A 69991-nucleotide genomic window follows, 5' to 3' on the forward strand; every position below is an offset into this window, starting at 1 on the left:
GTGGCTGTGCTTCAGTGTCAGCAACATGGCTATGCGCTCTACCTTCCTTAAGTAAAGTCCATCTTGATACGTTGCTTCCTTGACGTTCCCTCGAGAGATCCTGGTGCAGTGCTCCCAGATTTCCAACTTCCAGCTTCTGCCTGCAGAGCCGAGGATCTAGAGATGAAAACTCCTGCTGGTCCTCAACTGCAATCAGGGAGCAATGCAGCAGTGTGACCAAAATGTGAAAGCACGGCAGCTTTCAGGACAAAAACGGGAGAATCAATGTTTTCAAAGTGCGAACATGTAGCTTCTGCATGTACAGTGGTGGAGAAAGAGAGAAAGCTGCTGCTGGGCTTTCATTTTCAGCTGATGGCTGCTTCCCCTGCTCCCACAGTGCGGGTGGCAATTTGGAAAGCTGGTGCTGTGGATCAACTGAACAGAGTGGCTGTGCTTCAGTGTCAGCAACATGGCTATGCGCTCTACCTTCCTTAAGTAAAGTCCATCTTGATACGATGCTTCCTTGACGTTCCCTCGAGAGATCCTGGTGCAGTGCTCCCAGATTTCCAACTTCCAGCTTCTGCCTGCAGAGCCGAGGAGGTACAGAAAAACACCACTGCTGGTCTTTAACAGCAGAGAGCTCTGCCGCACTATGATCAAAATATCAAAGCATCGCAGGTTTCAGGAAAGAAGACGGTAGAATCAAGGTTTTCAAAGTGCGAACATGTAGCTTCTGCATGCACAGAGGAGAAGAAAGAGAGAAAGCTGCTGCTGGGCTTTCAGTTTCAGCTGAAGGCTGCTTCCCTTGCTCCCACAGTGCGGGTGGCAATTTGGAAAGCTGGTGCTGTGGATCAACTGAACAGAGTGGCTGTGCTTCAGTGTCAGCAACATGGCTATGCGCTCTACCTTCCTTAAGTAAAGTCCATCTTGATACGTTGCTTCCTTGACGTTCCCTCGAGAGATCCTGGTGCAGTGCTCCCAGATTTCCAACTTCCAGCTTCTGCCTGCAGAGCCGAGGATCTAGAGCAGAAATCTCCTGCTGGTCCTCAACAGCAATCAGGGAGCAATGCAGCAGTGTGACCAAAATGTGAAAGCACGTCAGCTTTCAGGACAAAAACGGTAGAATGAACGTTTTGAAAGTGCGAACATGTAGCTTCTGCATGCACAGAGGAGGAGAAGGAGAGAAAGCTGCTGCTGGGCTTTCAGTTTCAGCTGATGGCTGCTTCCCCTGCTCCCACAGTGCGGGTGGCAAGTTGGAAAGCTGGTGCTGTGGATCAACTGAACAGAGTGGCTGTGCTTCAGTGTCAGCAACATGGCTATGCGCTCTACCTTCCTTAAGTAAAGTCCATCTTGATACGATGCTTCCTTGACGTTCCCTCGAGAGATCCTGGTGCAGTGCTCCCAGATTTCCAACTTCCAGCTTCTGCCTGCAGAGCAGAGGATCTAGAGATGAAAACTCCTGCTGGTCCTCAACTGCAATCAGGGAGCAATGCAGCAGTGTGACCAAAATGTGAAAGCACGGCAGCTTTCAGGACAAAAACGGGAAAATGAACGTTTTCAAAGTGCGAACATGTAGCTTTTGCATGTACAGTGGTGGAGAAAGAGAGAAAGGTGCTGCTGGGCTTTAAGCTAAAGGCTGCTTCCCCTGCTCCCACAGTGCGGGTGGCAAGTTGGAAAGCTGGTGCTGTGGATCAACTGAACAGAGTGGCTGTGCTTCAGTGTCAGCAACATGGCTATGCGCTCTACCTTCCTTAAGTAAAGTCCATCTTGATACTTTGCTTCCTTGACGTTCCCTCGAGAGATCCTGGTGCAGTGCTCCCAGATTTCCAACTTCCAGCTTCTGCCTGCAGAGCCGAGGATCTAGAGATGAAAACTCCTGCTGGTCCTCAACTGCAATCAGGGAGCTCTGCAGCAGTGTGACCAAAGTGTGAAAGCACGGCAGCTTTCAGGACAAAAACGGGAGAATCAATGTTTTCAAAGTGCGAACATGTAGCTTCTGCATGCACAGAGGAGGAGAAGGAGAGAAAGTTGCTGCTGGGCTTTCAGTTTCAGCTGAAGTCTGATCACCTGCTCCCACAGTGCGGGTGGCAAGTTGGAAAGCTGGTGCTGTGGATCAACTGAACAGAGTGGCTTTGCTTCAGTGTCAGCAACATGGCTATGCGCTCTACCTTCCTTAAGTAAAGTCCATCTTGATACGTTGCTTCCTTGACGTTCCCTCGAGAGATCCTGGTGCAGTGCTCCCAGATTTCCAACTTCCAGCTTCTGCCTGCAGAGCCGAGGATCTAGAGCAGAAATCTCCTGCTGGTCCTCAACAGCAATCAGGGAGCAATGCAGCAGTGTGACCAAAATGTGAAAGCACGTCAGCTTTCAGGACAAAAACGGTAGAATGAACGTTTTCAAAGTGCGAACATGTAGCTTCTGCATGTACAGTGGTGGAGAAAGAGAGAAAGCTGCTGCTGGGCTTTCAGCTGAAGGCTGCTACCCCTGCTCCCACAGAGCGGGTGGCAAGTTGGAAAGCTGGTGCTGTGGATCAACTGAACAGAGTGGCTGTGCTTCAGTGTCAGCAACATGGCTATGCGCTCTACCTTCCTTAAGTAAAGTCCATCTTGATACGATGCTTCCTTGACGTTCCCTCGAGAGATCCTGGTGCAGTGCTCCCAGATTTCCAACTTCCAGCTTCTGCCTGCAGAGCAGAGGATCTAGAGCAGAAATCTCCTGCTGGTCCTCAACAGCAATCAGGGAGCAATGCAGCAGTGTGACCAAAGTGTGAAAGCACGGCAGCTTTCAGGACAAAAACGGTAGAATGAACGTTTTCAAAGTGCGAACATGTAGCTTCTGCATGCACAGAGGAGGAGAAGGAGAGAAAGCTGCTGCTGGGCTTTCAGTTTCAGCTGAAGGCTGCTTCACCTGCTCCCACAGTGCGGGTGGCAAGTTGGAAAGCTGGTGCTGTGGATCAACTGAACAGAGTGGCTGTGCTTCAGTGTCAGCAACATGGCTATGCGCTCTACCTTCCTTAAGTAAAGTCCATCTTCCAACGGTTCTTCCTTGATGTTCCCTCGAGAGATCCTGGTGCAGTGCTCCCAGATTTCCAACTTCCAGCTTCTGCCTGCAGAGCCGAGGAGGTACAGAAAAACACCACTGCTGGTCTTTAACAGCAGAGAGCTCTGCCGCACTATGATCAAAATATCAAAGCATCGCAGGTTTCAGGAAAGAAGACGGTAGAATCAAGGTTTTCAAAGTGCTAACATGTAGCTTCTGCATGCATAGAGGAGGAGAAGGAGAGAAAGCTGCTGCTGGGCTTTCAGTTTCAGCTGAAGGCTGCTTCACCTGCTCCCACAGTGCGGGTGGCAAGTTGGAAAGCTGGTGCTGTGGATCAACTGAACAGAGTGGCTGTGCTTCAGTGTCAGCAACATGGCTATGCGCTCTACCTTCCTTAAGTAAAGTCCATCTTGATACGTTGCTTCCTTGACGTTCCCTCGAGAGATCCTGGTGCAGTGCTCCCAGATTTCCAACTTCCAGCTTCTGCCTGCAGAGCCGAGGATCTAGAGCAGAAATCTCCTGCTGGTCCTCAACAGCAATCAGGGAGCAATGCAGCAGTGTGACCAAAATGTGAAAGCACGTCAGCTTTCAGGACAAAAACGGTAGAATGAACGTTTTCAAAGTGCGAACATGTAGCTTCTGCATGCACAGAGGAGGAGAAGGAGAGAAAGCTGCTGCTGGGCTTTCAGTTTCAGCTGATGGCTGCTTCCCCTGCTCCCACAGTGCGGGTGGCAAGTTGGAAAGCTGGTGCTGTGGATCAACTGAACAGAGTGGCTGTGCTTCAGTGTCAGCAACATGGCTATGCGCTCTACCTTCCTTAAGTAAAGTCCATCTTGATACGTTGCTTCCTTGACGTTCCCTCGAGAGATCCTGGTGCAGTGCTCCCAGATTTCCAACTTCCAGCTTCTGCCTGCAGAGCCGAGGATCTAGAGATGAAAACTCCTGCTGGTCCTCAACTGCAATCAGGGAGCAATGCAGCAGTGTGACCAAAATGTGAAAGCACGGCAGCTTTCAGGACAAAAACGGGAAAATGAACGTTTTCAAAGTGCGAACATGTAGCTTTTGCATGTACAGTGGTGGAGAAAGAGAGAAAGGTGCTGCTGGGCTTTAAGCTAAAGGCTGCTTCCCCTGCTCCCACAGTGCGGGTGGCAAGTTGGAAAGCTGGTGCTGTGGATCAACTGAACAGAGTGGCTGTGCTTCAGTGTCAGCAACATGGCTATGCGCTCTACCTTCCTTAAGTAAAGTCCATCTTGATACTTTGCTTCCTTGACGTTCCCTCGAGAGATCCTGGTGCAGTGCTCCCAGATTTCCAACTTCCAGCTTCTGCCTGCAGAGCCGAGGATCTAGAGATGAAAACTCCTGCTGGTCCTCAACAGCAATCAGGGAGCTCTGCAGCAGTGTGACCAAAGTGTGAAAGCACGGCAGCTTTCAGGACAAAAACGGGAGAATCAATGTTTTCAAAGTGCGAACATGTAGCTTCTGCATGCACAGAGGAGGAGAAGGAGAGAAAGCTGCTGCTGGGCTTTCAGTTTCAGCTGAAGTCTGATCACCTGCTCCCACAGTGCGGGTGGCAAGTTGGAAAGCTGGTGCTGTGGATCAACTGAACAGAGTGGCTTTGCTTCAGTGTCAGCAACATGGCTATGCGCTCTACCTTCCTTAAGTAAAGTCCATCTTGATACGTTGCTTCCTTGACGTTCCCTCGAGAGATCCTGGTGCAGTGCTCCCAGATTTCCAACTTCCAGCTTCTGCCTGCAGAGCCGAGGATCTAGAGCAGAAATCTCCTGCTGGTCCTCAACAGCAATCAGGGAGCAATGCAGCAGTGTGACCAAAATGTGAAAGCACGTCAGCTTTCAGGACAAAAACGGTAGAATGAACGTTTTCAAAGTGCGAACATGTAGCTTCTGCATGTACAGTGGTGGAGAAAGAGAGAAAGCTGCTGCTGGGCTTTCAACTGAAGGTTGCTACCCCTGCTCCCACAGTGCGGGTGGCAAGTTGGAAAGCTGGTGCTGTGGATCAACTGAACAGAGTGGCTGTGCTTCAGTGTCAGCAACATGGCTATGCGCTCTACCTTCCTTAAGTAAAGTCCATCTTGATACGTTGCTTCCTTGACGTTCCCTCGAGAGATCCTGGTGCAGTGCTCCCAGATTTCCAACTTCCAGCTTCTGCCTGCAGAGCCGAGGATCTAGAGCAGAAATCTCCTGCTGGTCCTCAACAGCAATCAGGGAGCAATGCAGCAGTGTGACCAAAATGTGAAAGCACGTCAGCTTTCAGGACAAAAACGGTAGAATGAACGTTTTCAAAGTGCGAACATGTAGCTTCTGCATGTACAGTGGTGGAGAAAGAGAGAAAGCTGCTGCTGGGCTTTCAGTTTCAGCTGATGGCTGCTTCCCCTGCTCCCACAGTGCGGGTGGCAATTTGGAAAGCTGGTGCTGTGGATCAACTGAACAGAGTGGCTGTGCTTCAGTGTCAGCAACATGGCTATGCGCTCTACCTTCCTTAAGTAAAGTCCATCTTGATACGTTGCTTCCTTGACGTTCCCTCGAGAGATCCTGGTGCAGTGCTCCCAGATTTCCAACTTCCAGCTTCTGCCTGCAGAGCCGAGGAGGTACAGAAAAACACCACTGCTGGTCTTTAACAGCAGAGAGCTCTGCCGCACTATGATCAAAATATCAAAGCATCGCAGGTTTCAGGAAAGAAGACGGTAGAATCAAGGTTTTCAAAGTGCGAACATGTAGCTTCTGCATGCACAGAGGAGAAGAAAGAGAGAAAGCTGCTGCTGGGCTTTCAGTTTCAGCTGAAGGCTGCTTCCCTTGCTCCCACAGTGCGGGTGGCAATTTGGAAAGCTGGTGCTGTGGATCAACTGAACAGAGTGGCTGTGCTTCAGTGTCAGCAACATGGCTATGCGCTCTACCTTCCTTAAGTAAAGTCCATCTTGATACGTTGCTTCCTTGACGTTCCCTCGAGAGATCCTGGTGCAGTGCTCCCAGATTTCCAACTTCCAGCTTCTGCCTGCAGAGCCGAGGATCTAGAGCAGAAATCTCCTGCTGGTCCTCAACAGCAATCAGGGAGCAATGCAGCAGTGTGACCAAAATGTGAAAGCACGTCAGCTTTCAGGACAAAAACGGTAGAATGAACGTTTACAAAGTGCGAACATGTAGCTTCTGCATGTACAGTGGTGGAGAAAGAGAGAAAGCTGCTGCTGGGCTTTCAGCTGAAGGCTGCTACCCCTGCTCCCACAGAGCGGGTGACAAGTTGGAAAGCTGGTGCTGTGGATCAACTGAACAGAGTGGCTGTGCTTCAGTGTCAGCAACATGGCTATGCGCTCTACCTTCCTTAAGTAAAGTCCATCTTGATACGATGCTTCCTTGACGTTCCCTCGAGAGATCCTGGTGCAGTGCTCCCAGATTTCCAACTTCCAGCTTCTGCCTGCAGAGCCGAGGATCTAGAGCAGAAATCTCCTGCTGGTCCTCAACAGCAATCAGGGAGCAATGCAGCAGTGTGACCAAAATGTGAAAGCACGGCAGCTTTCAGGACAAAAACGGTAGAATGAACGTTTTGAAAGTGCGAACATGTAGCTTCTGCATGCACAGAGGAGGAGAAGGAGAGAAAGCTGCTGCTGGGCTTTCAGTTTCAGCTGATGGCTGCTTCCCCTGCTCCCACAGTGCGGGTGGCAAGTTGGAAAGCTGGTGCTGTGGATCAACTGAACAGAGTGGCTGTGCTTCAGTGTCAGCAACATGGCTATGCGCTCTACCTTCCTTAAGTAAAGTCCATCTTGATACGTTGCTTCCTTGACGTTCCCTCGAGAGATCCTGGTGCAGTGCTCCCAGATTTCCAACTTCCAGCTTCTGCCTGCAGAGCCGAGGATCTAGAGATGAAAACTCCTGCTGGTCCTCAACTGCAATCAGGGAGCAATGCAGCAGTGTGACCAAAATGTGAAAGCACGGCAGCTTTCAGGACAAAAACGGGAAAATGAACGTTTTCAAAGTGCGAACATGTAGCTTTTGCATGTACAGTGGTGGAGAAAGAGAGAAAGGTGCTGCTGGGCTTTAAGCTAAAGGCTGCTTCCCCTGCTCCCACAGTGCGGGTGGCAAGTTGGAAAGCTGGTGCTGTGGATCAACTGAACAGAGTGGCTTTGCTTCAGTGTCAGCAACATGGCTATGCGCTCTACTTTCCTTAAGTAAAGTCCATCTTGATACGTTGCTTCCTTGACGTTCCCTCGAGAGATCCTGGTGCAGTGCTCCCAGATTTCCAACTTCCAGCTTCTGCCTGCAGAGCCGAGGATCTAGAGCAGAAATCTCCTGCTGGTCCTCAACAGCAATCAGGGAGCAATGCAGCAGTGTGACCAAAATGTGAAAGCACGTCAGCTTTCAGGACAAAAACGGTAGAATGAACGTTTTCAAAGTGCGAACATGTAGCTTCTGCATGTACAGTGGTGGAGAAAGAGAGAAAGCTGCTGCTGGGCTTTCAACTGAAGGCTGCTACCCCTGCTCCCACAGTGCGGGTGGCAAGTTGGAAAGCTGGTGCTGTGGATCAACTGAACAGAGTGGCTGTGCTTCAGTGTCAGCAACATGGCTATGCGCTCTACCTTCCTTAAGTAAAGTCCATCTTGATACGTTGCTTCCTTGACGTTCCCTCGAGAGATCCTGGTGCAGTGCTCCCAGATTTCCAACTTCCAGCTTCTGCCTGCAGAGCCGAGGATCTAGAGATGAAAACTCCTGCTGGTCCTCAACTGCAATCAGGGAGCAATGCAGCAGTGTGACCAAAATGTGAAAGCACGGCAGCTTTCAGGACAAAAACGGGAGAATCAATGTTTTCAAAGTGCGAACTGTACAGTGGTGGAGAAAGAGAGAAAGCTGCTGCTGGGCTTTCATTTTCAGCTGATGGCTGCTTCCCCTGCTCCCACAGTGCGGGTGGCAATTTGGAAAGCTGGTGCTGTGGATCAACTGAACAGAGTGGCTGTGCTTCAGTGTCAGCAACATGGCTATGCGCTCTACCTTCCTTAAGTAAAGTCCATCTTGATACGTTGCTTCCTTGACGTTCCCTCGAGAGATCCTGGTGCAGTGCTCCCAGATTTCCAACTTCCAGCTTCTGCCTGCAGAGCCGAGGAGGTACAGAAAAACACCACTGCTGGTCTTTAACAGCAGAGAGCTCTGCCGCACTATGATCAAAATATCAAAGCATCGCAGGTTTCAGGAAAGAAGACGGTAGAATCAAGGTTTTCAAAGTGCGAACATGTAGCTTCTGCATGCACAGAGGAGGAGAAGGAGAGAAAGCTGCTGCTGCGCTTTCAGTTTCAGCTGAAGTCTGCTTCACCTGCTCCCACAGTGAGGGTGGCAAGTTGGAAAGCTGGTGCTGTGGATCAACTGAACAGAGTGGCTGTGCTTCAGTGTCAGCAACATGGCTATGCGCTCTACCTTCCTTAAGTAAAGTCCATCTTGATACGTTGCTTCCTTGACGTTCCCTCGAGAGATCCTGGTGCAGTGCTCCCTGATTTCCAACTTCCAGCTTCTGCCTGCAGAGCCGAGGATCTAGAGATGAAAACTCCTGCTGGTCCTCAACTGCAATCAGGGAGCAATGCAGCAGTGTGACCAAAATGTGAAAGCACGGCAGCTTTCAGGACAAAAACGGGAAAGTGAACGTTTTCAAAGTGCGAACATGTAGCTTTTGCATGTACAGTGGTGGAGAAAGAGAGAAAGGTGCTGCTGGGCTTTAAGCTAAAGGCTGCTTCCCCTGCTCCCACAGTGCGGGTGGCAAGTTGGAAAGCTGGTGCTGTGGATCAACTGAACAGAGTGGCTGTGCTTCAGTGTCAGCAACATGGCTATGCGCTCTACCTTCCTTAAGTAAAGTCCATCTTGATACGTTGCTTCCTTGACGTTCCCTCGAGAGATCCTGGTGCAGTGCTCCCAGATTTCCAACTTCCAGCTTCTGCCTGCAGAGCCGAGGAGGTACAGAAAAACACCACTGCTGGTCTTTAACAGCAGAGAGCTCTGCCGCACTATGATCAAAATATCAAAGCATCGCAGGTTTCAGGAAAGAAGACGGTAGAATCAAGGTTTTCAAAGTGCGAACACGTAGCTTCTGCATGCACAGAGGAGAAGAAAGAGAGAAAGCTGCTGCTGGGCTTTCAGTTTCAGCTGAAGGCTGCTTCCCTTGCTCCCACAGTGCGGGTGGCAAGTTGGAAAGCTGGTGCTGTGGATCAACTGAACAGAGTGGCTGTGCTTCAGTGTCAGCAACATGGCTATGCGCTCTACCTTCCTTAAGTAAAGTCCATCTTGATACGTTGCTTCCTTGACGTTCCCTCGAGAGATCCTGGTGCAGTGCTCCCAGATTTCCAACTTCCAGCTTCTGCCTGCAGAGCCGAGGATCTAGAGCAGAAATCTCCTGCTGGTCCTCAACAGCAATCAGGGAGCAATGCAGCAGTGTGACCAAAATGTGAAAGCACGGCAGCTTTCAGGACAAAAACGGTAGAATGAACGTTTTCAAAGTGCGAACATGTAGCTTCTGCATGTACAGTGGTGGAGAAAGAGAGAAAGCTGCTGCTGGGCTTTCAGCTGAAGGCTGCTTCCCCTGCTCCCACAGTGCGGGTGGCAAGTTGGAAAGCTGGTGCTGTGGATCAACTGAACAGAGTGGCTGTGCTTCAGTGTCAGCAACATGGCTATGCGCTCTACCTTCCTTAAGTAAAGTCCATCTTGATACGATGCTTCCTTGACGTTCCCTCGAGAGATCCTGGTGCAGTGCTCCCAGATTTCCAACTTCCAGCTTCTGCCTGCAGAGCCGAGGATCTAGAGCAGAAATCTCCTGCTGGTCCTCAACAGCAATCAGGGAGCAATGCAGCAGTGTGACCAAAGTGTGAAAGCACGGCAGCTTTCAGGACAAAAACGGTAGAATGAACGTTTTCAAAGTGCGAACATGTAGCTTCTGCATGCACAGAGGAGGAGAAGGAGAGAAAGCTGCTGCTGGGCTTTCAGTTTCAGCTGAAGTCTGCTTCACCTGCTCCCACAGTGCGGGTGGCAAGTTGGAAAGCTGGTGCTGTGGATCAACTGAACAGAGTGGCTGTGCTTCAGTGTCAGCAACATGGCTATGCGCTCTACCTTCCTTAAGTAAAGTCCATCTTGATACGTTGCTTCCTTGACGTTCCCTCGAGAGATCCTGGTGCAGTGCTCCCAGATTTCCAACTTCCAGCTTCTGCCTGCAGAGCCGAGGAGGTACAGAAAAACACCACTGCTGGTCTTTAACAGCAGAGAGTTCTGCCGCACTATGATCAAAATATCAAAGCATCGCAGATTTCAGGAAAGAAGACGGTAGAATCAAGGTTTTCAAAGTGCTAACATGTAGCTTCTGCATGCATAGAGGAGGAGAAGGAGAGAAAGCTGCTGCTGGGCTTTCAGTTTCAGCTGAAGTCTGCTTCACCTGCTCCCACAGTGCGGGTGGCAAGTTGGAAAGCTGGTGCTGTGGATCAACTGAACAGAGTGGCTGTGCTTCAGTGTCAGCAACATGGCTATGCGCTCTACCTTCCTTAAGTAAAGTCCATCTTCCAACGGTTCTTCCTTGATGTTCCCTCGAGAGATCCTGGTGCAGTGCTCCCAGATTTCCAACTTCCAGCTTCTGCCTGCAGAGCCGAGGAGGTACAGAAAAACACCACTGCTGGTCTTTAACAGCAGAGAGCTCTGCCGCACTATGATCAAAATATCAAAGCATCGCAGGTTTCAGGAAAGAAGACGGTAGAATCAAGGTTTTCAAAGTGCTAACATGTAGCTTCTGCATGCATAGAGGAGGAGAAGGAGAGAAAGCTGCTGCTGGGCTTTCAGTTTCAGCTGATGGCTGCTACCTGCTCCCACAGTGCGGGTGGCAAGTTGGAAAGCTGGTGCTGTGGATCAACTGAACAGAGTGGCTGTGCTTCAGTGTCAGCAACATGGCTATGCGCTCTACCTTCCTTAAGTAAAGTCCATCTTGATACGTTGCTTCCTTGACGTTCCCTCGAGAGATCCTGGTGCAGTGCTCCCAGATTTCCAACTTCCAGCTTCTGCCTGCAGAGCCGAGGATCTAGAGCAGAAATCTCCTGCTGGTCCTCAACAGCAATCAGGGAGCAATGCAGCAGTGTGACCAAAATGTGAAAGCACGTCAGCTTTCAGGACAAAAACGGTAGAATGAACGTTTTGAAAGTGCGAACATGTAGCTTCTGCATGCACAGAGGAGGAGAAGGAGAGAAAGCTGCTGCTGGGCTTTCAGTTTCAGCTGATGGCTGCTTCCCCTGCTCCCACAGTGCGGGTGGCAAGTTGGAAAGCTGGTGCTGTGGATCAACTGAACAGAGTGGCTGTGCTTCAGTGTCAGCAACATGGCTATGCGCTCTACCTTCCTTAAGTAAAGTCCATCTTGATACGTTGCTTCCTTGACGTTCCCTCGAGAGATCCTGGTGCAGTGCTCCCAGATTTCCAACTTCCAGCTTCTGCCTGCAGAGCCGAGGATCTAGAGATGAAAACTCCTGCTGGTCCTCAACTGCAATCAGGGAGCAATGCAGCAGTGTGACCAAAATGTGAAAGCACGGCAGCTTTCAGGACAAAAACGGGAAAATGAACGTTTTCAAAGTGCGAACATGTAGCTTTTGCATGTACAGTGGTGGAGAAAGAGAGAAAGGTGCTGCTGGGCTTTAAGCTAAAGGCTGCTTCCCCTGCTCCCACAGTGCGGGTGGCAAGTTGGAAAGCTGGTGCTGTGGATCAACTGAACAGAGTGGCTGTGCTTCAGTGTCAGCAACATGGCTATGCGCTCTACCTTCCTTAAGTAAAGTCCATCTTGATACTTTGCTTCCTTGACGTTCCCTCGAGAGATCCTGGTGCAGTGCTCCCAGATTTCCAACTTCCAGCTTCTGCCTGCAGAGCCGACGATCTAGAGATGAAATCTCCTGCTGGTCCTCAACAGCAATCAGGGGGCTCTGCAGCAGTGTGACCAAAGTGTGAAAGCACGGCAGCTTTCAGGACAAAAACGGGAGAATCAATGTTTTCAAAGTGCGAACATGTAGCTTCTGCATGCACAGAGGAGGAGAAGGAGAGAAAGTTGCTGCTGGGCTTTCAGTTTCAGCTGAAGTCTGATCACCTGCTCCCACAGTGCGGGTGGCAAGTTGGAAAGCTGGTGCTGTGGATCAACTGAACAGAGTGGCTTTGCTTCAGTGTCAGCAACATGGCTATGCGCTCTACCTTCCTTAAGTAAAGTCCATCTTGATACGTTGCTTCCTTGACGTTCCCTCGAGAGATCCTGGTGCAGTGCTCCCAGATTTCCAACTTCCAGCTTCTGCCTGCAGAGCCGAGGATCTAGAGCAGAAATCTCCTGCTGGTCCTCAACAGCAATCAGGGAGCAATGCAGCAGTGTGACCAAAATGTGAAAGCACGTCAGCTTTCAGGACAAAAACGGTAGAATGAACGTTTTCAAAGTGCGAACATGTAGCTTCTGCATGTACAGTGGTGGAGAAAGAGAGAAAGCTGCTGCTGGGCTTTCAACTGAAGTCTGCTTCACCTGCTCCCACAGTGCGGGTGGCAAGTTGGAAAGCTGGTGCTGTGGATCAACTGAACAGAGTGGCTGTGCTTCAGTGTCAGCAACATGGCTATGCGCTCTACCTTCCTTAAGTAAAGTCCATCTTGATACGTTGCTTCCTTGACGTTCCCTCGAGAGATCCTGGTGCAGTGCTCCCAGATTTCCAACTTCCAGCTTCTGCCTGCAGAGCCGAGGATCTAGAGATGAAAACTCCTGCTGGTCCTCAACTGCAATCAGGGAGCAATGCAGCAGTGTGACCAAAATGTGAAAGCACGGCAGCTTTCAGGACAAAAACGGGAGAATCAATGTTTTCAAAGTGCGAACTGTACAGTGGTGGAGAAAGAGAGAAAGCTGCTGCTGGGCTTTCATTTTCAGCTGATGGCTGCTTCCCCTGCTCCCACAGTGCGGGTGGCAATTTGGAAAGCTGGTGCTGTGGATCAACTGAACAGAGTGGCTGTGCTTCAGTGTCAGCAACATGGCTATGCGCTCTACCTTCCTTAAGTAAAGTCCATCTTGATACGTTGCTTCCTTGACGTTCCCTCGAGAGATCCTGGTGCAGTGCTCCCAGATTTCCAACTTCCAGCTTCTGCCTGCAGAGCCGAGGAGGTACAGAAAAACACCACTGCTGGTCTTTAACAGCAGAGAGCTCTGCCGCACTATGATCAAAATATCAAAGCATCGCAGGTTTCAGGAAAGAAGACGGTAGAATCAAGGTTTTCAAAGTGCGAACATGTAGCTTCTGCATGCACAGAGGAGAAGAAAGAGAGAAAGCTGCTGCTGGGCTTTCAGTTTCAGCTGAAGGCTGCTTCCCTTGCTCCCACAGTGCGGGTGGCAATTTGGAAAGCTGGTGCTGTGGATCAACTGAACAGAGTGGCTGTGCTTCAGTGTCAGCAACATGGCTATGCGCTCTACCTTCCTTAAGTAAAGTCCATCTTGATACGTTGCTTCCTTGACGTTCCCTCGAGAGATCCTGGTGCAGTGCTCCCAAATTTCCAACTTCCAGCTTCTGCCTGCAGAGCCGAGGATCTAGAGCAGAAATCTCCTGCTGGTCCTCAACAGCAATCAGGGAGCAATGCAGCAGTGTGACCAAAATGTGAAAGCACGTCAGCTTTCAGGACAAAAACGGTAGAATGAACGTTTTCAAAGTGCGAACATGTAGCTTCTGCATGTACAGTGGTGGAGAAAGAGAGAAAGCTGCTGCTGGGCTTTCAGCTGAAGGCTGCTTCCCCTGCTCCCACAGTGCGGGTGGCAAGTTGGAAAGCTGGTGCTGTGGATCAACTGAACAGAGTGGCTGTGCTTCAGTGTCAGCAACATGGCTATGCGCTCTACCTTCCTTAAGTAAAGTCCATCTTGATACGATGCTTCCTTGACGTTCCCTCGAGAGATCCTGGTGCAGTGCTCCCAGATTTCCAACTTCCAGCTTCTGCTTGCAGAGCAGAGGATCTAGAGCAGAAATCTCCTGCTGGTCCTCAACAGCAATCAGGGAGCAATGCAGCAGTGTGACCAAAGTGTGAAAGCACGGCAGCTTTCAGGACAAAAACGGTAGAATGAACGTTTTCAAAGTGCGAACATGTAGCTTCTGCATGCACAGAGGAGGAGAAGGAGAGAAAGCTGCTGCTGGGCTTTCAGTTTCAGCTGAAGTCTGCTTCCCTTGCTCCCACAGTGCGGGTGGCAAGTTGGAAAGCTGGTGCTGTGGATCAACTGAACAGAGTGGCTGTGCTTCAGTGTCAGCAACATGGCTATGCGCTCTACCTTCCTTAAGTAAAGTCCATCTTGATACGTTGCTTCCTTGACGTTCCCTCGAGAGATCCTGGTGCAGTGCTCCCAGATTTCCAACTTCCAGCTTCTGCCTGCAGAGCCGAGGATCTAGAGCAGAAATCTCCTGCTGGTCCTCAACAGCAATCAGGGAGCAATGCAGCAGTGTGACCAAAATGTGAAAGCACGGCAGCTTTCAGGACAAAAACGGTAGAATGAACGTTTTGAAAGTGCGAACATGTAGCTTCTGCATGCACAGAGGAGGAGAAGGAGAGAAAGCTGCTGCTGGGCTTTCAGTTTCAGCTGATGGCTGCTTCCCCTGCTCCCACAGTGCGGGTGGCAAGTTGGAAAGCTGGTGCTGTGGATCAACTGAACAGAGTGGCTGTGCTTCAGTGTCAGCAACATGGCTATGCGCTCTACCTTCCTTAAGTAAAGTCCATCTTGATACGTTGCTTCCTTGACGTTCCCTCGAGAGATCCTGGTGCAGTGCTCCCAGATTTCCAACTTCCAGCTTCTGCCTGCAGAGCCGAGGATCTAGAGATGAAAACTCCTGCTGGTCCTCAACTGCAATCAGGGAGCAATGCAGCAGTGTGACCAAAATGTGAAAGCACGGCAGCTTTCAGGACAAAAACGGGAAAATGAACGTTTTCAAAGTGCGAACATGTAGCTTTTGCATGTACAGTGGTGGAGAAAGAGAGAAAGGTGCTGCTGGGCTTTAAGCTAAAGGCTGCTTCCCCTGCTCCCACAGTGCGGGTGGCAAGTTGGAAAGCTGGTGCTGTGGATCAACTGAACAGAGTGGCTGTGCTTCAGTGTCAGCAACATGGCTATGCGCTCTACCTTCCTTAAGTAAAGTCCATCTTGATACTTTGCTTCCTTGACGTTCCCTCGAGAGATCCTGGTGCAGTGCTCCCAGATTTCCAACTTCCAGCTTCTGCCTGCAGAGCCGACGATCTAGAGATGAAATCTCCTGCTGGTCCTCAACAGCAATCAGGGAGCTCTGCAGCAGTGTGACCAAAGTGTGAAAGCACGTCAGCTTTCAGGACAAAAAAGGGAGAATCAATGTTTTCAAAGTGCGAACATGTAGCTTCTGCATGCACAGAGGAGGAGAAGGAGAGAAAGTTGCTGCTGGGCTTTCAGTTTCAGCTGAAGTCTGATCACCTGCTCCCACAGTGCGGGTGGCAAGTTGGAAAGCTGGTGCTGTGGATCAACTGAACAGAGTGGCTTTGCTTCAGTGTCAGCAACATGGCTATGCGCTCTACTTTCCTTAAGTAAAGTCCATCTTGATACGTTGCTTCCTTGACGTTCCCTCGAGAGATCCTGGTGCAGTGCTCCCAGATTTCCAACTTCCAGCTTCTGCCTGCAGAGCCGAGGATCTAGAGCAGAAATCTCCTGCTGGTCCTCAACAGCAATCAGGGAGCAATGCAGCAGTGTGACCAAAATGTGAAAGCACGTCAGCTTTCAGGACAAAAACGGTAGAATGAACGTTTTCAAAGTGCGAACATGTAGCTTCTGCATGTACAGTGGTGGAGAAAGAGAGAAAGCTGCTGCTGGGCTTTCAACTGAAGGCTGCTACCCCTGCTCCCACAGTGCGGGTGGCAAGTTGGAAAGCTGGTGCTGTGGATCAACTGAACAGAGTGGCTGTGCTTCAGTGTCAGCAACATGGCTATGCGCTCTACCTTCCTTAAGTAAAGTCCATCTTGATACGTTGCTTCCTTGACGTTCCCTCGAGAGATCCTGGTGCAGTGCTCCCAGATTTCCAACTTCCAGCTTCTGCCTGCAGAGCCGAGGATCTAGAGATGAAAACTCCTGCTGGTCCTCAACTGCAATCAGGGAGCAATGCAGCAGTGTGACCAAAATGTGAAAGCACGGCAGCTTTCAGGACAAAAACGGGAGAATCAATGTTTTCAAAGTGCGAACTGTACAGTGGTGGAGAAAGAGAGAAAGCTGCTGCTGGGCTTTCATTTTCAGCTGATGGCTGCTTCCCCTGCTCCCACAGTGCGGGTGGCAATTTGGAAAGCCGGTGCTGTGGATCAACTGAACAGAGTGGCTGTGCTTCAGTGTCAGCAACATGGCTATGCGCTCTACCTTCCTTAAGTAAAGTCCATCTTGATACGTTGCTTCCTTGACGTTCCCTCGAGAGATCCTGGTGCAGTGCTCCCAGATTTCCAACTTCCAGCTTCTGCCTGCAGAGCCGAGGAGGTACAGAAAAACACCACTGCTGGTCTTTAACAGCAGAGAGCTCTGCCGCACTATGATCAAAATATCAAAGCATCGCAGGTTTCAGGAAAGAAGACGGTAGAATCAAGGTTTTCAAAGTGCGAACATGTAGCTTCTGCATGCACAGAGGAGGAGAAGGAGAGAAAGCTGCTGCTGCGCTTTCAGTTTCAGCTGAAGTCTGCTTCACCTGCTCCCACAGTGAGGGTGGCAAGTTGGAAAGCTGGTGCTGTGGATCAACTGAACAGAGTGGCTGTGCTTCAGTGTCAGCAACATGGCTATGCGCTCTACCTTCCTTAAGTAAAGTCCATCTTGATACGTTGCTTCCTTGACGTTCCCTCGAGAGATCCTGGTGCAGTGCTCCCTGATTTCCAACTTCCAGCTTCTGCCTGCAGAGCCGAGGATCTAGAGATGAAAACTCCTGCTGGTCCTCAACTGCAATCAGGGAGCAATGCAGCAGTGTGACCAAAATGTGAAAGCACGGCAGCTTTCAGGACAAAAACGGGAAAGTGAACGTTTTCAAAGTGCGAACATGTAGCTTTTGCATGTACAGTGGTGGAGAAAGAGAGAAAGGTGCTGCTGGGCTTTAAGCTAAAGGCTGCTTCCCCTGCTCCCACAGTGCGGGTGGCAAGTTGGAAAGCTGGTGCTGTGGATCAACTGAACAGAGTGGCTGTGCTTCAGTGTCAGCAACATGGCTATGCGCTCTACCTTCCTTAAGTAAAGTCCATCTTGATACGTTGCTTCCTTGACGTTCCCTCGAGAGATCCTGGTGCAGTGCTCCCAGATTTCCAACTTCCAGCTTCTGCCTGCAGAGCCGAGGAGGTACAGAAAAACACCACTGCTGGTCTTTAACAGCAGAGAGCTCTGCCGCACTATGATCAAAATATCAAAGCATCGCAGGTTTCAGGAAAGAAGACGGTAGAATCAAGGTTTTCAAAGTGCGAACACGTAGCTTCTGCATGCACAGAGGAGAAGAAAGAGAGAAAGCTGCTGCTGGGCTTTCAGTTTCAGCTGAAGGCTGCTTCCCTTGCTCCCACAGTGCGGGTGGCAATTTGGAAAGCTGGTGCTGTGGATCAACTGAACAGAGTGGCTGTGCTTCAGTGTCAGCAACATGGCTATGCGCTCTACCTTCCTTAAGTAAAGTCCATCTTGATACGTTGCTTCCTTGACGTTCCCTCGAGAGATCCTGGTGCAGTGCTCCCAGATTTCCAACTTCCAGCTTCTGCCTGCAGAGCCGAGGATCTAGAGCAGAAATCTCCTGCTGGTCCTCAACAGCAATCAGGGAGCAATGCAGCAGTGTGACCAAAATGTGAAAGCACGGCAGCTTTCAGGACAAAAACGGTAGAATGAACGTTTTCAAAGTGCGAACATGTAGCTTCTGCATGTACAGTGGTGGAGAAAGAGAGAAAGCTGCTGCTGGGCTTTCAGCTGAAGGCTGCTTCCCCTGCTCCCACAGTGCGGGTGGCAAGTTGGAAAGCTGGTGCTGTGGATCAACTGAACAGAGTGGCTGTGCTTCAGTGTCAGCAACATGGCTATGCGCTCTACCTTCCTTAAGTAAAGTCCATCTTGATACGATGCTTCCTTGACGTTCCCTCGAGAGATCCTGGTGCAGTGCTCCCAGATTTCCAACTTCCAGCTTCTGCCTGCAGAGCCGAGGATCTAGAGCAGAAATCTCCTGCTGGTCCTCAACAGCAATCAGGGAGCAATGCAGCAGTGTGACCAAAGTGTGAAAGCACGGCAGCTTTCAGGACAAAAACGGTAGAATGAACGTTTTCAAAGTGCGAACATGTAGCTTCTGCATGCACAGAGGAGGAGAAGGAGAGAAAGCTGCTGCTGGGCTTTCAGTTTCAGCTGAAGTCTGCTTCACCTGCTCCCACAGTGCGGGTGGCAAGTTGGAAAGCTGGTGCTGTGGATCAACTGAACAGAGTGGCTGTGCTTCAGTGTCAGCAACATGGCTATGCGCTCTACCTTCCTTAAGTAAAGTCCATCTTGATACGTTGCTTCCTTGACGTTCCCTCGAGAGATCCTGGTGCAGTGCTCCCAGATTTCCAACTTCCAGCTTCTGCCTGCAGAGCCGAGGAGGTACAGAAAAACACCACTGCTGGTCTTTAACAGCAGAGAGCTCTGCCGCACTATGATCAAAATATCAAAGCATCGCAGGTTTCAGGAAAGAAGACGGTAGAATCAAGGTTTTCAAAGTGCTAACATGTAGCTTCTGCATGCATAGAGGAGGAGAAGGAGAGAAAGCTGCTGCTGGGCTTTCAGTTTCAGCTGAAGTCTGCTTCACCTGCTCCCACAGTGCGGGTGGCAAGTTGGAAAGCTGGTGCTGTGGATCAACTGAACAGAGTGGCTGTGCTTCAGTGTCAGCAACATGGCTATGCGCTCTACCTTCCTTAAGTAAAGTCCATCTTCCAACGGTTCTTCCTTGATGTTCCCTCGAGAGATCCTGGTGCAGTGCTCCCAGATTTCCAACTTCCAGCTTCTGCCTGCAGAGCCGAGGAGATACAGAAAAACACCACTGCTGGTCTTTAACATCAGAGAGCTCTGCCGCAGTATGATCAAAATATCAAAGCATCGCAGGTTTCAGGAAAGAAGACGGTAGAATCAAGGTTTTCAAAGTGCTAACATGTAGCTTCTGCATGCATAGAGGAGGAGAAGGAGAGAAAGCTGCTGCTGGGCTTTCAGTTTCAGCTGATGGCTGCTACCTGCTCCCACAGTGCGGGTGGCAAGTTGGAAAGCTGGTGCTGTGGATCAACTGAACAGAGTGGCTGTGCTTCAGTGTCAGCAACATGGCTATGCGCTCTACCTTCCTTAAGTAAAGTCCATCTTGATACGTTGCTTCCTTGACGTTCCCTCGAGAGATCCTGGTGCAGTGCTCCCAGATTTCCAACTTCCAGCTTCTGCCTGCAGAGCCGAGGATCTAGAGCAGAAATCTCCTGCTGGTCCTCAACAGCAATCAGGGAGCAATGCAGCAGTGTGACCAAAATGTGAAAGCACGTCAGCTTTCAGGACAAAAACGGTAGAATGAACGTTTTGAAAGTGCGAACATGTAGCTTCTGCATGCACAGAGGAGGAGAAGGAGAGAAAGCTGCTGCTGGGCTTTCAGTTTCAGCTGATGGCTGCTTCCCCTGCTCCCACAGTGCGGGTGGCAAGTTGGAAAGCTGGTGCTGTGGATCAACTGAACAGAGTGGCTGTGCTTCAGTGTCAGCAACATGGCTATGCGCTCTACCTTCCTTAAGTAAAGTCCATCTTGATACGTTGCTTCCTTGACGTTCCCTCGAGAGATCCTGGTGCAGTGCTCCCAGATTTCCAACTTCCAGCTTCTGCCTGCAGAGCCGAGGATCTAGAGATGAAAACTCCTGCTGGTCCTCAACTGCAATCAGGGAGCAATGCAGCAGTGTGACCAAAATGTGAAAGCACGGCAGCTTTCAGGACAAAAACGGGAAAATGAACGTTTTCAAAGTGCGAACATGTAGCTTTTGCATGTACAGTGGTGGAGAAAGAGAGAAAGGTGCTGCTGGGCTTTAAGCTAAAGGCTGCTTCCCCTGCTCCCACAGTGCGGGTGGCAAGTTGGAAAGCTGGTGCTGTGGATCAACTGAACAGAGTGGCTGTGCTTCAGTGTCAGCAACATGGCTATGCGCTCTACCTTCCTTAAGTAAAGTCCATCTTGATACTTTGCTTCCTTGACGTTCCCTCGAGAGATCCTGGTGCAGTGCTCCCAGATTTCCAACTTCCAGCTTCTGCCTGCAGAGCCGACGATCTAGAGATGAAATCTCCTGCTGGTCCTCAACAGCAATCAGGGGGCTCTGCAGCAGTGTGACCAAAGTGTGAAAGCACGGCAGCTTTCAGGACAAAAACGGGAGAATCAATGTTTTCAAAGTGCGAACATGTAGCTTCTGCATGCACAGAGGAGGAGAAGGAGAGAAAGTTGCTGCTGGGCTTTCAGTTTCAGCTGAAGTCTGATCACCTGCTCCCACAGTGCGGGTGGCAAGTTGGAAAGCTGGTGCTGTGGATCAACTGAACAGAGTGGCTTTGCTTCAGTGTCAGCAACATGGCTATGCGCTCTACCTTCCTTAAGTAAAGTCCATCTTGATACGTTGCTTCCTTGACGTTCCCTCGAGAGATCCTGGTGCAGTGCTCCCAGATTTCCAACTTCCAGCTTCTGCCTGCAGAGCCGAGGATCTAGAGCAGAAATCTCCTGCTGGTCCTCAACAGCAATCAGGGAGCAATGCAGCAGTGTGACCAAAATGTGAAAGCACGTCAGCTTTCAGGACAAAAACGGTAGAATGAACGTTTTCAAAGTGCGAACATGTAGCTTCTGCATGTACAGTGGTGGAGAAAGAGAGAAAGCTGCTGCTGGGCTTTCAACTGAAGTCTGCTTCACCTGCTCCCACAGTGCGGGTGGCAAGTTGGAAAGCTGGTGCTGTGGATCAACTGAACAGAGTGGCTGTGCTTCAGTGTCAGCAACATGGCTATGCGCTCTACCTTCCTTAAGTAAAGTCCATCTTGATACGTTGCTTCCTTGACGTTCCCTCGAGAGATCCTGGTGCAGTGCTCCCAGATTTCCAACTTCCAGCTTCTGCCTGCAGAGCCGAGGATCTAGAGATGAAAACTCCTGCTGGTCCTCAACTGCAATCAGGGAGCAATGCAGCAGTGTGACCAAAATGTGAAAGCACGGCAGCTTTCAGGACAAAAACGGGAGAATCAATGTTTTCAAAGTGCGAACTGTACAGTGGTGGAGAAAGAGAGAAAGCTGCTGCTGGGCTTTCATTTTCAGCTGATGGCTGCTTCCCCTGCTCCCACAGTGCGGGTGGCAATTTGGAAAGCTGGTGCTGTGGATCAACTGAACAGAGTGGCTGTGCTTCAGTGTCAGCAACATGGCTATGCGCTCTACCTTCCTTAAGTAAAGTCCATCTTGATACGTTGCTTCCTTGACGTTCCCTCGAGAGATCCTGGTGCAGTGCTCCCAGATTTCCAACTTCCAGCTTCTGCCTGCAGAGCCGAGGAGGTACAGAAAAACACCACTGCTGGTCTTTAACAGCAGAGAGCTCTGCCGCACTATGATCAAAATATCAAAGCATCGCAGGTTTCAGGAAAGAAGACGGTAGAATCAAGGTTTTCAAAGTGCGAACATGTAGCTTCTGCATGCACAGAGGAGAAGAAAGAGAGAAAGCTGCTGCTGGGCTTTCAGTTTCAGCTGAAGGCTGCTTCCCTTGCTCCCACAGTGCGGGTGGCAATTTGGAAAGCTGGTGCTGTGGATCAACTGAACAGAGTGGCTGTGCTTCAGTGTCAGCAACATGGCTATGCGCTCTACCTTCCTTAAGTAAAGTCCATCTTGATACGTTGCTTCCTTGACGTTCCCTCGAGAGATCCTGGTGCAGTGCTCCCAAATTTCCAACTTCCAGCTTCTGCCTGCAGAGCCGAGGATCTAGAGCAGAAATCTCCTGCTGGTCCTCAACAGCAATCAGGGAGCAATGCAGCAGTGTGACCAAAATGTGAAAGCACGTCAGCTTTCAGGACAAAAACGGTAGAATGAACGTTTTCAAAGTGCGAACATGTAGCTTCTGCATGTACAGTGGTGGAGAAAGAGAGAAAGCTGCTGCTGGGCTTTCAGCTGAAGGCTGCTTCCCCTGCTCCCACAGTGCGGGTGGCAAGTTGGAAAGCTGGTGCTGTGGATCAACTGAACAGAGTGGCTGTGCTTCAGTGTCAGCAACATGGCTATGCGCTCTACCTTCCTTAAGTAAAGTCCATCTTGATACGATGCTTCCTTGACGTTCCCTCGAGAGATCCTGGTGCAGTGCTCCCAGATTTCCAACTTCCAGCTTCTGCTTGCAGAGCAGAGGATCTAGAGCAGAAATCTCCTGCTGGTCCTCAACAGCAATCAGGGAGCAATGCAGCAGTGTGACCAAAGTGTGAAAGCACGGCAGCTTTCAGGACAAAAACGGTAGAATGAACGTTTTCAAAGTGCGAACATGTAGCTTCTGCATGCACAGAGGAGGAGAAGGAGAGAAAGCTGCTGCTGGGCTTTCAGTTTCAGCTGAAGTCTGCTTCCCTTGCTCCCACAGTGCGGGTGGCAAGTTGGAAAGCTGGTGCTGTGGATCAACTGAACAGAGTGGCTGTGCTTCAGTGTCAGCAACATGGCTATGCGCTCTACCTTCCTTAAGTAAAGTCCATCTTGATACGTTGCTTCCTTGACGTTCCCTCGAGAGATCCTGGTGCAGTGCTCCCAGATTTCCAACTTCCAGCTTCTGCCTGCAGAGCCGAGGATCTAGAGATGAAAACTCCTGCTGGTCCTCAACTGCAATCAGGGAGCAATGCAGCAGTGTGACCAAAATGTGAAAGCACGGCAGCTTTCAGGACAAAAACGGGAGAATCAATGTTTTCAAAGTGCGAACTGTACAGTGGTGGAGAAAGAGAGAAAGCTGCTGCTGGGCTTTCATTTTCAGCTGATGGCTGCTTCCCCTGCTCCCACAGTGCGGGTGGCAATTTGGAAAGCTGGTGCTGTGGATCAACTGAACAGAGTGGCTGTGCTTCAGTGTCAGCAACATGGCTATGCGCTCTACCTTCCTTAAGTAAAGTCCATCTTGATACGTTGCTTCCTTGACGTTCCCTCGAGAGATCCTGGTGCAGTGCTCCCAGATTTCCAACTTCCAGCTTCTGCCTGCAGAGCCGAGGAGGTACAGAAAAACACCACTGCTGGTCTTTAACAGCAGAGAGCTCTGCCGCACTATGATCAAAATATCAAAGCATCGCAGGTTTCAGGAAAGAAGACGGTAGAATCAAGGTTTTCAAAGTGCGAACATGTAGCTTCTGCATGCACAGAGGAGAAGAAAGAGAGAAAGCTGCTGCTGGGCTTTCAGTTTCAGCTGAAGGCTGCTTCCCTTGCTCCCACAGTGCGGGTGGCAATTTGGAAAGCTGGTGCTGTGGATCAACTGAACAGAGTGGCTGTGCTTCAGTGTCAGCAACATGGCTATGCGCTCTACCTTCCTTAAGTAAAGTCCATCTTGATACGTTGCTTCCTTGACGTTCCCTCGAGAGATCCTGGTGCAGTGCTCCCAAATTTCCAACTTCCAGCTTCTGCCTGCAGAGCCGAGGATCTAGAGCAGAAATCTCCTGCTGGTCCTCAACAGCAATCAGGGAGCAATGCAGCAGTGTGACCAAAATGTGAAAGCACGTCAGCTTTCAGGACAAAAACGGTAGAATGAACGTTTTCAAAGTGCGAACATGTAGCTTCTGCATGTACAGTGGTGGAGAAAGAGAGAAAGCTGCTGCTGGGCTTTCAGCTGAAGGCTGCTTCCCCTGCTCCCACAGTGCGGGTGGCAAGTTGGAAAGCTGGTGCTGTGGATCAACTGAACAGAGTGGCTGTGCTTCAGTGTCAGCAACATGGCTATGCGCTCTACCTTCCTTAAGTAAAGTCCATCTTGATACGATGCTTCCTTGACGTTCCCTCGAGAGATCCTGGTGCAGTGCTCCCAGATTTCCAACTTCCAGCTTCTGCTTGCAGAGCAGAGGATCTAGAGCAGAAATCTCCTGCTGGTCCTCAACAGCAATCAGGGAGCAATGCAGCAGTGTGACCAAAGTGTGAAAGCACGGCAGCTTTCAGGACAAAAACGGTAGAATGAACGTTTTCAAAGTGCGAACATGTAGCTTCTGCATGCACAGAGGAGGAGAAGGAGAGAAAGCTGCTGCTGGGCTTTCAGTTTCAGCTGAAGTCTGCTTCCCTTGCTCCCACAGTGCGGGTGGCAAGTTGGAAAGCTGGTGCTGTGGATCAACTGAACAGAGTGGCTGTGCTTCAGTGTCAGCAACATGGCTATGCGCTCTACCTTCCTTAAGTAAAGTCCATCTTGATACGTTGCTTCCTTGACGTTCCCTCGAGAGATCCTGGTGCAGTGCTCCCAGATTTCCAACTTCCAGCTTCTGCCTGCAGAGCCGAGGATCTAGAGCAGAAATCTCCTGCTGGTCCTCAACAGCAATCAGGGAGCAATGCAGCAGTGTGACCAAAATGTGAAAGCACGGCAGCTTTCAGGACAAAAACGGTAGAATGAACGTTTTGAAAGTGCGAACATGTAGCTTCTGCATGCACAGAGGAGGAGAAGGAGAGAAAGCTGCTGCTGGGCTTTCAGTTTCAGCTGATGGCTGCTTCCCCTGCTCCCACAGTGCGGGTGGCAAGTTGGAAAGCTGGTGCTGTGGATCAACTGAACAGAGTGGCTGTGCTTCAGTGTCAGCAACATGGCTATGCGCTCTACCTTCCTTAAGTAAAGTCCATCTTGATACGTTGCTTCCTTGACGTTCCCTCGAGAGATCCTGGTGCAGTGCTCCCAGATTTCCAACTTCCAGCTTCTGCCTGCAGAGCCGAGGATCTAGAGATGAAAACTCCTGCTGGTCCTCAACTGCAATCAGGGAGCAATGCAGCAGTGTGACCAAAATGTGAAAGCACGGCAGCTTTCAGGACAAAAACGGGAAAATGAACGTTTTCAAAGTGCGAACATGTAGCTTTTGCATGTACAGTGGTGGAGAAAGAGAGAAAGGTGCTGCTGGGCTTTAAGCTAAAGGCTGCTTCCCCTGCTCCCACAGTGCGGGTGGCAAGTTGGAAAGCTGGTGCTGTGGATCAACTGAACAGAGTGGCTGTGCTTCAGTGTCAGCAACATGGCTATGCGCTCTACCTTCCTTAAGTAAAGTCCATCTTGATACTTTGCTTCCTTGACGTTCCCTCGAGAGATCCTGGTGCAGTGCTCCCAGATTTCCAACTTCCAGCTTCTGCCTGCAGAGCCGACGATCTAGAGATGAAATCTCCTGCTGGTCCTCAACAGCAATCAGGGAGCTCTGCAGCAGTGTGACCAAAGTGTGAAAGCACGTCAGCTTTCAGGACAAAAAAGGGAGAATCAATGTTTTCAAAGTGCGAACATGTAGCTTCTGCATGCACAGAGGAGGAGAAGGAGAGAAAGTTGCTGCTGGGCTTTCAGTTTCAGCTGAAGTCTGATCACCTGCTCCCACAGTGCGGGTGGCAAGTTGGAAAGCTGGTGCTGTGGATCAACTGAACAGAGTGGCTTTGCTTCAGTGTCAGCAACATGGCTATGCGCTCTACTTTCCTTAAGTAAAGTCCATCTTGATACGTTGCTTCCTTGACGTTCCCTCGAGAGATCCTGGTGCAGTGCTCCCAGATTTCCAACTTCCAGCTTCTGCCTGCAGAGCCGAGGATCTAGAGCAGAAATCTCCTGCTGGTCCTCAACAGCAATCAGGGAGCAATGCAGCAGTGTGACCAAAATGTGAAAGCACGTCAGCTTTCAGGACAAAAACGGTAGAATGAACGTTTTCAAAGTGCGAACATGTAGCTTCTGCATGTACAGTGGTGGAGAAAGAGAGAAAGCTGCTGCTGGGCTTTCAACTGAAGGCTGCTACCCCTGCTCCCACAGTGCGGGTGGCAAGTTGGAAAGCTGGTGCTGTGGATCAACTGAACAGAGTGGCTGTGCTTCAGTGTCAGCAACATGGCTATGCGCTCTACCTTCCTTAAGTAAAGTCCATCTTGATACGTTGCTTCCTTGACGTTCCCTCGAGAGATCCTGGTGCAGTGCTCCCAGATTTCCAACTTCCAGCTTCTGCCTGCAGAGCCGAGGATCTAGAGATGAAAACTCCTGCTGGTCCTCAACTGCAATCAGGGAGCAATGCAGCAGTGTGACCAAAATGTGAAAGCACGGCAGCTTTCAGGACAAAAACGGGAGAATCAATGTTTTCAAAGTGCGAACTGTACAGTGGTGGAGAAAGAGAGAAAGCTGCTGCTGGGCTTTCATTTTCAGCTGATGGCTGCTTCCCCTGCTCCCACAGTGCGGGTGGCAATTTGGAAAGCCGGTGCTGTGGATCAACTGAACAGAGTGGCTGTGCTTCAGTGTCAGCAACATGGCTATGCGCTCTACCTTCCTTAAGTAAAGTCCATCTTGATACGTTGCTTCCTTGACGTTCCCTCGAGAGATCCTGGTGCAGTGCTCCCAGATTTCCAACTTCCAGCTTCTGCCTGCAGAGCCGAGGAGGTACAGAAAAACACCACTGCTGGTCTTTAACAGCAGAGAGCTCTGCCGCACTATGATCAAAATATCAAAGCATCGCAGGTTTCAGGAAAGAAGACGGTAGAATCAAGGTTTTCAAAGTGCGAACATGTAGCTTCTGCATGCACAGAGGAGGAGAAGGAGAGAAAGCTGCTGCTGCGCTTTCAGTTTCAGCTGAAGTCTGCTTCACCTGCTCCCACAGTGAGGGTGGCAAGTTGGAAAGCTGGTGCTGTGGATCAACTGAACAGAGTGGCTGTGCTTCAGTGTCAGCAACATGGCTATGCGCTCTACCTTCCTTAAGTAAAGTCCATCTTGATACGTTGCTTCCTTGACGTTCCCTCGAGAGATCCTGGTGCAGTGCTCCCTGATTTCCAACTTCCAGCTTCTGCCTGCAGAGCCGAGGATCTAGAGATGAAAACTCCTGCTGGTCCTCAACTGCAATCAGGGAGCAATGCAGCAGTGTGACCAAAATGTGAAAGCACGGCAGCTTTCAGGACAAAAACGGGAAAGTGAACGTTTTCAAAGTGCGAACATGTAGCTTTTGCATGTACAGTGGTGGAGAAAGAGAGAAAGGTGCTGCTGGGCTTTAAGCTAAAGGCTGCTTCCCCTGCTCCCACAGTGCGGGTGGCAAGTTGGAAAGCTGGTGCTGTGGATCAACTGAACAGAGTGGCTGTGCTTCAGTGTCAGCAACATGGCTATGCGCTCTACCTTCCTTAAGTAAAGTCCATCTTGATACGTTGCTTCCTTGACGTTCCCTCGAGAGATCCTGGTGCAGTGCTCCCAGATTTCCAACTTCCAGCTTCTGCCTGCAGAGCCGAGGAGGTACAGAAAAACACCACTGCTGGTCTTTAACAGCAGAGAGCTCTGCCGCACTATGATCAAAATATCAAAGCATCGCAGGTTTCAGGAAAGAAGACGGTAGAATCAAGGTTTTCAAAGTGCGAACACGTAGCTTCTGCATGCACAGAGGAGAAGAAAGAGAGAAAGCTGCTGCTGGGCTTTCAGTTTCAGCTGAAGGCTGCTTCCCTTGCTCCCACAGTGCGGGTGGCAATTTGGAAAGCTGGTGCTGTGGATCAACTGAACAGAGTGGCTGTGCTTCAGTGTCAGCAACATGGCTATGCGCTCTACCTTCCTTAAGTAAAGTCCATCTTGATACGTTGCTTCCTTGACGTTCCCTCGAGAGATCCTGGTGCAGTGCTCCCAGATTTCCAACTTCCAGCTTCTGCCTGCAGAGCCGAGGATCTAGAGCAGAAATCTCCTGCTGGTCCTCAACAGCAATCAGGGAGCAATGCAGCAGTGTGACCAAAATGTGAAAGCACGGCAGCTTTCAGGACAAAAACGGTAGAATGAACGTTTTCAAAGTGCGAACATGTAGCTTCTGCATGTACAGTGGTGGAGAAAGAGAGAAAGCTGCTGCTGGGCTTTCAGCTGAAGGCTGCTTCCCCTGCTCCCACAGTGCGGGTGGCAAGTTGGAAAGCTGGTGCTGTGGATCAACTGAACAGAGTGGCTGTGCTTCAGTGTCAGCAACATGGCTATGCGCTCTACCTTCCTTAAGTAAAGTCCATCTTGATACGATGCTTCCTTGACGTTCCCTCGAGAGATCCTGGTGCAGTGCTCCCAGATTTCCAACTTCCAGCTTCTGCCTGCAGAGCCGAGGATCTAGAGCAGAAATCTCCTGCTGGTCCTCAACAGCAATCAGGGAGCAATGCAGCAGTGTGACCAAAGTGTGAAAGCACGTCAGCTTTCAGGACAAAAACGGTAGAATGAACGTTTTCAAAGTGCGAACATGTAGCTTCTGCATGCACAGAGGAGGAGAAGGAGAGAAAGCTGCTGCTGGGCTTTCAGTTTCAGCTGAAGTCTGCTTCACCTGCTCCCACAGTGCGGGTGGCAAGTTGGAAAGCTGGTGCTGTGGATCAACTGAACAGAGTGGCTGTGCTTCAGTGTCAGCAACATGGCTATGCGCTCTACCTTCCTTAAGTAAAGTCCATCTTGATACGTTGCTTCCTTGACGTTCCCTCGAGAGATCCTGGTGCAGTGCTCCCAGATTTCCAACTTCCAGCTTCTGCCTGCAGAGCCGAGGAGGTACAGAAAAACACCACTGCTGGTCTTTAACAGCAGAGAGCTCTGCCGCACTATGATCAAAATATCAAAGCATCGCAGGTTTCAGGAAAGAAGACGGTAGAATCAAGGTTTTCAAAGTGCTAACATGTAGCTTCTGCATGCATAGAGGAGGAGAAGGAGAGAAAGCTGCTGCTGGGCTTTCAGTTTCAGCTGAAGTCTGCTTCACCTGCTCCCACAGTGCGGGTGGCAAGTTGGAAAGCTGGTGCTGTGGATCAACTGAACAGAGTGGCTGTGCTTCAGTGTCAGCAACATGGCTATGCGCTCTACCTTCCTTAAGTAAAGTCCATCTTCCAACGGTTCTTCCTTGATGTTCCCTCGAGAGATCCTGGTGCAGTGCTCCCAGATTTCCAACTTCCAGCTTCTGCCTGCAGAGCCGAGGAGATACAGAAAAACACCACTGCTGGTCTTTAACATCAGAGAGCTCTGCCGCAGTATGATCAAAATATCAAAGCATCGCAGGTTTCAGGAAAGAAGACGGTAGAATCAAGGTTTTCAAAGTGCTAACATGTAGCTTCTGCATGCATAGAGGAGGAGAAGGAGAGAAAGCTGCTGCTGGGCTTTCAGTTTCAGCTGATGGCTGCTACCTGCTCCCACAGTGCGGGTGGCAAGTTGGAAAGCTGGTGCTGTGGATCAACTGAACAGAGTGGCTGTGCTTCAGTGTCAGCAACATGGCTATGCGCTCTACCTTCCTTAAGTAAAGTCCATCTTGATACGTTGCTTCCTTGACGTTCCCTCGAGAGATCCTGGTGCAGTGCTCCCAGATTTCCAACTTCCAGCTTCTGCCTGCAGAGCCGAGGATCTAGAGCAGAAATCTCCTGCTGGTCCTCAACAGCAATCAGGGAGCAATGCAGCAGTGTGACCAAAATGTGAAAGCACGTCAGCTTTCAGGACAAAAACGGTAGAATGAACGTTTTGAAAGTGCGAACATGTAGCTTCTGCATGCACAGAGGAGGAGAAGGAGAGAAAGCTGCTGCTGGGCTTTCAGTTTCAGCTGATGGCTGCTTCCCCTGCTCCCACAGTGCGGGTGGCAAGTTGGAAAGCTGGTGCTGTGGATCAACTGAACAGAGTGGCTGTGCTTCAGTGTCAGCAACATGGCTATGCGCTCTACCTTCCTTAAGTAAAGTCCATCTTGATACGTTGCTTCCTTGACGTTCCCTCGAGAGATCCTGGTGCAGTGCTCCCAGATTTCCAACTTCCAGCTTCTGCCTGCAGAGCCGAGGATCTAGAGATGAAAACTCCTGCTGGTCCTCAACTGCAATCAGGGAGCAATGCAGCAGTGTGACCAAAATGTGAAAGCACAGCAGCCTTCAGGACAAAAACGGGAAAATGAACGTTTTCAAAGTGCGAACATGTAGCTTTTGCATGTACAGTGGTGGAGAAAGAGAGAAAGGTGCTGCTGGGCTTTAAGCTAAAGGCTGCTTCCCCTGCTCCCACAGTGCGGGTGGCAAGTTGGAAAGCTGGTGCTGTGGATCAACTGAACAGAGTGGCTGTGCTTCAGTGTCAGCAACATGGCTATGCGCTCTACCTTCCTTAAGTAAAGTCCATCTTGATACTTTGCTTCCTTGACGTTCCCTCGAGAGATCCTGGTGCAGTGCTCCCAGATTTCCAACTTCCAGCTTCTGCCTGCAGAGCCGAGGATCTAGAGATGAAATCTCCTGCTGGTCCTCAACAGCAATCAGGGGGCTCTGCAGCAGTGTGACCAAAGTGTGAAAGCACGGCAGCTTTCAGGACAAAAACGGGAGAATCAATGTTTTCAAAGTGCGAACATGTAGCTTCTGCATGCACAGAGGAGGAGAAGGAGAGAAAGTTGCTGCTGGGCTTTCAGTTTCAGCTGAAGTCTGATCACCTGCTCCCACAGTGCGGGTGGCAAGTTGGAAAGCTGGTGCTGTGGATCAACTGAACAGAGTGGCTTTGCTTCAGTGTCAGCAACATGGCTATGCGCTCTACCTTCCTTAAGTAAAGTCCATCTTGATACGTTGCTTCCTTGACGTTCCCTCGAGAGATCCTGGTGCAGTGCTCCCAGATTTCCAACTTCCAGCTTCTGCCTGCAGAGCCGAGGATCTAGAGCAGAAATCTCCTGCTGGTCCTCAACAGCAATCAGGGAGCAATGCAGCAGTGTGACCAAAATGTGAAAGCACGTCAGCTTTCAGGACAAAAACGGTAGAATGAACGTTTTCAAAGTGCGAACATGTAGCTTCTGCATGTACAGTGGTGGAGAAAGAGAGAAAGCTGCGCTGGGCTTTCAACTGAAGTCTGCTTCACCTGCTCCCACAGTGCGGGTGGCAAGTTGGAAAGCTGGTGCTGTGGATCAACTGAACAGAGTGGCTGTGCTTCAGTGTCAGCAACATGGCTATGCGCTCTACCTTCCTTAAGTAAAGTCCATCTTGATACGTTGCTTCCTTGACGTTCCCTCGAGAGATCCTGGTGCAGTGCTCCCAGATTTCCAACTTCCAGCTTCTGCCTGCAGAGCCGAGGATCTAGAGATGAAAACTCCTGCTGGTCCTCAACTGCAATCAGGGAGCAATGCAGCAGTGTGACCAAAATGTGAAAGCACGGCAGCTTTCAGGACAAAAACGGGAGAATCAATGTTTTCAAAGTGCGAACTGTACAGTGGTGGAGAAAGAGAGAAAGCTGCTGCTGGGCTTTCATTTTCAGCTGATGGCTGCTTCCCCTGCTCCCACAGTGCGGGTGGCAAGTTGGAAAGCTGGTGCTGTGGATCAACTGAACAGAGTGGCTGTGCTTCAGTGTCAGCAACATGGCTATGCGCTCTACCTTCCTTAAGTAAAGTCCATCTTGATACGTTGCTTCCTTGACGTTCCCTCGAGAGATCCTGGTGCAGTGCTCCCAGATTTCCAACTTCCAGCTTCTGCCTGCAGAGCCGAGGAGGTACAGAAAAACACCACTGCTGGTCTTTAACAGCAGAGAGCTCTGCCGCACTATGATCAAAATATCAAAGCATCGCAGGTTTCAGGAAAGAAGACGGTAGAATCAAGGTTTTCAAAGTGCGAACACGTAGCTTCTGCATGCACAGAGGAGAAGAAAGAGAGAAAGCTGCTGCTGGGCTTTCAGTTTCAGCTGAAGGCTGCTTCCCTTGCTCCCACAGTGCGGGTGGCAATTTGGAAAGCTGGTGCTGTGGATCAACTGAACAGAGTGGCTGTGCTTCAGTGTCAGCAACATGGCTATGCGCTCTACCTTCCTTAAGTAAAGTCCATCTTGATACGTTGCTTCCTTGACGTTCCCTCGAGAGATCCTGGTGCAGTGCTCCCAAATTTCCAACTTCCAGCTTCTGCCTGCAGAGCCGAGGATCTAGAGCAGAAATCTCCTGCTGGTCCTCAACAGCAATCAGGGAGCAATGCAGCAGTGTGACCAAAATGTGAAAGCACGTCAGCTTTCAGGACAAAAACGGTAGAATGAACGTTTTCAAAGTGCGAACATGTAGCTTCTGCATGTACAGTGGTGGAGAAAGAGAGAAAGCTGCTGCTGGGCTTTCAACTGAAGGCTGCTACCCCTGCTCCCACAGTGCGGGTGGCAAGTTGGAAAGCTGGTGCTGTGGATCAACTGAACAGAGTGGCTGTGCTTCAGTGTCAGCAACATGGCTATGCGCTCTACCTTCCTTAAGTATAGTCCATCTTGATACGTTGCTTCCTTGACGTTCCCTCGAGAGATCCTGGTGCAGTGCTCCCAGATTTCCAACTTCCAGCTTCTGCCTGCAGAGCCGAGGAGGTACAGAAAAACACCACTGCTGGTCTTTAACAGCAGAGAGCTCTGCCGCACTATGATCAAAATATCAAAGCATCGCAGGTTTCAGGAAAGAAGACGGTAGAATCAAGGTTTTCAAAGTGCGAACACGTAGCTTCTGCATGCACAGAGGAGAAGAAAGAGAGAAAGCTGCTGCTGGGCTTTCAGTTTCAGCTGAAGGCTGCTTCCCTTGCTCCCACAGTGCGGGTGGCAAGTTGGAAAGCTGGTGCTGTGGATCAACTGAACAGAGTGGCTGTGCTTCAGTGTCAGCAACATGGCTATGCGCTCTACCTTCCTTAAGTAAAGTCCATCTTGATACGTTGCTTCCTTGACGTTCCCTCGAGAGATCCTGGTGCAGTGCTCCCAGATTTCCAACTTCCAGCTTCTGCCTGCAGAGCCGAGGATCTAGAGCAGAAATCTCCTGCTGGTCCTCAACAGCAATCAGGGAGCAATGCAGCAGTGTGACCAAAATGTGAAAGCACGGCAGCTTTCAGGACAAAAACGGTAGAATGAACGTTTTCAAAGTGCGAACATGTAGCTTCTGCATGTACAGTGGTGGAGAAAGAGAGAAAGCTGCTGCTGGGCTTTCAGCTGAAGGCTGCTTCCCCTGCTCCCACAGTGCGGGTGGCAAGTTGGAAAGCTGGTGCTGTGGATCAACTGAACAGAGTGGCTGTGCTTCAGTGTCAGCAACATGGCTATGCGCTCTACCTTCCTTAAGTAAAGTCCATCTTGATACGATGCTTCCTTGACGTTCCCTCGAGAGATCCTGGTGCAGTGCTCCCAGATTTCCAACTTCCAGCTTCTGCCTGCAGAGCAGAGGATCTAGAGCAGAAATCTCCTGCTGGTCCTCAACAGCAATCAGGGAGCAATGCAGCAGTGTGACCAAAGTGTGAAAGCACGGCAGCTTTCAGGACAAAAACGGTAGAATGAACGTTTTCAAAGTGCGAACATGTAGCTTCTGCATGCACAGAGGAGGAGAAGGAGAGAAAGCTGCTGCTGGGCTTTCAGTTTCAGCTGAAGTCTGCTTCACCTGCTCCCACAGTGCGGGTGGCAAGTTGGAAAGCTGGTGCTGTGGATCAACTGAACAGAGTGGCTGTGCTTCAGTGTCAGCAACATGGCTATGCGCTCTACCTTCCTTAAGTAAAGTCCATCTTGATACGTTGCTTCCTTGACGTTCCCTCGAGAGATCCTGGTGCAGTGCTCCCAGATTTCCAACTTCCAGCTTCTGCCTGCAGAGCCGAGGAGGTACAGAAAAACACCACTGCTGGTCTTTAACAGCAGAGAGCTCTGCCGCACTATGATCAAAATATCAAAGCATCGCAGGTTTCAGGAAAGAAGACGGTAGAATGAACGTTTTCAAAGTGCTAACATGTAGCTTCTGCATGCATAGAGGAGGAGAAGGAGAGAAAGCTGCTGCTGGGCTTTCAGTTTCAGCTGATGGCTGCTACCTGCTCCCACAGTGCGGGTGGCAAGTTGGAAAGCTGGTGCTGTGGATCAACTGAACAGAGTGGCTGTGCTTCAGTGTCAGCAACATGGCTATGCGCTCTACCTTACTTAAGTAAAGTCCATCTTGATACGTTGCTTCCTTGACGTTCCCTCGAGAGATCCTGGTGCAGTGCTCCCAGATTTCCAACTTCCAGCTTCTGCCTGCAGAGCCGAGGATCTAGAGCAGAAATCTCCTGCTGGTCCTCAACAGCAATCAGGGAGCAATGCAGCAGTGTGACCAAAATGTGAAAGCACGTCAGCTTTCAGGACAAAAACGGTAGAATGAACGTTTTGAAAGTGCGAACATGTAGCTTCTGCATGCACAGAGGAGGAGAAGGAGAGAAAGCTGCTGCTGGGCTTTCAGTTTCAGCTGATGGCTGCTTCCCCTGCTCCCACAGTGCGGGTGGCAAGTTGGAAAGCTGGTGCTGTGGATCAACTGAACAGAGTGGCTGTGCTTCAGTGTCAGCAACATGGCTATGCGCTCTACCTTCCTTAAGTAAAGTCCATCTTGATACGTTGCTTCCTTGACGTTCCCTCGAGAGATCCTGGTGCAGTGCTCCCAGATTTCCAACTTCCAGCTTCTGCCTGCAGAGCCGAGGATCTAGAGCAGAAATCTCCTGCTGGTCCTCAACAGCAATCAGGGAGCAATGCAGCAGTGTGACCAAAATGTGAAAGCACGTCAGCTTTCAGGACAAAAACGGTAGAATGAACGTTTTCAAAGTGCGAACATGTAGCTTCTGCATGTACAGTGGTGGAGAAAGAGAGAAAGCTGCTGCTGGGCTTTCAACTGAAGTCTGCTTCACCTGCTCCCACAGTGCGGGTGGCAAGTTGGAAAGCTGGTGCTGTGGATCAACTGAACAGAGTGGCTGTGCTTCAGTGTCAGCAACATGGCTATGCGCTCTACCTTCCTTAAGTAAAGTCCATCTTGATACGTTGCTTCCTTGACGTTCCCTCGAGAGATCCTGGTGCAGTGCTCCCAGATTTCCAACTTCCAGCTTCTGCTTGCAGAGCAGAGGATCTAGAGCAGAAATCTCCTGCTGGTCCTCAACAGCAATCAGGGAGCAATGCAGCAGTGTGACCAAAGTGTGAAAGCACGGCAGCTTTCAGGACAAAAACGGTAGAATGAACGTTTTCAAAGTGCGAACATGTAGCTTCTGCATGCACAGAGGAGGAGAAGGAGAGAAAGCTGCTGCTGGGCTTTCAGTTTCAGCTGAAGTCTGCTTCACCTGCTCCCACAGTGCGGGTGGCAAGTTGGAAAGCTGGTGCTGTGGATCAACTGAACAGAGTGGCTGTGCTTCAGTGTCAGCAACATGGCTATGCGCTCTACCTTCCTTAAGTAAAGTCCATCTTGATACGTTGCTTCCTTGACGTTCCCTCGAGAGATCCTGGTGCAGTGCTCCCAGATTTCCAACTTCCAGCTTCTGCCTGCAGAGCCGAGGAGGTACAGAAAAACACCACTGCTGGTCTTTAACAGCAGAGAGCTCTGCCGCACTATGATCAAAATATCAAAGCATCGCAGGTTTCAGGAAAGAAGACGGTAGAATCAAGGTTTTCAAAGTGCGAACATGTAGCTTCTGCATGCACAGAGGAGAAGAAAGAGAGAAAGCTGCTGCTGGGCTTTCAGTTTCAGCTGAAGGCTGCTTCCCTTGCTCCCACAGTGCGGGTGGCAATTTGGAAAGCTGGTGCTGTGGATCAACTGAACAGAGTGGCTGTGCTTCAGTGTCAGCAACATGGCTATGCGCTCTACCTTCCTTAAGTAAAGTCCATCTTGATACGTTGCTTCCTTGACGTTCCCTCGAGAGATCCTGGTGCAGTGCTCCCAAATTTCCAACTTCCAGCTTCTGCCTGCAGAGCCGAGGATCTAGAGCAGAAATCTCCTGCTGGTCCTCAACAGCAATCAGGGAGCAATGCAGCAGTGTGACCAAAATGTGAAAGCACGTCAGCTTTCAGGACAAAAACGGTAGAATGAACGTTTTCAAAGTGCGAACATGTAGCTTCTGCATGTACAGTGGTGGAGAAAGAGAGAAAGCTGCTGCTGGGCTTTCAACTGAAGGCTGCTACCCCTGCTCCCACAGTGCGGGTGGCAAGTTGGAAAGCTGGTGCTGTGGATCAACTGAACAGAGTGGCTGTGCTTCAGTGTCAGCAACATGGCTATGCGCTCTACCTTCCTTAAGTAAAGTCCATCTTGATACGTTGCTTCCTTGACGTTCCCTCGAGAGATCCTGGTGCAGTGCTCCCAGATTTCCAACTTCCAGCTTCTGCCTGCAGAGCCGAGGATCTAGAGATGAAAACTCCTGCTGGTCCTCAACTGCAATCAGGGAGCAATGCAGCAGTGTGACCAAAATGTGAAAGCACGGCAGCTTTCAGGACAAAAACGGGAGAATCAATGTTTTCAAAGTGCGAACTGTACAGTGGTGGAGAAAGAGAGAAAGCTGCTGCTGGGCTTTCATTTTCAGCTGATGGCTGCTTCCCCTGCTCCCACAGTGCGGGTGGCAATTTGGAAAGCTGGTGCTGTGGATCAACTGAACAGAGTGGCTGTGCTTCAGTGTCAGCAACATGGCTATGCGCTCTACCTTCCTTAAGTAAAGTCCATCTTGATACGTTGCTTCCTTGACGTTCCCTCGAGAGATCCTGGTGCAGTGCTCCCAGATTTCCAACTTCCAGCTTCTGCCTGCAGAGCCGAGGAGGTACAGAAAAACACCACTGCTGGTCTTTAACAGCAGAGAGCTCTGCCGCACTATGATCAAAATATCAAAGCATCGCAGGTTTCAGGAAAGAAGACGGTAGAATCAAGGTTTTCAAAGTGCGAACATGTAGCTTCTGCATGCACAGAGGAGGAGAAGGAGAGAAAGCTGCTGCTGCGCTTTCAGTTTCAGCTGAAGTCTGCTTCACCTGCTCCCACAGTGAGGGTGGCAAGTTGGAAAGCTGGTGCTGTGGATCAACTGAACAGAGTGGCTGTGCTTCAGTGTCAGCAACATGGCTATGCGCTCTACCTTCCTTAAGTAAAGTCCATCTTGATACGTTGCTTCCTTGACGTTCCCTCGAGAGATCCTGGTGCAGTGCTCCCTGATTTCCAACTTCCAGCTTCTGCCTGCAGAGCCGAGGATCTAGAGATGAAAACTCCTGCTGGTCCTCAACTGCAATCAGGGAGCAATGCAGCAGTGTGACCAAAATGTGAAAGCACGGCAGCTTTCAGGACAAAAACGGGAAAGTGAACGTTTTCAAAGTGCGAACATGTAGCTTTTGCATGTACAGTGGTGGAGAAAGAGAGAAAGGTGCTGCTGGGCTTTAAGCTAAAGGCTGCTTCCCCTGCTCCCACAGTGCGGGTGGCAAGTTGGAAAGCTGGTGCTGTGGATCAACTGAACAGAGTGGCTGTGCTTCAGTGTCAGCAACATGGCTATGCGCTCTACCTTCCTTAAGTAAAGTCCATCTTGATACGTTGCTTCCTTGACGTTCCCTCGAGAGATCCTGGTGCAGTGCTCCCAGATTTCCAACTTCCAGCTTCTGCCTGCAGAGCCGAGGAGGTACAGAAAAACACCACTGCTGGTCTTTAACAGCAGAGAGCTCTGCCGCACTATGATCAAAATATCAAAGCATCGCAGGTTTCAGGAAAGAAGACGGTAGAATCAAGGTTTTCAAAGTGCGAACACGTAGCTTCTGCATGCACAGAGGAGAAGAAAGAGAGAAAGCTGCTGCTGGGCTTTCAGTTTCAGCTGAAGGCTGCTTCCCTTGCTCCCACAGTGCGGGTGGCAATTTGGAAAGCTGGTGCTGTGGATCAACTGAACAGAGTGGCTGTGCTTCAGTGTCAGCAACATGGCTATGCGCTCTACCTTCCTTAAGTAAAGTCCATCTTGATACGATGCTTCCTTGACGTTCCCTCGAGAGATCCTGGTGCAGTGCTCCCAGATTTCCAACTTCCAGCTTCTGCCTGCAGAGCCGAGGATCTAGAGCAGAAATCTCCTGCTGGTCCTCAACAGCAATCAGGGAGCAATGCAGCAGTGTGACCAAAGTGTGAAAGCACGGCAGCTTTCAGGACAAAAACGGTAGAATGAACGTTTTCAAAGTGCGAACATGTAGCTTCTGCATGCACAGAGGAGGAGAAGGAGAGAAAGCTGCTGCTGGGCTTTCAGTTTCAGCTGAAGTCTGCTTCACCTGCTCCCACAGTGCGGGTGGCAAGTTGGAAAGCTGGTGCTGTGGATCAACTGAACAGAGTGGCTGTGCTTCAGTGTCAGCAACATGGCTATGCGCTCTACCTTCCTTAAGTAAAGTCCATCTTGATACGTTGCTTCCTTGACGTTCCCTCGAGAGATCCTGGTGCAGTGCTCCCAGATTTCCAACTTCCAGCTTCTGCCTGCAGAGCCGAGGAGGTACAGAAAAACACCACTGCTGGTCTTTAACAGCAGAGAGTTCTGCCGCACTATGATCAAAATATCAAAGCATCGCAGATTTCAGGAAAGAAGACGGTAGAATCAAGGTTTTCAAAGTGCTAACATGTAGCTTCTGCATGCACAGAGGAGGAGAAGGAGAGAAAGCTGCTGCTGGGCTTTCAGTTTCAGCTGAAGTCTGCTTCACCTGCTCCCACAGTGCGGGTGGCAAGTTGGAAAGCTGGTGCTGTGGATCAACTGAACAGAGTGGCTGTGCTTCAGTGTCAGCAACATGGCTATGCGCTCTACCTTCCTTAAGTAAAGTCCATCTTCCAACGGTTCTTCCTTGATGTTCCCTCGAGAGATCCTGGTGCAGTGCTCCCAGATTTCCAACTTCCAGCTTCTGCCTGCAGAGCCGAGGAGGTACAGAAAAACACCACTGCTGGTCTTTAACAGCAGAGAGCTCTGCCGCACTATGATCAAAATATCAAAGCATCGCAGGTTTCAGGAAAGAAGACGGTAGAATCAAGGTTTTCAAAGTGCTAACATGTAGCTTCAGCATGCATAGAGGAGGAGAAGGAGAGAAAGCTGCTGCTGGGCTTTCAGTTTCAGCTGATGGCTGCTACCTGCTCCCACAGTGCGGGTGGCAAGTTGGAAAGCTGGTGCTGTGGATCAACTGAACAGAGTGGCTGTGCTTCAGTGTCAGCAACATGGCTATGCGCTCTACCTTCCTTAAGTAAAGTCCATCTTGATACGTTGCTTCCTTGACGTTCCCTCGAGAGATCCTGGTGCAGTGCTCCCAGATTTCCAACTTCCAGCTTCTGCCTGCAGAGCCGAGGATCTAGAGCAGAAATCTCCTGCTGGTCCTCAACAGCAATCAGGGAGCAATGCAGCAGTGTGACCAAAATGTGAAAGCACGTCAGCTTTCAGGACAAAAACGGTAGAATGAACGTTTTCAAAGTGCGAACATGTAGCTTCTGCATGCACAGAGGAGGAGAAGGAGAGAAAGCTGCTGCTGGGCTTTCAGTTTCAGCTGATGGCTGCTTCCCCTGCTCCCACAGTGCGGGTGGCAAGTTGGAAAGCTGGTGCTGTGGATCAACTGAACAGAGTGGCTGTGCTTCAGTGTCAGCAACATGGCTATGCGCTCTACCTTCCTTAAGTAAAGTCCATCTTGATACGTTGCTTCCTTGACGTTCCCTCGAGAGATCCTGGTGCAGTGCTCCCAGATTTCCAACTTCCAGCTTCTGCCTGCAGAGCCGAGGATCTAGAGATGAAAACTCCTGCTGGTCCTCAACTGCAATCAGGGAGCAATGCAGCAGTGTGACCAAAATGTGAAAGCACGGCAGCTTTCAGGACAAAAACGGGAAAATGAACGTTTTCAAAGTGCGAACATGTAGCTTTTGCATGTACAGTGGTGGAGAAAGAGAGAAAGGTGCTGCTGGGCTTTAAGCTAAAGGCTGCTTCCCCTGCTCCCACAGTGCGGGTGGCAAGTTGGAAAGCTGGTGCTGTGGATCAACTGAACAGAGTGGCTGTGCTTCAGTGTCAGCAACATGGCTATGCGCTCTACCTTCCTTAAGTAAAGTCCATCTTGATACTTTGCTTCCTTGACGTTCCCTCGAGAGATCCTGGTGCAGTGCTCCCAGATTTCCAACTTCCAGCTTCTGCCTGCAGAGCCGAGGATCTAGAGATGAAATCTCCTGCTGGTCCTCAACAGCAATCAGGGGGCTCTGCAGCAGTGTGACCAAAGTGTGAAAGCACGGCAGCTTTCAGGACAAAAACGGGAGAATCAATGTTTTCAAAGTGCGAACATGTAGCTTCTGCATGCACAGAGGAGGAGAAGGAGAGAAAGTTGCTGCTGGGCTTTCAGTTTCAGCTGAAGTCTGATCACCTGCTCCCACAGTGCGGGTGGCAAGTTGGAAAGCTGGTGCTGTGGATCAACTGAACAGAGTGGCTTTGCTTCAGTGTCAGCAACATGGCTATGCGCTCTACCTTCCTTAAGTAAAGTCCATCTTGATACGTTGCTTCCTTGACGTTCCCTCGAGAGATCCTGGTGCAGTGCTCCCAGATTTCCAACTTCCAGCTTCTGCCTGCAGAGCCGAGGATCTAGAGCAGAAATCTCCTGCTGGTCCTCAACAGCAATCAGGGAGCAATGCAGCAGTGTGACCAAAATGTGAAAGCACGTCAGCTTTCAGGACAAAAACGGTAGAATGAACGTTTTCAAAGTGCGAACATGTAGCTTCTGCATGTACAGTGGTGGAGAAAGAGAGAAAGCTGCTGCTGGGCTTTCAACTGAAGTCTGCTTCACCTGCTCCCACAGTGCGGGTGGCAAGTTGGAAAGCTGGTGCTGTGGATCAACTGAACAGAGTGGCTGTGCTTCAGTGTCAGCAACATGGCTATGCGCTCTACCTTCCTTAAGTAAAGTCCATCTTGATACGTTGCTTCCTTGACGTTCCCTCGAGAGATCCTGGTGCAGTGCTCCCAGATTTCCAACTTCCAGCTTCTGCCTGCAGAGCCGAGGATCTAGAGATGAAAACTCCTGCTGGTCCTCAACTGCAATCAGGGAGCAATGCAGCAGTGTGACCAAAATGTGAAAGCACGGCAGCTTTCAGGACAAAAACGGGAGAATCAATGTTTTCAAAGTGCGAACTGTACAGTGGTGGAGAAAGAGAGAAAGCTGCTGCTGGGCTTTCATTTTCAGCTGATGGCTGCTTCCCCTGCTCCCACAGTGCGGGTGGCAATTTGGAAAGCTGGTGCTGTGGATCAACTGAACAGAGTGGCTGTGCTTCAGTGTCAGCAACATGGCTATGCGCTCTACCTTCCTTAAGTAAAGTCCATCTTGATACGTTGCTTCCTTGACGTTCCCTCGAGAGATCCTGGTGCAGTGCTCCCAGATTTCCAACTTCCAGCTTCTGCCTGCAGAGCCGAGGAGGTACAGAAAAACACCACTGCTGGTCTTTAACAGCAGAGAGCTCTGCCGCACTATGATCAAAATATCAAAGCATCGCAGGTTTCAGGAAAGAAGACGGTAGAATCAAGGTTTTCAAAGTGCGAACATGTAGCTTCTGCATGCACAGAGGAGAAGAAAGAGAGAAAGCTGCTGCTGGGCTTTCAGTTTCAGCTGAAGGCTGCTTCCCTTGCTCCCACAGTGCGGGTGGCAATTTGGAAAGCTGGTGCTGTGGATCAACTGAACAGAGTGGCTGTGCTTCAGTGTCAGCAACATGGCTATGCGCTCTACCTTCCTTAAGTAAAGTCCATCTTGATACGTTGCTTCCTTGACGTTCCCTCGAGAGATCCTGGTGCAGTGCTCCCAAATTTCCAACTTCCAGCTTCTGCCTGCAGAGCCGAGGATCTAGAGCAGAAATCTCCTGCTGGTCCTCAACAGCAATCAGGGAGCAATGCAGCAGTGTGACCAAAATGTGAAAGCACGTCAGCTTTCAGGACAAAAACGGTAGAATGAACGTTTTCAAAGTGCGAACATGTAGCTTCTGCATGTACAGTGGTGGAGAAAGAGAGAAAGCTGCTGCTGGGCTTTCAGCTGAAGGCTGCTTCCCCTGCTCCCACAGTGCGGGTGGCAAGTTGGAAAGCTGGTGCTGTGGATCAACTGAACAGAGTGGCTGTGCTTCAGTGTCAGCAACATGGCTATGCGCTCTACCTTCCTTAAGTAAAGTCCATCTTGATACGATGCTTCCTTGACGTTCCCTCGAGAGATCCTGGTGCAGTGCTCCCAGATTTCCAACTTCCAGCTTCTGCTTGCAGAGCAGAGGATCTAGAGCAGAAATCTCCTGCTGGTCCTCAACAGCAATCAGGGAGCAATGCAGCAGTGTGACCAAAGTGTGAAAGCACGGCAGCTTTCAGGACAAAAACGGTAGAATGAACGTTTTCAAAGTGCGAACATGTAGCTTCTGCATGCACAGAGGAGGAGAAGGAGAGAAAGCTGCTGCTGGGCTTTCAGTTTCAGCTGAAGTCTGCTTCACCTGCTCCCACAGTGCGGGTGGCAAGTTGGAAAGCTGGTGCTGTGGATCAACTGAACAGAGTGGCTGTGCTTCAGTGTCAGCAACATGGCTATGCGCTCTACCTTCCTTAAGTAAAGTCCATCTTGATACGTTGCTTCCTTGACGTTCCCTCGAGAGATCCTGGTGCAGTGCTCCCAGATTTCCAACTTCCAGCTTCTGCCTGCAGAGCCGAGGATCTAGAGCAGAAATCTCCTGCTGGTCCTCAACAGCAATCAGGGAGCAATGCAGCAGTGTGACCAAAATGTGAAAGCACGGCAGCTTTCAGGACAAAAACGGTAGAATGAACGTTTTCAAAGTGCGAACATGTAGCTTCTGCATGCACAGAGGAGGAGAAGGAGAGAAAGCTGCTGCTGGGCTTTCAGTTTCAGCTGATGGCTGCTTCCCCTGCTCCCACAGTGCGGGTGGCAAGTTGGAAAGCTGGTGCTGTGGATCAACTGAACAGAGTGGCTGTGCTTCAGTGTCAGCAACATGGCTATGCGCTCTACCTTCCTTAAGTAAAGTCCATCTTGATACGTTGCTTCCTTGACGTTCCCTCGAGAGATCCTGGTGCAGTGCTCCCAGATTTCCAACTTCCAGCTTCTGCCTGCAGAGCCGAGGATCTAGAGATGAAAACTCCTGCTGGTCCTCAACTGCAATCAGGGAGCAATGCAGCAGTGTGACCAAAATGTGAAAGCACGGCAGCTTTCAGGACAAAAACGGGAAAATGAACGTTTTCAAAGTGCGAACATGTAGCTTTTGCATGTACAGTGGTGGAGAAAGAGAGAAAGGTGCTGCTGGGCTTTAAGCTAAAGGCTGCTTCCCCTGCTCCCACAGTGCGGGTGGCAAGTTGGAAAGCTGGTGCTGTGGATCAACTGAACAGAGTGGCTGTGCTTCAGTGTCAGCAACATGGCTATGCGCTCTACCTTCCTTAAGTAAAGTCCATCTTGATACGTTGCTTCCTTGACGTTCCCTCGAGAGATCCTGGTGCAGTGCTCCCAGATTTCCAACTTCCAGCTTCTGCCTGCAGAGCCGAGGATCTAGAGATGAAATCTCCTGCTGGTCCTCAACAGCAATCAGGGAGCTCTGCAGCAGTGTGACCAAAGTGTGAAAGCACGTCAGCTTTCAGGACAAAAAAGGGAGAATCAATGTTTTCAAAGTGCGAACATGTAGCTTCTGCATGCACAGAGGAGGAGAAGGAGAGAAAGTTGCTGCTGGGCTTTCAGTTTCAGCTGAAGTCTGATCACCTGCTCCCACAGTGCGGGTGGCAAGTTGGAAAGCTGGTGCTGTGGATCAACTGAACAGAGTGGCTGTGCTTCAGTGTCAGCAACATGGCTATGCGCTCTACCTTCCTTAAGTAAAGTCCATCTTGATACGTTGCTTCCTTGACGTTCCCTCGAGAGATCCTGGTGCAGTGCTCCCAGATTTCCAACTTCCAGCTTCTGCCTGCAGAGCCGAGGATCTAGAGATGAAAACTCCTGCTGGTCCTCAACTGCAATCAGGGAGCAATGCAGCAGTGTGACCAAAATGTGAAAGCACGGCAGCTTTCAGGACAAAAACGGGAGAATCAATGTTTTCAAAGTGCGAACTGTACAGTGGTGGAGAAAGAGAGAAAGCTGCTGCTGGGCTTTCATTTTCAGCTGATGGCTGCTTCCCCTGCTCCCACAGTGCGGGTGGCAATTTGGAAAGCCGGTGCTGTGGATCAACTGAACAGAGTGGCTGTGCTTCAGTGTCAGCAACATGGCTATGCGCTCTACCTTCCTTAAGTAAAGTCCATCTTGATACGTTGCTTCCTTGACGTTCCCTCGAGAGATCCTGGTGCAGTGCTCCCAGATTTCCAACTTCCAGCTTCTGCCTGCAGAGCCGAGGAGGTACAGAAAAACACCACTGCTGGTCTTTAACAGCAGAGAGCTCTGCCGCACTATGATCAAAATATCAAAGCATCGCAGGTTTCAGGAAAGAAGACGGTAGAATCAAGGTTTTCAAAGTGCGAACATGTAGCTTCTGCATGCACAGAGGAGGAGAAGGAGAGAAAGCTGCTGCTGCGCTTTCAGTTTCAGCTGAAGTCTGCTTCACCTGCTCCCACAGTGAGGGTGGCAAGTTGGAAAGCTGGTGCTGTGGATCAACTGAACAGAGTGGCTGTGCTTCAGTGTCAGCAACATGGCTATGCGCTCTACCTTCCTTAAGTAAAGTCCATCTTGATACGTTGCTTCCTTGACGTTCCCTCGAGAGATCCTGGTGCAGTGCTCCCTGATTTCCAACTTCCAGCTTCTGCCTGCAGAGCCGAGGATCTAGAGATGAAAACTCCTGCTGGTCCTCAACTGCAATCAGGGAGCAATGCAGCAGTGTGACCAAAATGTGAAAGCACGGCAGCTTTCAGGACAAAAACGGGAAAGTGAACGTTTTCAAAGTGCGAACATGTAGCTTTTGCATGTACAGTGGTGGAGAAAGAGAGAAAGGTGCTGCTGGGCTTTAAGCTAAAGGCTGCTTCCCCTGCTCCCACAGTGCGGGTGGCAAGTTGGAAAGCTGGTGCTGTGGATCAACTGAACAGAGTGGCTGTGCTTCAGTGTCAGCAACATGGCTATGCGCTCTACCTTCCTTAAGTAAAGTCCATCTTGATACGTTGCTTCCTTGACGTTCCCTCGAGAGATCCTGGTGCAGTGCTCCCAGATTTCCAACTTCCAGCTTCTGCCTGCAGAGCCGAGGATCTAGAGATGAAAACTCCTGCTGGTCCTCAACTGCAATCAGGGAGCAATGCAGCAGTGTGACCAAAATGTGAAAGCACGGCAGCTTTCAGGACAAAAACGGGAGAATCAATGTTTTCAAAGTGCGAACTGTACAGTGGTGGAGAAAGAGAGAAAGCTGCTGCTGGGCTTTCATTTTCAGCTGATGGCTGCTTCCCCTGCTCCCACAGTGCGGGTGGCAATTTGGAAAGCTGGTGCTGTGGATCAACTGAACAGAGTGGCTGTGCTTCAGTGTCAGCAACATGGCTATGCGCTCTACCTTCCTTAAGTAAAGTCCATCTTGATACGTTGCTTCCTTGACGTTCCCTCGAGAGATCCTGGTGCAGTGCTCCCAGATTTCCAACTTCCAGCTTCTGCCTGCAGAGCCGAGGAGGTACAGAAAAACACCACTGCTGGTCTTTAACAGCAGAGAGCTCTGCCGCACTATGATCAAAATATCAAAGCATCGCAGGTTTCAGGAAAGAAGACGGTAGAATCAAGGTTTTCAAAGTGCGAACATGTAGCTTCTGCATGCACAGAGGAGAAGAAAGAGAGAAAGCTGCTGCTGGGCTTTCAGTTTCAGCTGAAGGCTGCTTCCCTTGCTCCCACAGTGCGGGTGGCAATTTGGAAAGCTGGTGCTGTGGATCAACTGAACAGAGTGGCTGTGCTTCAGTGTCAGCAACATGGCTATGCGCTCTACCTTCCTTAAGTAAAGTCCATCTTGATACGTTGCTTCCTTGACGTTCCCTCGAGAGATCCTGGTGCAGTGCTCCCAAATTTCCAACTTCCAGCTTCTGCCTGCAGAGCCGAGGATCTAGAGCAGAAATCTCCTGCTGGTCCTCAACAGCAATCAGGGAGCAATGCAGCAGTGTGACCAAAATGTGAAAGCACGTCAGCTTTCAGGACAAAAACGGTAGAATGAACGTTTTCAAAGTGCGAACATGTAGCTTCTGCATGTACAGTGGTGGAGAAAGAGAGAAAGCTGCTGCTGGGCTTTCAACTGAAGGCTGCTACCCCTGCTCCCACAGTGCGGGTGGCAAGTTGGAAAGCTGGTGCTGTGGATCAACTGAACAGAGTGGCTGTGCTTCAGTGTCAGCAACATGGCTATGCGCTCTACCTTCCTTAAGTAAAGTCCATCTTGATACGATGCTTCCTTGACGTTCCCTCGAGAGATCCTGGTGCAGTGCTCCCAGATTTCCAACTTCCAGCTTCTGCTTGCAGAGCAGAGGATCTAGAGCAGAAATCTCCTGCTGGTCCTCAACAGCAATCAGGGAGCAATGCAGCAGTGTGACCAAAGTGTGAAAGCACGGCAGCTTTCAGGACAAAAACGGTAGAATGAACGTTTTCAAAGTGCGAACATGTAGCTTCTGCATGCACAGAGGAGGAGAAGGAGAGAAAGCTGCTGCTGGGCTTTCAGTTTCAGCTGAAGTCTGCTTCACCTGCTCCCACAGTGCGGGTGGCAAGTTGGAAAGCTGGTGCTGTGGATCAACTGAACAGAGTGGCTGTGCTTCAGTGTCAGCAACATGGCTATGCGCTCTACCTTCCTTAAGTAAAGTCCATCTTGATACGTTGCTTCCTTGACGTTCCCTCGAGAGATCCTGGTGCAGTGCTCCCAGATTTCCAACTTCCAGCTTCTGCCTGCAGAGCCGAGGAGGTACAGAAAAACACCACTGCTGGTCTTTAACAGCAGAGAGCTCTGCCGCACTATGATCAAAATATCAAAGCATCGCAGGTTTCAGGAAAGAAGACGGTAGAATGAACGTTTTCAAAGTGCTAACATGTAGCTTCTGCATGCATAGAGGAGGAGAAGGAGAGAAAGCTGCTGCTGGGCTTTCAGTTTCAGCTGATGGCTGCTACCTGCTCCCACAGTGCGGGTGGCAAGTTGGAAAGCTGGTGCTGTGGATCAACTGAACAGAGTGGCTGTGCTTCAGTGTCAGCAACATGGCTATGCGCTCTACCTTCCTTAAGTAAAGTCCATCTTGATACGTTGCTTCCTTGACGTTCCCTCGAGAGATCCTGGTGCAGTGCTCCCAGATTTCCAACTTCCAGCTTCTGCCTGCAGAGCCGAGGATCTAGAGCAGAAATCTCCTGCTGGTCCTCAACAGCAATCAGGGAGCAATGCAGCAGTGTGACCAAAATGTGAAAGCACGTCAGCTTTCAGGACAAAAACGGTAGAATGAACGTTTTGAAAGTGCGAACATGTAGCTTCTGCATGCACAGAGGAGGAGAAGGAGAGAAAGCTGCTGCTGGGCTTTCAGTTTCAGCTGATGGCTGCTTCCCCTGCTCCCACAGTGCGGGTGGCAAGTTGGAAAGCTGGTGCTGTGGATCAACTGAACAGAGTGGCTTTGCTTCAGTGTCAGCAACATGGCTATGCGCTCTACCTTCCTTAAGTAAAGTCCATCTTGATACGTTGCTTCCTTGACGTTCCCTCGAGAGATCCTGGTGCAGTGCTCCCAGATTTCCAACTTCCAGCTTCTGCCTGCAGAGCCGAGGATCTAGAGCAGAAATCTCCTGCTGGTCCTCAACAGCAATCAGGGAGCAATGCAGCAGTGTGACCAAAATGTGAAAGCACGTCAGCTTTCAGGACAAAAACGGTAGAATGAACGTTTTCAAAGTGCGAACATGTAGCTTCTGCATGTACAGTGGTGGAGAAAGAGAGAAAGCTGCTGCTGGGCTTTCAACTGAAGTCTGCTTCACCTGCTCCCACAGTGCGGGTGGCAAGTTGGAAAGCTGGTGCTGTGGATCAACTGAACAGAGTGGCTGTGCTTCAGTGTCAGCAACATGGCTATGCGCTCTACCTTCCTTAAGTAAAGTCCATCTTGATACGTTGCTTCCTTGACGTTCCCTCGAGAGATCCTGGTGCAGTGCTCCCAGATTTCCAACTTCCAGCTTCTGCTTGCAGAGCAGAGGATCTAGAGCAGAAATCTCCTGCTGGTCCTCAACAGCAATCAGGGAGCAATGCAGCAGTGTGACCAAAGTGTGAAAGCACGGCAGCTTTCAGGACAAAAACGGTAGAATGAACGTTTTCAAAGTGCGAACATGTAGCTTCTGCATGCACAGAGGAGGAGAAGGAGAGAAAGCTGCTGCTGGGCTTTCAGTTTCAGCTGAAGTCTGCTTCACCTGCTCCCACAGTGCGGGTGGCAAGTTGGAAAGCTGGTGCTGTGGATCAACTGAACAGAGTGGCTGTGCTTCAGTGTCAGCAACATGGCTATGCGCTCTACCTTCCTTAAGTAAAGTCCATCTTGATACGTTGCTTCCTTGACGTTCCCTCGAGAGATCCTGGTGCAGTGCTCCCAGATTTCCAACTTCCAGCTTCTGCCTGCAGAGCCGAGGAGGTACAGAAAAACACCACTGCTGGTCTTTAACAGCAGAGAGCTCTGCCGCACTATGATCAAAATATCAAAGCATCGCAGGTTTCAGGAAAGAAGACGGTAGAATCAAGGTTTTCAAAGTGCGAACATGTAGCTTCTGCATGCACAGAGGAGAAGAAAGAGAGAAAGCTGCTGCTGGGCTTTCAGTTTCAGCTGAAGGCTGCTTCCCTTGCTCCCACAGTGCGGGTGGCAATTTGGAAAGCTGGTGCTGTGGATCAACTGAACAGAGTGGCTGTGCTTCAGTGTCAGCAACATGGCTATGCGCTCTACCTTCCTTAAGTAAAGTCCATCTTGATACGTTGCTTCCTTGACGTTCCCTCGAGAGATCCTGGTGCAGTGCTCCCAAATTTCCAACTTCCAGCTTCTGCCTGCAGAGCCGAGGATCTAGAGCAGAAATCTCCTGCTGGTCCTCAACAGCAATCAGGGAGCAATGCAGCAGTGTGACCAAAATGTGAAAGCACGTCAGCTTTCAGGACAAAAACGGTAGAATGAACGTTTTCAAAGTGCGAACATGTAGCTTCTGCATGTACAGTGGTGGAGAAAGAGAGAAAGCTGCTGCTGGGCTTTCAACTGAAGGCTGCTACCCCTGCTCCCACAGTGCGGGTGGCAAGTTGGAAAGCTGGTGCTGTGGATCAACTGAACAGAGTGGCTGTGCTTCAGTGTCAGCAACATGGCTATGCGCTCTACCTTCCTTAAGTATAGTCCATCTTGATACGTTGCTTCCTTGACGTTCCCTCGAGAGATCCTGGTGCAGTGCTCCCAGATTTCCAACTTCCAGCTTCTGCCTGCAGAGCCGAGTAGGTACAGAAAAACACCACTGCTGGTCTTTAACAGCAGAGAGCTCTGCCGCACTATGATCAAAATATCAAAGCATCGCAGGTTTCAGGAAAGAAGACGGTAGAATCAAGGTTTTCAAAGTGCGAACACGTAGCTTCTGCATGCACAGAGGAGAAGAAAGAGAGAAAGCTGCTGCTGGGCTTTCAGTTTCAGCTGAAGGCTGCTTCCCTTGCTCCCACAGTGCGGGTGGCAATTTGGAAAGCTGGTGCTGTGGATCAACTGAACAGAGTGGCTGTGCTTCAGTGTCAGCAACATGGCTATGCGCTCTACCTTCCTTAAGTAAAGTCCATCTTGATACGTTGCTTCCTTGACGTTCCCTCGAGAGATCCTGGTGCAGTGCTCCCAGATTTCCAACTTCCAGCTTCTGCCTGCAGAGCCGAGGATCTAGAGCAGAAATCTCCTGCTGGTCCTCAACAGCAATCAGGGAGCAATGCAGCAGTGTGACCAAAATGTGAAAGCACGGCAGCTTTCAGGACAAAAACGGTAGAATGAACGTTTTCAAAGTGCGAACATGTAGCTTCTGCATGTACAGTGGTGGAGAAAGAGAGAAAGCTGCTGCTGGGCTTTCAGCTGAAGGCTGCTTCCCCTGCTCCCACAGTGCGGGTGGCAAGTTGGAAAGCTGGTGCTGTGGATCAACTGAACAGAGTGGCTGTGCTTCAGTGTCAGCAACATGGCTATGCGCTCTACCTTCCTTAAGTAAAGTCCATCTTGATACGATGCTTCCTTGACGTTCCCTCGAGAGATCCTGGTGCAGTGCTCCCAGATTTCCAACTTCCAGCTTCTGCTTGCAGAGCAGAGGATCTAGAGCAGAAATCTCCTGCTGGTCCTCAACAGCAATCAGGGAGCAATGCAGCAGTGTGACCAAAGTGTGAAAGCACGTCAGCTTTCAGGACAAAAACGGTAGAATGAACGTTTTCAAAGTGCGAACATGTAGCTTCTGCATGCACAGAGGAGGAGAAGGAGAGTAAGCTGCTGCTGGGCTTTCAGTTTCAGCTGAAGTCTGCTTCACCTGCTCCCACAGTATGGGTGGCAAGTTGGAAAGCTGGTGCTGTGGATCAACTGAACAGAGTGGCTGTGCTTCAGTGTCAGCAACATGGCTATGCGCTCTACCTTCCTTAAGTAAAGTCCATCTTGATACGTTGCTTCCTTGACGTTCCCTCGAGAGATCCTGGTGCAGTGCTCCCAGATTTCCAACTTCCAGCTTCTGCCTGCAGAGCCGAGTAGGTACAGAAAAACACCACTGCTGGTCTTTAACAGCAGAGAGCTCTGCCGCACTATGATCAAAATATCAAAGCATCGCAGGTTTCAGGAAAGAAGACGGTAGAATGAACGTTTTCAAAGTGCTAACATGTAGCTTCTGCATGCATAGAGGAGGAGAAGGAGAGAAAGCTGCTGCTGGGCTTTCAGTTTCAGCTGATGGCTGCTACCTGCTCCCACAGTGCGGGTGGCAAGTTGGAAAGCTGGTGCTGTGGATCAACTGAACAGAGTGGCTGTGCTTCAGTGTCAGCAACATGGCTATGCGCTCTACCTTACTTAAGTAAAGTCCATCTTGATACGTTGCTTCCTTGACGTTCCCTCGAGAGATCCTGGTGCAGTGCTCCCAGATTTCCAACTTCCAGCTTCTGCCTGCAGAGCCGAGGATCTAGAGCAGAAATCTCCTGCTGGTCCTCAACAGCAATCAGGGAGCAATGCAGCAGTGTGACCAAAATGTGAAAGCACGTCAGCTTTCAGGACAAAAACGGTAGAATGAACGTTTTGAAAGTGCGAACATGTAGCTTCTGCATGCACAGAGGAGGAGAAGGAGAGAAAGCTGCTGCTGGGCTTTCAGTTTCAGCTGAAGGCTGCTTCCCTTGCTCCCACAGTGCGGGTGGCAATTTGGAAAGCTGGTGCTGTGGATCAACTGAACAGAGTGGCTGTGCTTCAGTGTCAGCAACATGGCTATGCGCTCTACCTTCCTTAAGTAAAGTCCATCTTGATACGTTGCTTCCTTGACGTTCCCTGGAGAGATCCTGGTGCAGTGCTCCCAGATTTCCAACTTCCAGCTTCTGCCTGCAGAGCCGAGGATCTAGAGCAGAAAACTCCTGCTGGTCCTCAACTGCAATCAGGGAGCAATGCAGCAGTGTGACCAAAATGTGAAAGCACGGCAGCTTTCAGGACAAAAACGGTAGAATGAACGTTTTCAAAGTGCGAACATGTAGCTTCTGCATGTACAGTGGTGGAGAAAGAGAGAAAGCTGCTCCTGGGCTTTCAGCTGAAGGCTGCTACCCCTGCTCCCACAGTGCGGGTGGCAAGTTGGAAAGCTGGTGCTGTGGATCAACTGAACAGAGTGGCTGTGCTTCAGTGTCAGCAACATGGCTATGCGCTCTACCTTCCTTAAGTAAAGTCCATCTTGATACTTTGCTTCCTTGACGTTCCCTCGAGAGATCCTGGTGCAGTGCTCCCAGATTTCCAACTTCCAGCTTCTGCCTGCAGAGCCGAGGATCTAGATATGAAATCTCCTGCTTGTCCTCAACAGCAATCAGGGGGCTCTGCAGCAGTGTGACCAAAGTGTGAAAGCACGGCAGCTTTCAGGACAAAAACGGGAGAATCAATGTTTTCAAAGTGCGAACATGTAGCTTCTGCATGCACAGAGGAGGAGAAGGAGAGAAAGTTGCTGCTGGGCTTTCAGTTTCAGCTGAAGTCTGATCACCTGCTCCCACAGTGCGGGTGGCAAGTTGGAAAGCTGGTGCTGTGGATCAACTGAACAGAGTGGCTTTGCTTCAGTGTCAGCAACATGGCTATGCGCTCTACCTTCCTTAAGTAAAGTCCATCTTGATACGTTGCTTCCTTGACGTTCCCTCGAGAGATCCTGGTGCAGTGCTCCCAGATTTCCAACTTCCAGCTTCTGCCTGCAGAGCCGAGGATCTAGAGCAGAAATCTCCTGCTGGTCCTCAACAGCAATCAGGGAGCAATGCAGCAGTGTGACCAAAATGTGAAAGCACGGCAGCTTTCAGGACAAAAACGGTAGAATGAACGTTTTCAAAGTGCGAACATGTAGCTTCTGCATGTACAGTGGTGGAGAAAGAGAGAAAGCTGCTGCTGGGCTTTCAACTGAAGTCTGCTTCACCTGCTCCCACAGTGCGGGTGGCAAGTTGGAAAGCTGGTGCTGTGGATCAACTGAACAGAGTGGCTGTGCTTCAGTGTCAGCAACATGGCTATGCGCTCTACCTTACTTAAGTAAAGTCCATCTTGATACGTTGCTTCCTTGACGTTCCCTCGAGAGATCCTGGTGCAGTGCTCCCAGATTTCCAACTTCCAGCTTCTGCTTGCAGAGCAGAGGATCTAGAGCAGAAATCTCCTGCTGGTCCTCAACAGCAATCAGGGAGCAATGCAGCAGTGTGACCAAAGTGTGAAAGCACGTCAGCTTTCAGGACAAAAACGGTAGAATGAACGTTTTCAAAGTGCGAACATGTAGCTTCTGCATGCACAGAGGAGGAGAAGGAGAGAAAGCTGCTGCTGGGCTTTCAGTTTCAGCTGAAGTCTGCTTCACCTGCTCCCACAGTGCGGGTGGCAAGTTGGAAAGCTGGTGCTGTGGATCAACTGAACAGAGTGGCTGTGCTTCAGTGTCAGCAACATGGCTATGCGCTCTACCTTCCTTAAGTAAAGTCCATCTTGATACGTTGCTTCCTTGACGTTCCCTCGAGAGATCCTGGTGCAGTGCTCCCAGATTTCCAACTTCCAGCTTCTGCCTGCAGAGCCGAGTAGGTACAGAAAAACACCACTGCTGGTCTTTAACAGCAGAGAGCTCTGCCGCACTATGATCAAAATATCAAAGCATCGCAGGTTTCAGGAAAGAAGACGGTAGAATCAAGGTTTTCAAAGTGCTAACATGTAGCTTCTGCATGCATAGAGGAGGAGAAGGAGAGAAAGCTGCTGCTGGGCTTTCAGTTTCAGCTGATGGCTGCTACCTGCTCCCACAGTGCGGGTGGCAAGTTGGAAAGCTGGTGCTGTGGATCAACTGAACAGAGTGGCTGTGCTTCAGTGTCAGCAACATGGCTATGCGCTCTACCTTCCTTAAGTAAAGTCCATCTTGATACGTTGCTTCCTTGACGTTCCCTCGAGAGATCCTGGTGCAGTGCTCCCAGATTTCCAACTTCCAGCTTCTGCCTGCAGAGCCGAGGATCTAGAGCAGAAATCTCCTGCTGGTCCTCAACAGCAATCAGGGAGCAATGCAGCAGTGTGACCAAAATGTGAAAGCACGTCAGCTTTCAGGACAAAAACGGTAGAATGAACGTTTTGAAAGTGCGAACATGTAGCTTCTGCATGCACAGAGGAGGAGAAGGAGAGAAAGCTGCTGCTGGGCTTTCAATTTCAGCTGATGGCTGCTTCCCCTGCTCCCACAGTGCGGGTGGCAAGTTGGAAAGCTGGTGCTGTGGATCAACTGAACAGAGTGGCTGTGCTTCAGTGTCAGCAACATGGCTATGCGCTCTACCTTCCTTAAGTAAAGTCCATCTTGATACGTTGCTTCCTTGACGTTCCCTCGAGAGATCCTGGTGCAGTGCTCCCAGATTTCCAACTTCCAGCTTCTGCCTGCAGAGCCGAGGAGGTACAGAAAAACACCACTGCTGGTCTTTAACAGCAGAGAGCTCTGCCGCACTATGATCAAAATATCAAAGCATCGCAGGTTTCAGGAAAGAAGACGGTAGAATCAAGGTTTTCAAAGTGCGAACATGTAGCTTCTGCATGCACAGAGGAGAAGAAAGAGAGAAAGCTGCTGCTGGGCTTTCAGTTTCAGCTGAAGGCTGCTTCCCTTGCTCCCACAGTGCGGGTGGCAATTTGGAAAGCTGGTGCTGTGGATCAACTGAACAGAGTGGCTGTGCTTCAGTGTCAGCAACATGGCTATGCGCTCTACCTTCCTTAAGTAAAGTCCATCTTGATACGTTGCTTCCTTGACGTTCCCTGGAGAGATCCTGGTGCAGTGCTCCCAGATTTCCAACTTCCAGCTTCTGCCTGCAGAGCCGAGGATCTAGAGCAGAAATCTCCTGCTGGTCCTCAACTGCAATCAGGGAGCAATGCAGCAGTGTGACCAAAATGTGAAAGCACGTCAGCTTTCAGGACAAAAACGGTAGAATGAACGTTTTCAAAGTGCGAACATGTAGCTTCTGCATGTACAGTGGTGGAGAAAGAGAGAAAGCTGCTCCTGGGCTTTCAGCTGAAGGCTGCTACCCCTGCTCCCACAGTGCGGGTGGCAAGTTGGAAAGCTGGTGCTGTGGATCAACTGAACAGAGTGGCTGTGCTTCAGTGTCAGCAACATGGCTATGCGCTCTACCTTCCTTAAGTAAAGTCCATCTTGATACGATGCTTCCTTGACGTTCCCTCGAGAGATCCTGGTGCAGTGCTCCCAGATTTCCAACTTCCAGCTTCTGCCTGCAGAGCAGAGGATCTAGAGCAGAAATCTCCTGCTGGTCCTCAACAGCAATCAGGGAGCAATGCAGCAGTGTGACCAAAGTGTGAAAGCACGGCAGCTTTCAGGACAAAAACGGTAGAATGAACGTTTTCAAAGTGCGAACATGTAGCTTCTGCATGCACAGAGGAGGAGAAGGAGAGAAAGCTGCTGCTGGGCTTTCAGTTTCAGCTGAAGTCTGCTTCACCTGCTCCCACAGTGCTGGTGGCAAGTTGGAAAGCTGGTGCTGTGGATCAACTGAACAGAGTGGCTGTGCTTCAGTGTCAGCAACATGGCTATGCGCTCTACCTTCCTTAAGTAAAGTCCATCTTCCAACGGTTCTTCCTTGATGTTCCCTCGAGAGATCCTGGTGCAGTGCTCCCAGATTTCCAACTTCCAGCTTCTGCCTGCAGAGCCGAGTAGGTACAGAAAAACACCACTGCTGGTCTTTAACAGCAGAGAGCTCTGCCGCACTATGATCAAAATATCAAAGCATCGCAGGTTTCAGGAAAGAAGACGGTAGAATCAAGGTTTTCAAAGTGCTAACATGTAGCTTCTGCATGCATAGAGGAGGAGAAGGAGAGAAAGCTGCTGCTGGGCTTTCAGTTTCAGCTGATGGCTGCTACCTGCTCCCACAGTGCGGGTGGCAAGTTGGAAAGCTGGTGCTGTGGATCAACTGAACAGAGTGGCTGTGCTTCAGTGTCAGCAACATGGCTATGCGCTCTACCTTCCTTAAGTAAAGTCCATCTTGATACGTTGCTTCCTTGACGTTCCCTCGAGAGATCCTGGTGCAGTGCTCCCAGATTTCCAACTTCCAGCTTCTGCCTGCAGAGCCGAGGATCTAGAGCAGAAATCTCCTGCTGGTCCTCAACAGCAATCAGGGAGCAATGCAGCAGTGTGACCAAAATGTGAAAGCACGTCAGCTTTCAGGACAAAAACGGTAGAATGAACGTTTTGAAAGTGCGAACATGTAGCTTCTGCATGCACAGAGGAGGAGAAGGAGAGAAAGCTGCTGCTGGGCTTTCATTTTCAGCTGATGGCTGCTTCCCCTGCTCCCACAGTGCGGGTGGCAAGTTGGAAAGCTGGTGCTGTGGATCAACTGAACAGAGTGGCTGTGCTTCAGTGTCAGCAACATGGCTATGCGCTCTACCTTCCTTAAGTAAAGTCCATCTTGATACGTTGCTTCCTTGACGTTCCCTCGAGAGATCCTGGTGCAGTGCTCCCAGATTTCCAACTTCCAGCTTCTGCCTGCAGAGCCGAGGATCTAGAGATGAAAACTCCTGCTGGTCCTCAACTGCAATCAGGGAGCAATGCAGCAGTGTGACCAAAATGTGAAAGCACGGCAGCTTTCAGGACAAAAACGGGAAAATGAACGTTTTCAAAGTGCGAACATGTAGCTTTTGCATGTACAGTGGTGGAGAAAGAGAGAAAGGTGCTGCTGGGCTTTAAGCTAAAGGCTGCTTCCCCTGCTCCCACAGTGCGGGTGGCAAGTTGGAAAGCTGGTGCTGTGGATCAACTGAACAGAGTGGCTGTGCTTCAGTGTCAGCAACATGGCTATGCGCTCTACCTTCCTTAAGTAAAGTCCATCTTGATACGTTGCTTCCTTGACGTTCCCTCGAGAGATCCTGGTGCAGTGCTCCCAGATTTCCAACTTCCAGCTTCTGCCTGCAGAGCCGAGGATCTAGAGATGAAATCTCCTGCTGGTCCTCAACAGCAATCAGGGAGCTCTGCAGCAGTGTGACCAAAGTGTGAAAGCACGGCAGCTTTCAGGACAAAAACGGGAGAATCAATGTTTTCAAAGTGCGAACATGTAGCTTCTGCATGCACAGAGGAGGAGAAGGAGAGAAAGTTGCTGCTGGGCTTTCAGTTTCAGCTGAAGTCTGATCACCTGCTCCCACAGTGCGGGTGGCAAGTTGGAAAGCTGGTGCTGTGGATCAACTGAACAGAGTGGCTTTGCTTCAGTGTCAGCAACATGGCTATGCGCTCTACCTTCCTTAAGTAAAGTCCATCTTGATACGTTGCTTCCTTGACGTTCCCTCGAGAGATCCTGGTGCAGTGCTCCCAGATTTCCAACTTCCAGCTTCTGCCTGCAGAGCCGAGGATCTAGAGCAGAAATCTCCTGCTGGTCCTCAACAGCAATCAGGGAGCAATGCAGCAGTGTGACCAAAATGTGAAAGCACGTCAGCTTTCAGGACAAAAACGGTAGAATGAACGTTTTCAAAGTGCGAACATGTAGCTTCTGCATGTACAGTGGTGGAGAAAGAGAGAAAGCTGCTGCTGGGCTTTCAACTGAAGGCTGCTACCCCTGCTCCCACAGTGCGGGTGGCAAGTTGGAAAGCTGGTGCTGTGGATCAACTGAACAGAGTGGCTGTGCTTCAGTGTCAGCAACATGGCTATGCGCTCTACCTTCCTTAAGTAAAGTCCATCTTGATACGTTGCTTCCTTGACGTTCCCTCGAGAGATCCTGGTGCAGTGCTCCCAGATTTCCAACTTCCAGCTTCTGCCTGCAGAGCCGAGGATCTAGAGATGAAAACTCCTGCTGGTCCTCAACTGCAATCAGGGAGCAATGCAGCAGTGTGACCAAAATGTGAAAGCACGGCAGCTTTCAGGACAAAAACGGGAGAATCAATGTTTTCAAAGTGCGAACATGTAGCTTCTGCATGTACAGTGGTGGAGAAAGAGAGAAAGCTGCTGCTGGGCTTTCATTTACAGCTGATGGCTGCTTCCCCTGCTCCCACAGTGCGGGTGGCAATTTGGAAAGCTGGTGCTGTGGATCAACTGAACAGAGTGGCTGTGCTTCAGTGTCAGCAACATGGCTATGCGCTCTACCTTCCTTAAGTAAAGTCCATCTTCCAACGGTTCTTCCTTGATGTTCCCTCGAGAGATCCTGGTGCAGTGCTCCCAGATTTCCAACTTCCAGCTTCTGCCTGCAGAGCCGAGGAGGTACAGAAAAACACCACTGCTGGTCTTTAACAGCAGAGAGCTCTGCCGCACTATGATCAAAATATCAAAGCATCGCAGGTTTCAGGAAAGAAGACGGTAGAATCAAGGTTTTCAAAGTGCGAACACGTAGCTTCTGCATGCACAGAGGAGAAGAAAGAGAGAAAGCTGCTGCTGGGCTTTCAGTTTCAGCTGAAGGCTGCTTCCCTTGCTCCCACAGTGCGGGTGGCAATTTGGAAAGCTGGTGCTGTGGATCAACTGAACAGAGTGGCTGTGCTTCAGTGTCAGCAACATGGCTATGCGCTCTACCTTCCTTAAGTAATGTCCATCTTGATACGTTGCTTCCTTGACGTTCCCTCGAGAGATCCTGGTGCAGTGCTTCCAGATTTCCAACTTCCAGCTTCTGCCTGCAGAGCCGAGGATCTAGAGCAGAAATCTCCTGCTGGTCCTCAACAGCAATCAGGGAGCAATGCAGCAGTGTGACCAAAATGTGAAAGCACGTCAGCTTTCAGGACAAAAACGGTAGAATGAACGTTTTCAAAGTGCGAACATGTAGCTTCTGCATGTACAGTGGTGGAGAAAGAGAGAAAGCTGCTGCTGGGCTTTCAACTGAAGGCTGCTACCCCTGCTCCCACAGTGCGGGTGGCAAGTTGGAAAGCTGGTGCTGTGGATCAACTGAACAGAGTGGCTGTGCTTCAGTGTCAGCAACATGGCTATGCGCTCTACCTTCCTTAAGTAAAGTCCATCTTGATACGTTGCTTCCTTGACGTTCCCTCGAGAGATCCTGGTGCAGTGCTCCCAGATTTCCAACTTCCAGCTTCTGCCTGCAGAGCCGAGGAGGTACAGAAAAACACCACTGCTGGTCTTTAACAGCAGAGAGCTCTGCCGCACTATGATCAAAATATCAAAGCATCGCAGGTTTCAGGAAAGAAGACGGTAGAATCAAGGTTTTCAAAGTGCGAACACGTAGCTTCTGCATGCACAGAGGAGAAGAAAGAGAGAAAGCTGCTGCTGGGCTTTCAGTTTCAGCTGAAGGCTGCTTCCCTTGCTCCCACAGTGCGGGTGGCAATTTGGAAAGCTGGTGCTGTGGATCAACTGAACAGAGTGGCTGTGCTTCAGTGTCAGCAACATGGCTATGCGCTCTACCTTCCTTAAGTAAAGTCCATCTTGATACGTTGCTTCCTTGACGTTCCCTCGAGAGATCCTGGTGCAGTGCTCCCAGATTTCCAACTTCCAGCTTCTGCCTGCAGAGCCGAGGATCTAGAGCAGAAATCTCCTGCTGGTCCTCAACTGCAATCAGGGAGCAATGCAGCAGTGTGACCAAAATGTGAAAGCACGGCAGCTTTCAGGACAAAAACGGTAGAATGAACGTTTTCAAAGTGCGAACATGTAGCTTCTGCATGTACAGTGGTGGAGAAAGAGAGAAAGCTGCTGCTGGGCTTTCAACTGAAGGCTGCTACCCCTGCTCCCACAGTGCGGGTGGCAAGTTGGAAAGCTGGTGCTGTGGATCAACTGAACAGAGTGGCTGTGCTTCAGTGTCAGCAACATGGCTATGCGCTCTACCTTCCTTAAGTAAAGTCCATCTTGATACGTTGCTTCCTTGACGTTCCCTCGAGAGATCCTGGTGCAGTGCTCCCAGATTTCCAACTTCCAGCTTCTGCCTTCAGAGCCGAGGATCTAGAGATGAAAACTCCTGCTGCTCCTCAACTGCAATCAGGGAGCAATGCAGCAGTGTGACCAAAATGTGAAAGCACGTCAGCTTTCAGGACAAAAACGGTAGAATGAACGTTTTCAAAGTGCGAACATGTAGCTTCTGCATGTACAGTGGTGGAGAAAGAGAGAAAGCTGCTGCTGGGCTTTCAGTTTCAGCTGATGGCTGCTACCTGCTCCCACAGTGCGGGTGGCAAGTTGGAAAGCTGGTGCTGTGGATCAACTGAACAGAGTGGCTGTGCTTCAGTGTCAGCAACATGGCTATGCGCTCTACCTTCCTTAAGTAAAGTCCATCTTGATACGTTGCTTCCTTGACGTTCCCTCGAGAGATCCTGGTGCAGTGCTCCCAGATTTCCAACTTCCAGCTTCTGCCTGCAGAGCCGAGGAGGTACAGAAAAACACCACTGCTGGTCTTTAACAGCAGAGAGCTCTGCCGCACTATGATCAAAATATCAAAGCATCGCAGGTTTCAGGAAAGAAGACGGTAGAATCAAGGTTTTCAAAGTGCGAACATGTAGCTTCTGCATGCACAGAGGAGAAGAAAGAGAGAAAGCTGCTGCTGGGCTTTCAGTTTCAGCTGAAGGCTGCTTCCCTTGCTCCCACAGTGCGGGTGGCAATTTGGAAAGCTGGTGCTGTGGATCAACTGAACAGAGTGGCTGTGCTTCAGTGTCAGCAACATGGCTATGCGCTCTACCTTCCTTAAGTAAAGTCCATCTTGATACGTTGCTTCCTTGACGTTCCCTGGAGAGATCCTGGTGCAGTGCTCCCAGATTTCCAACTTCCAGCTTCTGCCTGCAGAGCCGAGGATCTAGAGCAGAAATCTCCTGCTGGTCCTCAACTGCAATCAGGGAGCAATGCAGCAGTGTGACCAAAATGTGAAAGCACGTCAGCTTTCAGGACAAAAACGGTAGAATGAACGTTTTCAAAGTGCGAACATGTAGCTTCTGCATGTACAGTGGTGGAGAAAGAGAGAAAGCTGCTCCTGGGCTTTCAGCTGAAGGCTGCTACCCCTGCTCCCACAGTGCGGGTGGCAAGTTGGAAAGCTGGTGCTGTGGATCAACTGAACAGAGTGGCTGTGCTTCAGTGTCAGCAACATGGCTATGCGCTCTACCTTCCTTAAGTAAAGTCCATCTTGATACGTTGCTTCCTTGACGTTCCCTCGAGAGATCCTGGTGCAGTGCTCCCAGATTTCCAACTTCCAGCTTCTGCCTGCAGAGCAGAGGATCTAGAGCAGAAATCTCCTGCTGGTCCTCAACAGCAATCAGGGAGCAATGCAGCAGTGTGACCAAAGTGTGAAAGCACGGCAGCTTTCAGGACAAAAACGGTAGAATGAACGTTTTCAAAGTGCGAACATGTAGCTTCTGCATGCACAGAGGAGGAGAAGGAGAGAAAGCTGCTGCTGGGCTTTCAGTTTCAGCTGAAGTCTGCTTCACCTGCTCCCACAGTGCTGGTGGCAAGTTGGAAAGCTGGTGCTGTGGATCAACTGAACAGAGTGGCTGTGCTTCAGTGTCAGCAACATGGCTATGCGCTCTACCTTCCTTAAGTAAAGTCCATCTTCCAACGGTTCTTCCTTGATGTTCCCTCGAGAGATCCTGGTGCAGTGCTCCCAGATTTCCAACTTCCAGCTTCTGCCTGCAGAGCCGAGTAGGTACAGAAAAACACCACTGCTGGTCTTTAACAGCAGAGAGCTCTGCCGCACTATGATCAAAATATCAAAGCATCGCAGGTTTCAGGAAAGAAGACGGTAGAATCAAGGTTTTCAAAGTGCTAACATGTAGCTTCTGCATGCATAGAGGAGGAGAAGGAGAGAAAGCTGCTGCTGGGCTTTCAGTTTCAGCTGATGGCTGCTACCTGCTCCCACAGTGCGGGTGGCAAGTTGGAAAGCTGGTGCTGTGGATCAACTGAACAGAGTGGCTGTGCTTCAGTGTCAGCAACATGGCTATGCGCTCTACCTTCCTTAAGTAAAGTCCATCTTGATACGTTGCTTCCTTGACGTTCCCTCGAGAGATCCTGGTGCAGTGCTCCCAGATTTCCAACTTCCAGCTTCTGCCTGCAGAGCCGAGGATCTAGAGCAGAAATCTCCTGCTGGTCCTCAACAGCAATCAGGGAGCAATGCAGCAGTGTGACCAAAATGTGAAAGCACGTCAGCTTTCAGGACAAAAACGGTAGAATGAACGTTTTGAAAGTGCGAACATGTAGCTTCTGCATGCACAGAGGAGGAGAAGGAGAGAAAGCTGCTGCTGGGCTTTCATTTTCAGCTGATGGCTGCTTCCCCTGCTCCCACAGTGCGGGTGGCAAGTTGGAAAGCTGGTGCTGTGGATCAACTGAACAGAGTGGCTGTGCTTCAGTGTCAGCAACATGGCTATGCGCTCTACCTTCCTTAAGTAAAGTCCATCTTGATACGTTGCTTCCTTGACGTTCCCTCGAGAGATCCTGGTGCAGTGCTCCCAGATTTCCAACTTCCAGCTTCTGCCTGCAGAGCCGAGGATCTAGAGATGAAAACTCCTGCTGGTCCTCAACTGCAATCAGGGAGCAATGCAGCAGTGTGACCAAAATGTGAAAGCACGGCAGCTTTCAGGACAAAAACGGGAAAATGAACGTTTTCAAAGTGCGAACATGTAGCTTTTGCATGTACAGTGGTGGAGAAAGAGAGAAAGGTGCTGCTGGGCTTTAAGCTAAAGGCTGCTTCCCCTGCTCCCACAGTGCGGGTGGCAAGTTGGAAAGCTGGTGCTGTGGATCAACTGAACAGAGTGGCTGTGCTTCAGTGTCAGCAACATGGCTATGCGCTCTACCTTCCTTAAGTAAAGTCCATCTTGATACGTTGCTTCCTTGACGTTCCCTCGAGAGATCCTGGTGCAGTGCTCCCAGATTTCCAACTTCCAGCTTCTGCCTGCAGAGCCGAGGATCTAGAGATGAAATCTCCTGCTGGTCCTCAACAGCAATCAGGGAGCTCTGCAGCAGTGTGACCAAAGTGTGAAAGCACGGCAGCTTTCAGGACAAAAACGGGAGAATCAATGTTTTCAAAGTGCGAACATGTAGCTTCTGCATGCACAGAGGAGGAGAAGGAGAGAAAGTTGCTGCTGGGCTTTCAGTTTCAGCTGAAGTCTGATCACCTGCTCCCACAGTGCGGGTGGCAAGTTGGAAAGCTGGTGCTGTGGATCAACTGAACAGAGTGGCTTTGCTTCAGTGTCAGCAACATGGCTATGCGCTCTACCTTCCTTAAGTAAAGTCCATCTTGATACGTTGCTTCCTTGACGTTCCCTCGAGAGATCCTGGTGCAGTGCTCCCAGATTTCCAACTTCCAGCTTCTGCCTGCAGAGCCGAGGATCTAGAGCAGAAATCTCCTGCTGGTCCTCAACAGCAATCAGGGAGCAATGCAGCAGTGTGACCAAAATGTGAAAGCACGTCAGCTTTCAGGACAAAAACGGTAGAATGAACGTTTTCAAAGTGCGAACATGTAGCTTCTGCATGTACAGTGGTGGAGAAAGAGAGAAAGCTGCTGCTGGGCTTTCAACTGAAGGCTGCTACCCCTGCTCCCACAGTGCGGGTGGCAAGTTGGAAAGCTGGTGCTGTGGATCAACTGAACAGAGTGGCTGTGCTTCAGTGTCAGCAACATGGCTATGCGCTCTACCTTCCTTAAGTAAAGTCCATCTTGATACGTTGCTTCCTTGACGTTCCCTCGAGAGATCCTGGTGCAGTGCTCCCAGATTTCCAACTTCCAGCTTCTGCCTGCAGAGCCGAGGATCTAGAGATGAAAACTCCTGCTGGTCCTCAACTGCAATCAGGGAGCAATGCAGCAGTGTGACCAAAATGTGAAAGCACGGCAGCTTTCAGGACAAAAACGGGAGAATCAATGTTTTCAAAGTGCGAACATGTAGCTTCTGCATGTACAGTGGTGGAGAAAGAGAGAAAGCTGCTGCTGGGCTTTCATTTACAGCTGATGGCTGCTTCCCCTGCTCCCACAGTGCGGGTGGCAATTTGGAAAGCTGGTGCTGTGGATCAACTGAACAGAGTGGCTGTGCTTCAGTGTCAGCAACATGGCTATGCGCTCTACCTTCCTTAAGTAAAGTCCATCTTCCAACGGTTCTTCCTTGATGTTCCCTCGAGAGATCCTGGTGCAGTGCTCCCAGATTTCCAACTTCCAGCTTCTGCCTGCAGAGCCGAGGAGGTACAGAAAAACACCACTGCTGGTCTTTAACAGCAGAGAGCTCTGCCGCACTATGATCAAAATATCAAAGCATCGCAGGTTTCAGGAAAGAAGACGGTAGAATCAAGGTTTTCAAAGTGCGAACACGTAGCTTCTGCATGCACAGAGGAGAAGAAAGAGAGAAAGCTGCTGCTGGGCTTTCAGTTTCAGCTGAAGGCTGCTTCCCTTGCTCCCACAGTGCGGGTGGCAATTTGGAAAGCTGGTGCTGTGGATCAACTGAACAGAGTGGCTGTGCTTCAGTGTCAGCAACATGGCTATGCGCTCTACCTTCCTTAAGTAATGTCCATCTTGATACGTTGCTTCCTTGACGTTCCCTCGAGAGATCCTGGTGCAGTGCTTCCAGATTTCCAACTTCCAGCTTCTGCCTGCAGAGCCGAGGATCTAGAGCAGAAATCTCCTGCTGGTCCTCAACAGCAATCAGGGAGCAATGCAGCAGTGTGACCAAAATGTGAAAGCACGTCAGCTTTCAGGACAAAAACGGTAGAATGAACGTTTTCAAAGTGCGAACATGTAGCTTCTGCATGTACAGTGGTGGAGAAAGAGAGAAAGCTGCTGCTGGGCTTTCAACTGAAGGCTGCTACCCCTGCTCCCACAGTGCGGGTGGCAAGTTGGAAAGCTGGTGCTGTGGATCAACTGAACAGAGTGGCTGTGCTTCAGTGTCAGCAACATGGCTATGCGCTCTACCTTCCTTAAGTAAAGTCCATCTTGATACGTTGCTTCCTTGACGTTCCCTCGAGAGATCCTGGTGCAGTGCTCCCAGATTTCCAACTTCCAGCTTCTGCCTGCAGAGCCGAGGAGGTACAGAAAAACACCACTGCTGGTCTTTAACAGCAGAGAGCTCTGCCGCACTATGATCAAAATATCAAAGCATCGCAGGTTTCAGGAAAGAAGACGGTAGAATCAAGGTTTTCAAAGTGCGAACACGTAGCTTCTGCATGCACAGAGGAGAAGAAAGAGAGAAAGCTGCTGCTGGGCTTTCAGTTTCAGCTGAAGGCTGCTTCCCTTGCTCCCACAGTGCGGGTGGCAATTTGGAAAGCTGGTGCTGTGGATCAACTGAACAGAGTGGCTGTGCTTCAGTGTCAGCAACATGGCTATGCGCTCTACCTTCCTTAAGTAAAGTCCATCTTGATACGTTGCTTCCTTGACGTTCCCTCGAGAGATCCTGGTGCAGTGCTCCCAGATTTCCAACTTCCAGCTTCTGCCTGCAGAGCCGAGGATCTAGAGCAGAAATCTCCTGCTGGTCCTCAACTGCAATCAGGGAGCAATGCAGCAGTGTGACCAAAATGTGAAAGCACGGCAGCTTTCAGGACAAAAACGGTAGAATGAACGTTTTCAAAGTGCGAACATGTAGCTTCTGCATGTACAGTGGTGGAGAAAGAGAGAAAGCTGCTGCTGGGCTTTCAACTGAAGGCTGCTACCCCTGCTCCCACAGTGCGGGTGGCAAGTTGGAAAGCTGGTGCTGTGGATCAACTGAACAGAGTGGCTGTGCTTCAGTGTCAGCAACATGGCTATGCGCTCTACCTTCCTTAAGTAAAGTCCATCTTGATACGTTGCTTCCTTGACGTTCCCTGGAGAGATCCTGGTGCAGTGCTCCCAGATTTCCAACTTCCAGCTTCTGCCTTCAGAGCCGAGGATCTAGAGATGAAAACTCCTGCTGCTCCTCAACTGCAATCAGGGAGCAATGCAGCAGTGTGACCAAAATGTGAAAGCACGTCAGCTTTCAGGACAAAAACGGTAGAATGAACGTTTTCAAAGTGCGAACATGTAGCTTCTGCATGTACAGTGGTGGAGAAAGAGAGAAAGCTGCTGCTGGGCTTTCATTTTCAGCTGATGGCTGCTTCCCCTGCTCCCACAGTGCGGGTGGCAATTTGGAAAGCTGGTGCTGTGGATCAACTGAACAGAGTGGCTGTGCTTCAGTGTCAGCAACATGGCTATGCGCTCTACCTTCCTTAAGTAAAGTCCATCTTGATACGTTGCTTCCTTGACGTTCCCTTGAGAGATCCTGGTGCAGTGCTCCCAGATTTCCAACTTCCAGCTTCTGCCTGCAGAGCCGAGGAGGTACAGAAAAACACCACTGCTGGTCTTTAACAGCAGAGAGCTCTGCCGCACTATGATCAAAATATCAAAGCATCGCAGGTTTCAGGAAAGAAGACGGTAGAATCAAGGTTTTCAAAGTGCTAACATGTAGCTTCTGCATGCACAGAGGAGAAGAAAGAGAGAAAGCTGCTGCTGGGCTTTCAGCTGAAGGCTGCTACCCCTGCTCCCACAGTGCGGGTGGCAAGTTGGAAAGCTGGTGCTGTGGATCAACTGAACAGAGTGGCTGTGCTTCAGTGTCAGCAACATGGCTATGCGCTCTACCTTCCTTAAGTAAAGTCCATCTTGATACGTTGCTTCCTTGACGTTCCCTCGAGAGATCCTGGTGCAGTGCTCCCAGATTTCCAACTTCCAGCTTCTGCCTGCAGAGCCGAGGATCTAGAGCAGAAATCTCCTGCTGGTCCTCAACAGCAATCAGGGAGCAATGCAGCAGTGTGACCAAAATGTGAAAGCACGGCAGCTTTCAGGACAGAAACGGGAGAATGAATGTTTTCAAAGTGCGAACATGTAGCTTCTGCATGCACAGAGGAGGAGAAGGAGAGAAAGCTGCTGCTGGGCTTTCAGTTTCAGGTGAAGTCTGCTTCACCTGCTCCCACAGTGCGGATGGCAAGTTGGAAAGCTGGTGCTGTGGATCAACTGAACAGAGTGGCTGTGCTTCAGTGTCAGCAACATGGCTATGCGCTCTACCTTCCTTAAGTAAAGTCCATCTTGATACGTTGCTTCCTTGACGTTCCCTCGAGAGATCCTGGTGCAGTGCTCCCAGATTTCCAACTTCCAGCTTCTGCCTGCAGAGCCGAGGAGGTACAGAAAAACACCACTGCTGGTCTTTAACAGCAGAGAGCTCTGCCGCACTATGATCAAAATATCAAAGCATCGCATGTTTCAGGAAAGAAGACGGTAGAATCAAGGTTTTCAAAGTGCGAACATGTAGCTTCTGCATGCACAGAGGAGAAGAAAGAGAGAAAGCTGCTGCTGGGCTTTCAGTTTCAGCTGAAGGCTGCTTCCCTTGCTCCCACAGTGCGGGTGGCAATTTGGAAAGCTGGTGCTGTGGAACAACTGAACAGAGTGGCTGTGCTTCAGTGTCAGCAACATGGCTATGCGCTCTACCTTCCTTAAGTAAAGTCCATCTTGATACGTTGCTTCCTTGACGTTCCCTGGAGAGATCCTGGTGCAGTGCTCCCAGATTTCCAACTTCCAGCTTCTGCCTGCAGAGCCGAGGATCTAGAGCAGAAATCTCCTGCTGGTCCTCAACAGCAATCAGGGAGCAATGCAGCAGTGTGACCAAAATGTGAAAGCACGGCAGCTTTCAGGACAAAAACGGTAGAATGAACGTTTTCAAAGTGCGAACATGTAGCTTCTGCATGTACAGTGGTGGAGAAAGAGAGAAAGCTGCTGCTGGGCTTTCAGCTGAAGGCTGCTACCCCTGCTCCCACAGTGCGGGTGGCAAGTTGGAAAGCTGGTGCTGTGGATCAACTGAACAGAGTGGCTGTGCTTGTGTCAGCAACATGGCTATGCGCTCTACCTTCCTTAAGTAAAGTCCATCTTGATACGATGCTTCCTTGACGTTCCCTCGAGAGATCCTGGTGCAGTGCTCCCAGATTTCCAACTTCCAGCTTCTGCCTGCAGAGCCGAGGATCTAGAGCAGAAATCTCCTGCTGGTCCTCAACAGCAATCAGGGAGCAATGCAGCAGTGTGACCAAAGTGTGAAAGCACGGCAGCTTTCAGGACAAAAACGGTAGAATGAACGTTTTCAAAGTGCGAACATGTAGCTTCTGCATGCACAGAGGAGGAGAAGGAGAGAAAGTTGCTGCTGGGCTTTCAGTTTCAGCTGAAGTCTGCTTCACCTGCTCCCACAGTGCGGGTGGCAAGTTGGAAAGCTGGTGCTGTGGATCAACTGAACAGAGTGGCTGTGCTTCAGTGTCAGCAACATGGCTATGCGCTCTACCTTCCTTAAGTAAAGTCCATCTTCCAACGGTTCTTCCTTGATGTTCCCTCGAGAGATCCTGGTGCAGTGCTCCCAGATTTCCAACTTCCAGCTTCTGCCTGCAGAGCCGAGTAGGTACAGAAAAACACCACTGCTGGTCTTTAACAGCAGAGAGCTCTGCCGCACTATGATCAAAATATCAAAGCATCGCAGGTTTCAGGAAAGAAGACGGTAGAATCAAGGTTTTCAAAGTGCTAACATGTAGCTTCTGCATGCATAGAGGAGGAGAAGGAGAGAAAGCTGCTGCTGGGCTTTCAGTTTCAGCTGATGGCTGCTACCTGCTCCCACAGTGCGGGTGGCAAGTTGGAAAGCTGGTGCTGTGGATCAACTGAACAGAGTGGCTGTGCTTCAGTGTCAGCAACATGGCTATGCGCTCTACCTTCCTTAAGTAAAGTCCATCTTGATACGTTGCTTCCTTGACGTTCCCTCGAGAGATCCTGGTGCAGTGCTCCCAGATTTCCAACTTCCAGCTTCTGCCTGCAGAGCCGAGGATCTAGAGCAGAAATCTCCTGCTGGTCCTCAACAGCAATCAGGGAGCAATGCAGCAGTGTGACCAAAATGTGAAAGCACGTCAGCTTTCAGGACAAAAACGGTAGAATGAACGTTTTGAAAGTGCGAACATGTAGCTTCTGCATGCACAGAGGAGGAGAAGGAGAGAAAGCTGCTGCTGGGCTTTCATTTTCAGCTGATGGCTGCTTCCCCTGCTCCCACAGTGCGGGTGGCAAGTTGGAAAGCTGGTGCTGTGGATCAACTGAACAGAGTGGCTTTGCTTCAGTGTCAGCAACATGGCTATGCGCTCTACCTTCCTTAAGTAAAGTCCATCTTGATACGTTGCTTCCTTGACGTTCCCTCGAGAGATCCTGGCGCAGTGCTCCCAGATTTCCAACTTCCAGCTTCTGCCTGCAGAGCCGAGGATCTAGAGCAGAAATCTCCTGCTGGTCCTCAACAGCAATCAGGGAGCAATGCAGCAGTGTGACCAAAATGTGAAAGCACGGCAGCTTTCAGGACAAAAACGGTAGAATGAACGTTTTCAAAGTGCGAACATGTAGCTTCTGCATGTACAGTGGTGGAGAAAGAGAGAAAGCTGCTGCTGGGCTTTCAACTGAAGGCTGCTACCCCTGCTCCCACAGTGCGGGTGGCAAGTTGGAAAGCTGGTGCTGTGGATCAACTGAACAGAGTGGCTGTGCTTCAGTGTCAGCAACATGGCTATGCGCTCTACCTTCCTTAAGTAAAGTCCATCTTGATACGTTGCTTCCTTGACGTTCCCTCGAGAGATCCTGGTGCAGTGCTCCCAGATTTCCAACTTCCAGCTTCTGCCTGCAGAGCCGAGGATCTAGAGATGAAAACTCCTGCTGCTCCTCAACTGCAATCAGGGAGCAATGCAGCAGTGTGACCAAAATGTGAAAGCACGGCAGCTTTCAGGACAAAAACGGGAGAATCAATGTTTTCAAAGTGCGAACATGTAGCTTCTGCATGTACAGTGGTGGAGAAAGAGAGAAAGCTGCTGCTGGGCTTTCATTTTCAGCTGATGGCTGCTTCCCCTGCTCCCACAGTGCGGGTGGCAATTTGGAAAGCTGGTGCTGTGGATCAACTGAACAGAGTGGCTGTGCTTCAGTGTCAGCAACATGGCTATGCGCTCTACCTTCCTTAAGTAAAGTCCATCTTCCAACGGTTCTTCCTTGATGTTCCCTCGAGAGATCCTGGTGCAGTGCTCCCAGATTTCCAACTTCCAGCTTCTGCCTGCAGAGCCGAGGAGGTACAGAAAAACACCACTGCTGGTCTTTAACAGCAGAGAGCTCTGCCGCACTATGATCAAAATATCAAAGCATCGCAGGTTTCAGGAAAGAAGACGGTAGAATCAAGGTTTTCAAAGTGCGAACATGTAGCTTCTGCATGCACAGAGGAGAAGAAAGAGAGAAAGCTGCTGCTGGGCTTTCAGTTTCAGCTGAAGGCTGCTTCCCTTGCTCCCACAGTGCGGGTGGCAAGTTGGAAAGCTGGTGCTGTGGATCAACTGAACAGAGTGGCTGTGCTTCAGTGTCAGCAACATGGCTATGCGCTCTACCTTCCTTAAGTAAAGTCCATCTTGATACGTTGCTTCCTTGACGTTCCCTCGAGAGATCCTGGTGCAGTGCTCCCAAATTTCCAACTTCCAGCTTCTGCCTGCAGAGCCGAGGATCTAGAGCAGAAATCTCCTGCTGGTCCTCAACAGCAATCAGGGAGCAATGCAGCAGTGTGACCAAAATGTGAAAGCACGTCAGCTTTCAGGACAAAAACGGTAGAATGAACGTTTTCAAAGTGCGAACATGTAGCTTCTGCATGTACAGTGGTGGAGAAAGAGAGAAAGCTGCTGCTGGGCTTTCAGCTGAAGGCTGCTTCCCCTGCTCCCACAGTGCGGGTGGCAAGTTGGAAAGCTGGTGCTGTGGATCAACTGAACAGAGTGGCTGTGCTTCAGTG

The sequence above is a fragment of the Psittacula echo genome, assembly GCF_963264785.1.
Source record: "Psittacula echo genome assembly, chromosome: 4".
Lineage (NCBI taxonomy): Eukaryota > Metazoa > Chordata > Aves > Psittaciformes > Psittacidae > Psittacula > Psittacula echo.